Below are 71543 nucleotides of genomic sequence, written 5' to 3' on the forward strand. Positions count from 1 at the left end.
AAGGTGAAGTATCATGTAGTCGACGTTCACATGACACCACTAGAAGAATGACACCACAACTTAAATATCATAACATTGAATATTACTCAACCATAATTCACTACTAACATTTAGACTTCACCCATGTCCTCAAGAACTAAACGAACTACTCACGAGACATCATATGGAACATGATCAGAGGTGATATGATGATGAATAACAATTTGAACATAAACCTTGGTTCAATGGTTTCACTCAATAGCATCAATAACAAGTAGAAATTAACACCGGGAGAGTTTCCCCTATCAAACAATCAAGATCCAACCCAAATCGTTACAGCGGTGACGAGGTGCAGCGGTGGAGATGGCGGTGATGAAGATGGTGATGGAGATGATGTCCAGCTCGATGACGGTGACGATGGCGTCGATTTCCCCCTCCGGGAGGGAATTTCCCCGGCGGATTCCTGCCCGCCGGAGAGCTCTTTTCTCTCTGGTGTTTTCCGCCCCGCAGAGGCGGCTGTGACTATTCGCGACTATCCTCTGGAGCTTAGGTTTTCGGGGCGAAGAAGTACGCGAAGGAGAGGAGGCCAGAGGGGGTCGTGGGCCCCCTCCTCACAAGACGGCACGACCAGGGCAGGGCCCGCGCCGGCCTATGAGGTGGGCCCATGGCGGCCCTCCTCGGCTCCCCTTTCTGGCTCCCTTCGTCTTCTGGAAAAATAGGATTTTTCGTATAATTTCCATCAATTGTTGATCTTCCGAAATATTGCATTCTGACGACGCTTTTTCTAGCAGAATCCTGACTCCGGTGCGCGATCCTCCAATAATCATGAAACATGCAAAATAGATGAAATAACATAAGTATCATCTCCAAATATGAAATATATCAATGAATAACAGTAAATTATGATATAAAATAGTGATGCAAAATGGACGTATCAAGACGCGAGCCTAGAACACTAACGAGGTCACGGCGCGGCACACAAGCAACTAGCAGTGATGAGGTGGCGATGATGTAGCGACGCGAACTGCGAAAAATCACTATGATGGCAAGTGTCTCAAACTGATCCCCAAGGTCTAAAAACAGTATAGCCTCAGAAAATTTTTTGTCGAAATTTCGGAAGTGCTCCGGAAAGCGCGCAGACGCCAAAAAAAATATCGCTATAACGGCCAGTGGCGAAAAGTGATCGCCAAGGTGAAAAACCAATGTAGCCAGAAAAAAATTTCGGAAGCGTTTCCAGACTTTTTTTTTTTGCTCTCCTTCCAATTCTTTACTGGTGGCCGAAACTTATCTCACAGAAATTTTTTTCTACAACACAGACGGAATTAGAAGGCAACAGCTAAGGAGGAAAAACAATAAAACCTAATTCTACTCAGACTCTGTCACGTCAGAGAAACAACACGAATCTGTGTCGCGGTACGAAACGGGGTATATGGTGGATACAAATGTATATGGCAGGGTGTATATGGCAGTGGCGGAAGTATATGGCAGGGTGTATATGGCAGTGGCGGAAGTATATGGCAGGGTGTATATGGCAGTGGCGGAAGTATATGATGGTGGTGGTGGCGGTGATCTGCGTATGGTGCGAGTGGCGGCGGCGGCGTGACTAATATGACCAGAACTCGAAACTCTAAAGGAACTAGACGTTAAGACCAGCAACTCGACACGAAGATGCAGACACAAATTCAACTATGCAAAACTGAAAAGACAATGCAAGGCGTGGCAGGGGGTTTATGGGACGATATGATCTAAACCCTAACTGTATTTTTTTTGGCTTTTTCGTGGTTTATGGGTATGATGGCAGATGCAATCTACACTAGGAAAACAGTAAAATCTCACCGAGCAACTTAAAATCTGATACCACTTGATAGGGCAAAGGTGGCCGATCTTTCGATGAGAGTATGACAGCGTCGATTTGTTGGTGGAGTTCGTGCTTGACGATCCGACTACACGTGCAAAGCTCGTGCGCCAATGCAATCGCTAGGACAATCTCCGGGAGTTACTGATCTTGCGGATGCACGATCAGCCTGACCAGCTAGGGTCTTAATTCCTACCTGAAATCGAGAACAAGTAAGAACTAATATTGCAATCAGAATATTGCGGATATAGATGAAAGCTTTATTGGAAAGGTGGGATTCCGAATAGTCGGTCTTGTTCTGGGCGTTGGCCTCAAAAGAAGTACACGAGAGTTGCAGCAATGGCTAACTTTTAGTCTAATCAAAATCCGAGTCTAAACGTGACGGCTATGGGGGTATTTAAAGGAGGAAAAGGTGATGTTTCGACCAGCCATACGTATGGTGGCTGAACCAAACCCTAGAAGGCCTTTCCCCCTTCAATACGGACTCTAAAAAGTGGCTGACTTAATTCCTGCGAAAATGACATGGGCCTGGACCAAAACTAAAGGTGACGCAGTACCATATTATGCTATGGACGAAATTATGAAGTAGAGAACTCTATATTTCGTCCATGTCTTCATCTCTTCTTATGGTGGCTTCAAAGTTCTGAAATCTCCACTTGTGGCGTCATCTTCAATCCTCAAGTGCTTGCTGTCATCTCCTCCATGTGTGATCATGCTCCAATGCTTGTCCTCCTCATCCATGCTAGGTCCATCGTTCCTAAGAGTAACAAACATATCTGATTTAGGCAGCATCATATTCTCATGTATATGAGGAACAGTTCCAAGAAACGAAAGTACCTGATAGTTAAGTTGTTTGGCACGAGCTCGAGTGATTGGTCCTTGTATTTGTGTGGCTGTAGGTACAACGGTTGTATCAATAGATGGGATGTCCTCATCAGTACTGTGTTTCGAAAAGAAAAACTGACCGTTGCAGACATGTATGAATGATTCGTGTCAACATCTCGGGTTGATTTTGATTCAATGTGGGCTAGTTTGGCATGCCTCGTTCCTCGCATCTAGCCGGCCGGAAATAGCAAGGTCGCATGAAATTTGTGCATCGACTTAAAAGGTGCCTCTAAGGCATGAATGATTCGGGAAGTTCCGTGTGACCTGGATTTGTGCCCTTCCTCTTCATGCATTGGGACCCGCACGAGACGGGATGTTCCCCCTTAACTCCCAATTCCACTCCCCTTATTGTTGAAACCCCCACTCGCTCACCCTATTTAGCGTTGCTCTCAATGGCCAGTGCTCCTCCACCTCCGCCGTGGTGGCCCTTTATCGTGCGCAAGAACTCTAGGCCACCAAAGAACTTGACAAACAAGCGACTGATAACGAGAACGATTTGGTGTGGATGCTCAAATTGTCTTCCCTAGTGTTTTCGAGGCCATGTGCAATGAGGGTGCCCACAATGGCGGTCACATCACTAGCCGGGAGCTCCATGGCGGCCGCGAGGAAGGCGCATGTGTCCGCAAGGCCAACCCTGACTGACTTGGAGGGATTTTTTCCGCCCGCGGCAGCGGCAGGAACCCTAGCATGGGGGTTTCATCCTCGTCTTCGAGGGCTTCGTCTGCAACTACGGCCCCCAATTTCTCCACTATAATTACTTTCAACTTGTGGATTCGATAAGCGGTTAGGACTTTTAGTGCGGTTAGCGGCGGTTGATTTTGCATCTCTGGCGATCAGCCGAGGTTCACATTAGTGGTTTAGTGTAGATGCTGTACATTCTATTTAGATTGGTGTAGATTCGAGTTCATATAGACATTGTGGATTTGGCATTGCCCATTTTGAACATTGCTAATGTATGCGTTTCTGATATGTGCACTGGATTGGAAAATGCACTAATTGTGCATGATCCATGGTAATTGTACTTATGCACCGTAATGAACCATTTGTGCATTGTCCTTGTACTATATTTGTTCTAGTACTTGCTCGACATTTGTCGATTGGCATGATCTACTTGCACATTGCATTGGCATGATTTAATTGTGCATTGGCATGATCTAGTTGTACATTTATCATGCATCTTTGTCTATGTACCGGCAATGTTGTTAAGTTGGACTGAGACACTGTGGGGAGGGGATGGCAGTCTCCACCTAGGTACTAGGACCAGCTCACTTTGAACCTATCGACAAAGGCACTAAGCCGATGGTGTTAGGAAGGGTACATGCAGTGGCGGTGCCATCGCAAACCCATGGCCGTCAGTCGAAGCTCAGGTACATCCCCAGGGCCCTCATTCCTCACCGCTGCTACGTCCAACTGGACATGAATTTGCACATACTCATCGTTCTACCATCGTTCTAGCACGGCCCGATGGAGTGGATCAAGATCCCAGCGCCCGCAATGTGAGGTGACCGCCTGCCACTGTTGCGACGAGTGCATGCAGGTCACGTATCACGACGGCCAGATGGTGGCAGGGAGGAATTGTCCGGAGATCGTCCACAAGTATGATCTCCAGTATAACGACATGGTGGATTTCAAGATTCAGGCCTTCGTCCTGAAGCTGACGATCTACAAGTTCGACGGCTCCACCTACCCTGAATATGACTAACGGCGTCCGCCAATATTTATCTATGTTTGTCGATATGTAGTAGTAGTTTAACATGGTGAACTAATGGACCTATGAACTAATGTGGTGGCTTTTGGTAAGGGGTTCAACCCTTGATGTTTCAGGGGCATGGGATGTCCCTGAAGAAGGTAGCTTTTGACCAGGGGTGTTCATGTCATCCTCCGCAAGTGTTAACATCCACACTAATATGATGTTAGTTGTCCAAGTGCGGTACTTATGTGTGCTATGTAAATGCTACAACCTTTATGGTGGTAAGATTCGCATATCCCAAATAGGTAACCACATCACACGTTTGCACAGAACTAACTCACCATAATTTTCCTCTAGTACCAACGAATGAGCCGAAACTACACCAAAACACATTATAGACATACATAAATAGGTTCAAGCTCTGTTTTTACTCATGTTGTATTTGACTGATCAAAATCGAAAAAAGGGAAAAAAAATGCATTGGAGCAATCCAAGAACTTTTTCGATAAAAGGAATTTATTAATATCAGAAGATACCAATTACACACACCTCTGCAACAACGCAATGTCCTAATACATTACGGATGCACATAGCCAAAAAAGAGAAAAAAAACTAAGAAATAAAAGTTCCGTTACAGTATCCCAGCCCTTGCAACAGTAATACATCTACCACCAAGACAACACCTGACTCTTCAAAAGCAACGCCTCCAAGAAGGGAACAGTGCACCAGCGCTGTCGTTGTCCGATCAAAGATCTTAGGTTGTCACCCTAAAGATGGTCTCCGCTCTAAAAATAATGCCTTCAACAAGGATATTGCCAGACACAACCAGTTAAGGCCAGACATTGGGTTTTCACCCTGAAAGCTAAGAATCCAAACTTCACAAGTGCTGCCGCCCCCACTTTCATACCACTGTTGCCCCGGAACACCAAACAAGCCCCTCAACAGCGCAAAGACTTGAACCTCCATTAGCTAGTCCTCCAAATCCGGCCTTTCATGATATTTCTTCTTCTGACTTCACCATGGATCAGCTGTCACTTGGTGTCAACACAGAAAAGAGCTTCGCGCAGCACCCTCCAAAACCAAACGATCGGAATAAAACTATCGACGCGCACGAATACCACCGATCCACCAAACTCCAGGCAATAAAATCACTGTTACACTCGCCGACGGCGCCTTCCGAAACTCAACACTCTGGCCAGATCATGAAGGGCAGGCCTCCGGCAGGTCTTCATCTTCGCCCAGGAGAGACCCTAGGACCGCTGCCTTTATTCAGGTCGGGCCCCCACGCCGGCGACCATCCAAGGCTAGCCAAGGTTGTAGGCCGGAGACATGAAGTCCGGAGATGCCGCACCCGCCGGGGCAACGCCGCAGCCCCATAGCCAGCCCTCCACCGCCGGCCTCCGACACCACGGAGAAGGCAAGGAGGAGAGGACCTAGGGTTTGACCCCATCCAGCCCGCCCCAACCCATACCTCTGCCGCCGGCACGCCGGGCACGCCGCCGGAGGCACCCGCCGCCGCTCGCCGGGCCGCGACACCATGCGCCCGGAGAACCGCGCGCAGGGCAGCGCCTCACCAGTCCCGCCCCGATCCGCCGCCTAGGACACGAGGGATCTGCGAGAAACGCCCGGTCGCCACCATCGGCCACCCGGGCTTTGCCCGGCAGCTTCCTCCGACGGCGGCGCGGGGGAGGAGAGGCCCCGGCGGCGCTAGGGTTAGGGGAGGAGGGTCGCCCCCAGGTCGCCCTTGGCGAGAGCCACGGGGACGTTTTCAAAAGCAATCCAAGAACTGACCCTGGGTGTCCAGTTGTGGCATGTGTGTTGATTTCGATGATCATCCGAGAAATTCTTAGCTTACCGGGCGGCAGGCACGGTCAACAATCAAGTCTTGGAGAAATTCTTTGCTTTCATGTAAACGTTTCGCGGATTCGTATTAAATTAAATTTCCACCGTTTATACATTTTAGTTTAGTTTTATGTTAACAATCTCCACCGCTGGTTGTCTTTCGAAAGAAAAGAAATAAAAAATTGCTTGCAGTTTTCTTTTTGAAACTAATAAAGCCTTAGAGCATCTCCAACAGAAGCTTCAAAAATCAGCGCGCTATATGTAGTTTGCACCGCGCTGTAAACAGTTACCGCACGTTCGCGTGGAAGTTGCCCCGCTGAAAGCGCCATTTTGCCGCGCGTGCTCGGGCGGGAAAAGTGCTCCTTCGCCGGGCGCGCCATTATGCAGCACGCGACGCGCCCCAAACGGCTAGTTGGATCATTTTCGTTCCAAATATAAATCAAACAAAACAAATAAAATACGAAATATTACGAAATATATTGAAAGTTCGACATTAGCGACGTTTTATTTAAACTACACTCGAAGTCTACTCTGAGTCCCAGTCGAAGTTCGAGGAGTGGGTGCTCGGAGTCGTCTCCGACACCGGCGTCGAAGTCCACTCAAAGGAGGAGGAGGAGAAACGATGGTGGACGGCCCTGCGCCGTTTTTCTTCTCCTTCTCCTTCCTCGCCGTCTTCTCTGCCCTCGCCGCCTTCCTCGTCGCGGACTCGGCGCGGCACTTCTCGCGGCTCGCCTTTCTTCTTCACCTTCGCCGCCGCCTTCTCCTCCTCCTCCTTCTGCGCGTAGAAAGCTTCTGTGGCGGAGACATCCTCGGAGAATTAGCGCGCCCACTCGAGGCGAAGGGCCTCGTCGCGCTCGACGATGAGGAGGCGCTGCTCCAGCTCCCGTTGACGGCGCTGCTGCTCGCGCGTGATGACCGGCGACGGGGGCGCCAGCTGCTCCGCCTGCTCCCGCGTCCAGACGTCATGAAAATTCATGGTCCAGCGGGAGTGGCCGAGGCGCCAGGCGACGGCGTCGTACACCCGCGCCACCTCGTGCGCCGTATCGAACGTGCCGAGGCGGATCCGCTCGTCCCCAGAGAGGATTTCCGCGTCGAAGCGGCCGCTCGGCCGCGCCCGAACGCCGTGGTAGCCGGAGGCAGAGCGGCGGCGCAGAGGCATCTTCGGACGGAGGCGCGCGGAGGCGGAGCGTCGACGGGAGAAAGGTGGAGCGTCGGTGGGGAGAGAGACAGAGACGGAGCGGCGCGTGGAATGTTCAGGCGGTAGGCCGCGTTCGCGCGTGTCGCGTTTATAGCGCGCGCGGAATAGCGCAAACGCGCGCGGGCGGTAAAATTTTTTGCGCGTCTTTTTCCCGCCTCCGCTGGAGCTTCGCGCGGGCGCCCGCGCGCGCCAAGCTGGCTGTTTTTTTTTTGCAGCGCACGGCTTTTTACAGCCTCTGTTGGAGATGGCGGCGCGCTAAACCTCCGTTTCGCCGCGCGGTAAACGGATAGCGCGCTGCGCCGGTTTTTGCACCGCCGGACGCGCCAATATGCAGCGCGTGCGCGGGCGGTAAAAATGGTCCTCCGCCGGGCGCGCCAAAATACAGCGCGCGGGCGCGGAAAACAGTTTTCTACACTACTATGCATCTCACAAAGATCAAATACTCACACATAAATCATGAAACAAATATTCTACCATAATTAAAATGGACACAAAGTGCAACACACATCACATAGTTCAAGACCGACACACAAAATGACGTAGTTCAACAATGACACACGACATATGGTTCAAATGGACAAAGTGGAACACACAATTTGCATATCACACTTCCGCATTTTCCAAGTCAACACCTTCTTCTTCTTCCTCGTCATCTTGGGTTGAAGTAGGAATAGTAGCATTCATGGAAGACACGAAGCCTCCCGGTGATGCTCCCATTCTCCCATACACACCACTCACCGAGCCTCCCATAGTCCCTCCAAACACTCCTCCATAGGTTGGTCCTCCCATGCCGGCCATGCCTCCATAGCCTCCCATGCCGGTCATGCCTCCCATGGCGGGCATGGGCACGCTTCCCATGCCGGCCATGCCTCCCATGCCGGTCATGCCTCCCATGCCTCCTCCAAACGCCGGCATGCCTCCTCAAAACATGCCTCCTCCAAACATGCCGGTCGTGGAATTGTTCATGTTGGCTACCAACAATCTCTTCTTGGCCAACACTTCATCGCGAAGAAGGTTGATGTACTCCTTTTGTCTCTCATCCATTTGGGAAGTATCCATCAAGAAAAGCTTCCTCTCCTCCTCCGCTAGGCGTAGATGCTCCTCGGTGGCTTGCCTCTTGTCCTCCAAAGTCAACTTCCTCTCCTCGTTGGCGGCAATCCTCTCCTCCAAAGTGGCTCTCCTAGCTTCAATAGCATCCATAGCCTCTTTATCCAAGTTTCTTTGCATCTTCCTATCTTTATTTGCTTTGCAATCGTGCATTTGCAATCCTTTTCATAGCCATTGCAATGTCGTCATCTCCGGCCTTCTTTCCCTTCATATCTTTGGCGGTCTTCCTACCATGCACATTCCTCCGCCCATTGTTGACCGAGTGAGGAGTGGAGCTTCTCTTTTTGCCTTCATCACTTCAATCATCATCATCATCATCATCGATGATTGTTGCATCACCGGTAGCATTGGCCGCCATAGTTGCCGCATCCAACTTGCCGCGGGTCTTCCACTTTTCTTCATTCCCTAGAACTTCATAGCAATGATGCAAGGTGAATGGCTTGCCAAGAATCTTGTTGCCTTTCTTGTTCTTCTTTTCCACATCCCTAAACAATCCTTGAGCCATAGAGTTCTACACATATGCGGAAAAGAAAATAGATGAGCTATATGAACTAGAACCGTATTCTTCACATATGAGCCATATGGTCAACATAGTAGTAGAATGGTTTACCCTATCATTCTCATTTGTGCCACTTGGATTAAGAACATCGACGTTGGCTTGCACACCCGCCCATTTTTGGCAATCGGTGTTGATGCCGGACCAACGAGAACGAAGTGAGCGCATGGTTCGCTCGTTCCCACTTGTGTTGTGTGTGTTGAAGTACTCCGTCATCCTCATCCAATATGTTTCTCTTGTTTGATCGGTACCGGTTGTTGGATCCATTCCAATTGTCAACCATGTCTTGCAAAGCAACTTATCATCCGCTATTGTGTAGTTGGCCGACCGACTGGGATGGCGAGGTTCAATCAACCCTTCTCCTTCCTCATCTACATCATCATATTCCTCCTCTCCATCGGCGGCTTCATCATGCATAAACGAAGATCCAATATTAATTGTCTCCATGAATGTGTCATCATCGACTCTACATTGCAATGAAATTCATTATTCTCTGCCTATGTATGCATCTTAAACTACAATTTGGATGAAAAATAGTGTTTTTTTACCTCTCAGGCATTTCATCATGCACCGTATGTGCGCCCGCGCGGTTGCCGAACGGAGGCGCCGACTGGTTCGTCGTCGGAGGAGGAGGAGGCGTCTGATTCGTCGGAGGAGGAGGAGGCTGCGGCCGGCGGGAGGCGGGCGCCTTCGCTTTCTTCGGCGGCGCGACGGAGGTGGCACCGACGTATGGTCGTTTGGTCGACAACGTCTTCCTCCTCGGCGCTGCCCGCGCGTTGCCGGCGCCCTGCGCGGCGGTGGCGCCTGTGTGCAGCGCCCCACGCAGCGGAACGAAGAGCGCACGCGCATCTGCCGTTGTGTCGCCGGCGTCGGCGCTGCCGCTAGGGTTTGACGCACTGGGCGGTGGCGCGGCGGAAGCGGCGGCGGCGGAGGGTGGGACGGAGTAGGGAGGGGTCGGTGGGCTGCCGGAGGGGCCGTCCATCGTCGGGATTGTACCGGCGGCCGCGCGGAGACGAGGGATTGGGCGCTCAAACGGCGACGCGGAAGGAGAAGTTTCAGCGCGGGGGTTTTCTCGCGCGTGGACGAGCGATGCCGCGCGCTGTAGCCGGCGTATGCCGCTCGCGATAGTGCAAACCGACCCGCGTCTTAAAAATTTTACAGTGCCGCGCGGTTTGCAGCGCCTGCTGGAGGGCCGATTTCCTCCCATGCGCTGCAACCGGCAGTTTTTATGCCGCGCGAACGTTTTAGCGCGTCGGTAGCAAATGCTCTTAGTTGACTCCCGGTTAGTTTCGTGAGAGACTATCTTCCGTAGGTAGGACCTCCTTCCCCTGGTGGTGCTGATCCAGCCAGAGTGAGGGGAGAAAAGGGCGGCACAGACAGCGCACCACCAGCAACCCATCTACCGGCCGGCCGCCACTACCAATTGCCCAGCATCCCCATTCTTGAATCTCCAAGTTCCAACTTTCTTATTTAGGTGGGCAGGGCAGAGATCAATCGATTCTTATGCTTAGGTGGGCTTGATCTTTTTCTTGGATCCATCTGCCTCCTCTCCTGCTAGCAAACAAGATCGAGACCAAGAACGGCTGCTGCTGACGCTACTAAGAAAAAGAGGAAAGTCAACGGCCAATCGGACTCGGAAGATGATGCGGCGGCGCTGGAGCAAGGACTCGGATGCCGATTCCTCAAGCTCCTTGTACCAGCTGCGCCCCGACTGCGCCAGCAACGTTCCCGACACCAAGTTCAAGATCAAGGTCAGCTCCCCGTTGCTCCCTGCTTTCCTTCCTTCCCAATCTAGTCTAGTTTTGTACTATGTAGGAGGATGGATCTTGCATCTAGCTCCCTCACTGAGCACGCTGCAATCACTGAATTTCAGGTTGGCAGAACGCTGAGCGTTCGAAAATGGCAGGCTGCGTTCACGCAACAGGGCAACCTGCACATTGCATCTGTTCTAAGCCGGATACAGAGAGGGGTACCCTCCCTTCTCATTCATTACATTTCATTCCAGCACCCCTCATTCGTCTCTGACACTCCTTTTCTTCCTCCGGGGTTAGGGTGTGCACCCTGCGATTAGGAACGAGGTCTGGGAGTTCTTGCTTGGCTGTTTCGATCCCGATAGCACATTCGATGAGCGCGACCACATAAGGAACACCAGAAGGTACTCACATCTGCCTATACTTTTCTCGGCTACAAGTAAATTAATAATGCTAGTTCAGGGTACATTGAAAAAATGCTGCCAAGCTCTCTCTTCGCACTTGTTTTCCGTTATCAAAATGTGGTATGTGTTCACTTCACCTTAGGGGGTGCTCCTAGGGCCTGAAACCAGAAAAACTCGCTATCTAGTGTCATTTTTTGAACTGCGTATTAGTGCACACAATATATCTAATTAAAAGCGCTGGTATCACCGGTTTACAAAGAATTACAGCGAGTTACCATATCATCCAATACGTGTAAGGTTGGATACACACCTAAGCAAGTTTTGGATGAAATAGTACGCGCTGCCATGGTCTTTAGTATCCTTACAACCATAACAGGCTAGTATGATCCCATGTCACCTTCATTTGCTTGCTACTTGCTAGTGACCATCTCTTAATATTCTCTACTGTGGAAATCAATTAGTGCCGCTACATATAAGAATTGTGACTCCTTTTTCCCACATTCTTCATATTATATCTTTTTTATTACCAAGAGTTCAGAAGCACCTGTTCAAGGCAGCTGTTAATTTGTTTTGACAGCATGAGCCCTATGCAGAATGCAGTATGCTAGATGGAAGGAACAATGCAGAGATATGGATTCTCACGTGGGCAGTGGTAAAATCATCACAGCCCCGATCATAACTGAGGATGGTGTGCCTATTAAGGACCCTTTGGTTCTACTCGAAGCGACTTCAGACCAGGGTACGTCGCAAGGTGGTTCGACCAGCAGCAACAATGGAAATGGGGTGGCTGAGTCTGTGGACCGTCTGACAGATAAACAAATTATCGAGTGGAAACTCACATTGCACCAAATTGGTAAGGTGTAAGCATCGATTGTGTGCTACTACTTCTTGTTGTCTGCCATTATTCTATTCTCCCCGGTCTTATGTTTTGTGGGTGTGGTTATAATAGGTCTTGATGTTCTGCGCACTGACCGATCCATGGTGTTCTATGAGAAGAAAGAAAATCTCTCCAAGTTGTGGGATATTCTAGCTGTGTACGCGTGGATCGACAAAGAAGTTGGTTATTGTCAAGGTGCCTGTATCCTCCTATTTGCAGATATAAAGCTTATTTTAATGTCTGAAAATATTCTTATGTATGTACTTTCCATATATTAAACAGGAATGAGTGATTTATGCTCACCGATGATAGTGTTACTCAATGATGAAGCAGACGCATTTTGGTGCTTTGAGAGATTGATGCGGAGACTGGTATGCACTGCTTCTCTCTCAGTCTTCAGCCTTGCTTGTTTCTTCTAATTTCACTTATTGTTGTCTATTTCTGATTTTAAAGCGAGGGAATTTCAGATGCACACAGCAATCTGTTGGGGTTGAGAACCAGCTTCAGCACCTTGCTTCTATCATTCAGGTGCTGGACCCAAAGTTACATGACCACCTAGGTATGTAATAAGGACTCAGCGATCTGTCAATCAGTCAGCCTGGATATCCATTTGATGTTATTGCACTGTGCTTGTTGAATCTTGAACACAGAAACACTTGGCGGGGGTGATTATCTCTTTGCATTCCGTATGTTCATGGTGTTGTTTCGGCGTGAATTGTCATTTGGGGACTCCTTGTACCTCTGGGAGGTAAATAATTCTTTCGATGTGTTGCTAAATCTTAAACATTATATCTGTTCATTTCATCCAGATCAGGTTTGATCTATGAATCAAATCTGGTACAGTGGTGTTGTGTTAACAGTGGCATCCATTTCTCAAATTATCAAGGTCTACAATTCCTTTAATTTAAATAAGATTTCCCACTCTATTTAAGATGCCATATTCAGATATTCTTTCCTTCTCTTTAATGATACCACTAATATGTTCAAAGGTGTTGAAAGTCAAGTTTAGTTAGGCAAGCCATCCAAAATAATGCATATTTCGTACTATTTGTGTAGTCAAGTTATTTTTGTGTCCATAAAATAAAACGAATGGTATCAGCCAACCAGGGATTCAGAAATCGGTCAAGATGGTTACACTGGCAAACAATCACACACCAGCTTTGTTGGGTTGATCACTGTAACATGCAAAAGAGCATTCACGCTTTTGTTGTACATTAGTTGAGTTAGAAATGCACATGGATTTAGACTGAAGCTGCATATTTTGCACATCTGTTGATCAAAACAAAAGGAAAACTTAGAAGACTCATTGAATCCACGGATTTTCATCATTAGGTGCTCACTAACTATCTAGAGACCAGTAAAGGCCAGCCAAGTGTCACCCTGGTTGTAATGTCTAAAGGACTGTTTCCTGAAGTTTTAACTCTCATTTGCAAATAAAGGGTTTGATTGAAAGCTGATCATATTTCCTGTCCGCAGATGATGTGGGCTCTAGAATATGATCCTGACATGTTCTCCACATATGAAGAGGCCGGGGCTGCAACTGACAGAACTCAAGGGCATAAGCCAAGAGTAAAGCCGACCCGTCAGTTTGGCAAGTACGAGAGGGCGAACTTGAAGAATGGTGCAAACGCTGTTGATGGCCCTGTCCCTATCTCTGTTTTCCTGGTTGCTAGTGTTCTGAAGGAGAACAGCCAGAAGCTCCTGCAAGAAGCCCGAGGGTTAGATGACCTTATAAGGGTAAGCTGGGATGAAGCCATATTTCTTATTTTATAATGGAACACTTATTAGGATTCTGAACTAAGAATGAAATAAGATATGTTATAGGTTCTAGTAGATCTGAAGTTCGGTTTGCTGATCTTGTTTACCACATCTCTTTCTTTGTTTTAGATACTGAACAATGTTAACGGGAACTTGGATGCAAAGAAGGCTTGCGAGGCTGCACTGAAACTTCATGCGAAGTACCTTAGAAAGGTAACAAGCTGCTTCCTCCCGCTCCTCTTACTGATGCTATGCATTAGAGAGTGCTTTTCAAAAAAAAAAAATTTTTTGCCAAACCAAAGATGAATGAACAAAAATTATCTTGTTGTGTTAGCAGATGCAGGGAAAGAAACCCTAACATAACACACACGGTGATCTGCCAGAAGGTGGTTGTTGTATGCAAGGAAGGCAGAAGCAGTACTTGCTGTATGTAAATTTGATTGCAGAGCATTGCTTGCCAACGTGAAAAATGTGTATAAGCGAGTGCATTGTTCTCTGAGAAGTAACAGTTTTTCCAAGGGCAAGATTCTTTCCACTCCAAAGAAGAAACGTGTAAGATTAATTTGAGAACAAAACCTGTGTGTAAATTCTTATAAAATGAAAAAAGACAAGCATAAGAGATCACCAGGATTTTGTGTGTGTGGCTGTGCGAGGCAAAAGAGAAATACATACTAATTAATATTATGTTCTATATATTGGTCCTTTTCGTTGTTCTTTTCATGTATGCTAAAGTTGGGCATGGGCTCGGCTCTGTCCAGCGATGAGCTTAACTTGCCTTGTGTTAGCCCTGGACTTGTGCTCAAGTTGAGATCCTTTCACTTCATAAGCACCCTCCTCGGGTTATCAATGATTAGCAGCATACTTGGTGTTTTGCTCGCACAGTCCCCCATCATCCTCCGAGTTCTATCATCAGGAAGCCAAAGAAACTTGACATGCTTCCAGGACGATGTATTTCGGCATTATGCGTGATGGCCAGCCTATTGGTCGTTGTGATGCATGATGTGTTGGCAAAATGGTACACCAAGGAACCAAATTTTAATTTTCTTCAAAAATTGCAACGTTTCTGACTGCAAATTGAATAATTAGATTGGCATGGACGATTCGGTGTATATCACAACCCTCACAAGTACGTCCTATCCTGGTACCGTGTTTTGTACGTCCTGTCCTGCTGCAGTTTTATCTGTACCGAGTTATCTTTGCGAGTACATGTTATTACTGATCATTTGAGCCTGGGTATTACTAAGGCTGCTCTACCTTACATCTGGCACAGCAAAGCAAGCAACCCGTTTGCTAACCTAAACAAGGAATACAACGGCATCTTCCGGCAAGAAGAGCTGATGATTCCCTTCTTCCAGTCTATGGCCCTCCCAAAGGAAGCCACCACCGTCCACAAGAATGATTCTTTGATTTACCTCTTCTATCTGCTCCTGCTGAAATTTTAACAAGAATGCATGATTCTTCAGCCCCAAGGAAATCTAAACGCGCAGCAATGTGTTCTAATGTAGTACAAGTTGTGCCATGTCAAGTGCTCACGTTAGATATGACCAAGATCTAAAAAATAACCATTAGCTGAAGACTGCAGTGAAGCTTCAATAGGTGTGTGAACCTGAATTCGCTGAAGCCATGTTGCATCTTGATCATTTAGTTAGGCTTATAATAACAATTATTTTAAAAAGAGTAGCAAATCAGAAAGATAGTATTTCTCCTTCCCCTGAGTGAGAAAAATGCAAGAATCGAATGTCATCATAAGGACAAGAAACTGAAAGTGAAGTGCCTGTGAAAACACTTACTTTGGCTAGAAGATTTCTCCGCTAGACTCCCCACCTCGTCTGTCTCCTGCATCTTCTTCCTAGGGAACTCGAAAGCTCGATCAGCATGTAACGGGAAAATGCTGCAGTACAAGCAGATGCATGCGAGTCCCTTGCACCCCTTGTATGCCACCTGAGTGTGCCTATCTTTGGTGAAAGTTCTTGCGGAGAAAGGACCCGTATTTTCAAACAAGAGATGCCATTGACATGCAAAAGTTCCCCCAAAATCGTTCCATAGTTAGCTTGTTATCTGCGAGATTCCTATAATGATTCTTGTTTTCCAAACACAAATTGACAGCTACAGTACAAACATATATGCATTTGTATCGTGCAGCCTTAATTGGCGTTGTTGTAATACCTTTCAGGGTGTAATCTAAAAAAACATATCTACGACAAGCCGTGATATATAGGACGACATTATTATCCATCACCCTTTCTGCATGTTCTGCAATAGTGCATCTTTGTATCTCCAGCTGAATCAGGTCGAAACATCGTCGAAGTCGATGGAGGATGAAATGTCTGGCGCGTACCACCCGAGTTCCTGTGCGACGGCGTCGACCCTCTGCGCCTGCCCCCGCGAGTCACCGATGGCGGTGGTGAAGGGGTAGATGAAGGTGACCTTGGTGGCGATGCAACGGTAGGCCACCACGCCGGCGTCCTTCCTGACCAGGTACTCCATCACGTCCCGGCCAAAGCCGCCGTCCACCTCCGCCTGGATGTAGTGGCCTGCATGCATACATTCTCATATATACAGACGGACGCACTCAGCAGAGCATACTGAGAATCTGAGATACAACTCTAAAGTTGACCGACACTTATTATGGATCGGAGGGCCTACAACATTTGCTTTGTACAATTGTACTCAATGGGTGGCACACCGCACACATGGTTGCAGCCAAGCCAGTCAGGATCGGATCAAACATCTATGTTATCACAAATCCTAGGATCATAACTGATAAAATCGTAGAAATCTCGACCATTTTAAAAATAGAAGGGGCTCGCAGATGAAAGTACCGTGAGGAGTCTGCTGATCAACTTTGAAGACGACATTCTTCTGTGTCTTGCTGATGGCCTGACGCAACGACTGTCATGGCAGTGAACTGTGAGTCGGTTAATTTTGATTTTTGAGTCAAGCTAGGTGAATGAGAATGAAAATTCAGGTACTTGAGCGGCAGCGTCGGCGGAGGTAGCGTCCGGGATGATGAGCGGGGAGGCGACGGAGGAGGAGGCGCCGACGGTGGGGTTGGTGCACACGCAGCCCGGATTGGTGGAAGGGCATGTCCTGATCTTCCTGCATGCATGACGACAATGGGAATTGCTTGCTAATCAGAATTGGCATGAATAGCAGTAGACGATCGATGGAAGGTACCCACCCGTTGTTGTCGAGGCCGAGCTGCAGGGTCCTCGATTGGGAGTAGGGAGTGGAGGAGGGCTGAGCTGCTGCTGCGGCGACGGCGGCGAGGGTGAAAGGTGAGGTGGAGAAGAGCAGGAGTGCTCTCCTGGTCGTGGCCGGAGTAGCAGACGAGCTGGGAGCTTCGGCTGCGCCAAGAATGGAAGAAGAAGCCAACAAGGCCCACCGCGTCATCATGTTCATTTCAGTCCCACACCACACATGCCTGCTAGCTTGTATTTTTGTGTGTGTAAATATTTATCTTGGATCGTGCGTGGATGCTATCTCTCTAGGCTGGAACAAGCTGCTCCACAAAATCCGCATGCTTTCTGTCTGCACGAAATGCTCAATTTATTTATGAATATGAAATGTAGTAGTACCAAGAATGTTCACCATAAAATTTAATGAACAAGCAGTGGTCATGCTAAATTCACACCCTGGTAGTACACCAAGAAAAAGAAATGCTCAATTTATTTATGAATATGAAAGGAAGTACCAAGAATGTTCACCACAAAATTTAATGAACATCTAACTAAAAATTAATACATATGAAATTAAAACTGTTTTTTAAACAGAGGTAAATTTTTTACCTCATTTATTAATTAAGAAAAAAGTGTGTAGCTTTTAGGAGAAAATCGGGCGAAAGTCTACAACAACAGAGCCAAGCTCACATAAATCACACACCCACAACCAAGCTTAACAAAGACTCGAAAAACATGGCCATACAACCACAAGACGACACGAACAAGACATTGAGAGGCACCCATCATCAACTGTGGATCCAGAGTATGCAACAATCAAGATGGCTAGAAAATCGCAACCTCTATGGGAACAATAGGGTGGCAATGGTGCTTGGAGCTATAGAGAGAGTAATCCAGAAGGCATGTGGTTTCTTTTGAAATTAAAACTGTCACTTCACAGACAAATGAAACAGAGTGGTTGTCAGTTAATGAGCAAATTGTTAATGTACCATTAACTCAGACAAATTTCTAAACCTTATAGATGAAAAAAGAAAAGGAATAGTATTCCACACGGAAGTTAGATGACATAACAATCATCATGTATCACTATCACATTTTGACACGTGATGAGAAACTATGAACCAAAAATCTAGAGAATTTTGAAGTGGTTATGGCCAGCATACCAAAAGTGTTGTATTAGTACCCTAGAGGATTTATTTCATCAGATCACCAAAAAAAAGCTTTTGGTTGTTGTTATGCATAATTACAGTCAAATTTTAAGATACACAAGAGCTTTCAACATCTTAGCAGAACTCCAAGACAAACTTACCTCCATATTGCATATATGGCATGCGAGCGAATAAATTCAAATAGACCGGACCAATCAATCTCAGATTAATTACTTCCTCTACTTTTATATATAAGGCCACTAACTCATATTTCCTTCACCAAGAAAAGCAAAACCAACTAATAAATGTGTGATTAATCGCTTGAAAACACAACCTATCGTGTGGTAGTTAAATATATTGCATATTGTGCCTCCTTCTTACAAGTTGCATTCAATTTTCAGATTAATAAGCACCATTGTACGAGGAAAAACAAAATCATTTTTTTCTTAGGAAGACATAATGGCCTTATATTTGTAGAAAACCAGATTTTGATAGTGGGGTATATAAAAACAGAAGGAGGGAGTAACAGTGATAAGCTTCTGAAGATGATAACGGAGAAAAAGGAGGACAATTAGCTCAGCGACTCAACATAAAGCTATTCTTCTTAAAAGAGATTCCCCAACTAATACTATGTTAACCAAGTAACGCATAAAAAACATCGGTAAGGATTTCACATTGTCGCTTGTGTTGCAAATTACACCTCACAAACAAGAAATTTGTATCACTGGGTGTTCATCTCTTCATGCATACACAATTATAATGGAAAGTGTTCTGGCATTCTCATCTGCAACTCACAAATATAAATGTGCAGTACTACATATTTATTAAATTTATACATACGAAAATTGTTTAGGATGTACCCAAAAGGAGTTCAAAAGTTAACAGCCAAAGATAGAATAAGCTTCCTAGTTATATAGGGTTAATCACACAATATGTTTTTTCCCTATATTTTAATGAGAGGAAAAAATTACTCCCTCACACATATATATATTTAGTGAAAGAATTGATTGTGCAGTGCAAAAATACCGAGAAAACATTGCATTAGCTAAGTAAAAAAAAAACACATTTGCATGTTGGCATTTTTAATTGCAAGAGCAAAAGAGAAAGTGTACATCCTTCAATATGTAGAAGATAAAGCCGTGACCATGAAAACTTATTTTATGTATGTTTGAAAAAAAAATGGTCCAAAACAACTTCTACAAAAGCAGGATTTTCTGTTTTGGAACGGCAAAATAGTTAAGAGAAAAAAAATATAAGCACATGCTCTATTGCGACGGTGGAACTGAATGGGGGTTGGGGGGGGGGGGGGGGGGGGTCCTCGAAACAAATTTCTTAGTGGACAATGAAAGATAGCAAAGGACTACTTTGAGAAAAGGCTAGCTTGTATCCATGAACTTTGGTGCTTTTAATATGATATTATATGATATATGCATGAAATGTGAGGTTCTCTAGTTGTTTTACATTGATTTATGGGAACTTGCAATACAGTTCTCTTCTATTGGTTTTTAATACTGCAGTATAGAAAACCATATTTTGCATATTTTTGAGTTTTAGGGATTTCACGGACGTCAAATTGGGCTAAATTTTTTGGAGCATCATTTTTTCATGAAATGTCAGAAAATGAGAAGAAGCACTAGAGGAGGCGTGTGGTCAAGGAGATAGGTCCCATGGCGCGGCCCACCCCATTTTGGGGGGGGGCGTGCACCCTTTTCACCTTGGTTTTCACTACATCCAATAAGTTTGACCCTAAGATCTATAAATATGGCACCCATCGCGAAATCGTGAGGAGGTGAGCGCAAACAGAGAAATGCACAAAACAGAGAAGTCATGCGGAGATTTGGAGGGAGAACGCTGCTGGAGTCACCACTAGTTGCTCCCCCATCTCCATCAACACCATGACCGCAACTACCATGATGAAGAGAGAGTAGTTCACATCTGAACTATGGGTTTATGGAAGTAGCTTGCATCAGTCTCTCTCTATGTTCTTCACTAATTAGTATCACATGAGCTGTCTATTATGATCGTGATCATCTTTGTAATATTTTGATTGTGGATCTTCTATTATGACATGAGTAATAAGATGCAATGAAGTATTTTGTGATTGACGTATTGATAGATGCATATGTTACCCCGTTCATCTATGTTATGTTTTGATCAAACTTGTATGCAAGAAAAGAGGAGTGTGTGTGTCATCTGGAGTGATTTGGTATTATGCATATGGAGGTGACAACAATCCGTGTGCTAGTATTTTTTTACCTTTCCATTGATTACCTTACTTGGACATCACCTCCACTATGAAAGCCCAATCCATGGTGTTAAACACTTTGGTGATGTCGAGCTTAGTCTGTCTCGCACCATGAAGCTTCTTCACCATTTCCTGAACAAACATAAAGTTCTCATGCCGACAACAGGGCCCGTCAGGAAGGCACTGTGGTACTTCCGAACCATATGTGGCAGCTCAAAAGCTAGTCTCCTCGCTACAAGGGATCCATGAATTTGCGCGGGGTTTTTATGATATTATTATATCAATGATTTGTTATCGAGTGTTCTCGAAGAGAGGGTATGAGCTAGCTTCTTTGAAGCAAAATTCATGTTGATAAATCATCTACTCTACAATATAATGTGGATCTCAAAAATAAAAGAGTAGAATGTTGAATACGAGACTGATTTACAAACTTACAGTTATCATAACTCTAGACTTCTACAGTACAATGTGGATCTCAAAAAAAAAAAGGTCGAATGTTGAATACATATACCTGATCTAAACTTTCTTGCTACGAGACTGATTTACAAACTTATAGTAGTTCATGCTGGCTAAATCGCCAGATACAGCGTCCATTTCAAATTCTGGGAAATGGCCAAATAAGGATTCAGCTAAACTGTGTGTTGCCAATTTGCCATATTACAAGACACGACATACAACAAGGTTTACAGCGCCAAAAACAATTTTCTTCAGCTGAAATTTAATTTCCTGGAACAGAGCACCTAGCAACGCACGATTGTACTCTTCGCTTGTCATTGCTTGCTTCAGCACCATTGAGACAGTTTCAAAGATAACACGATTACATCCCATCTGACCTGTAGCGTAGAGTGCACACAACATGGCCGGTGCTTCAGCATGAGGACCGTCAGAGATATACAGGGATTAGATTACCAAGATCATTTCTAACCGGGAAAACCCCATCCACCTGGGTATTTGTGTTACCTTTGACGACCTTAAACTAATGATGATCGTCATTGCTTTTTTGTTACACATCAAGGGAGCCAATGTCTGCATAAACATAAAGTTATCGCATACATGTTCATCGCCTTTCATTCTCAAGAGAGCATCGTCCTACAAACTATATCATTCACTCGGTTCGTCCGCGCGTGGGCTAGGTTCCACTGGCCTCCGCGCTGGTTCATCATCATCAGATTCTGACCATGCTGATCGTCTCTTTCGCTCTATTGCAGTCTGGGGATGTCCCGTATCATCTTCGGCGTCAGAATCTTCAAGACCAGCAGCCGCAAGAAGGTGATCGGGGGCTTTCCCTGACCTGTCACCACCAGTCATAGTTGCATAATCATCTTCTTCTGGTTCATTTCTGTATTGATCCTCTTCCTCTTCCTCGTATTGCATCTTTGTCTTCTGATCCTTCCTCCTCTTGCCACCCTTCCTCCTCCTCTTCCCACTTTCCCCATCTTCATCATCATGCTTGGATCTATCCTTCCTCTTGCCAGCGCTGTTGCTGGAATGTTTCCATTGTTCCTTGACACGCTCAAAGTGCTGCTCCTGTTGCATTACTTGCTTTAATTCATCCTCTTGCTTCCTTCTTTCTAGCTGAAACTTCCTCTGTTCTTCAGCCCTCCGGCGAGCTTCATCAGCCAAAGCAATTTGACGGGTAACTTCCAACCTTTGCTTGGTTTGCTGCTCAGCTTGTTCAGCTGCATCACGGTGAACCTTTGCAGCATCAAGTAAATGTTTGCAATACTCCACATGCGTTTCTATTTTCCTCTCATCGAAACCATGGGAATGGTACGTCGATGCAACAGACAACAGGCTGAATACCCTGATGGCATTCTCAAGCTCACTCACTGTTGCACGAACCTCATCAGCTGTTCTTTTTGTCTTCTGTAGAGTAGAAGCTGAGAACTTCTGCATTGAAACGCCGACATTAAACCGTAACAAATAATTGGATGGAGCCAAATGTATAGCTCTCAGCAAAGAGTTCCGGCACTCTTGCCATTGTTCAGCTTCATAATGTGTTCGGGCAAGGTATAGGAGTATAGTTGCATCTGTGTTGTAGAAGAACTTCCGCAGGCAATTTTGGTACGTCTTAACTGCTTGTTGAAAAAGGCCTTGAGCAAAATATATATGAGCCAAATTGATCCATACATCAGGTACCTGAACAAATATACTTCCTGATGCAGCCTCATGTACCTGGGTAAATAACTCCTTGGCAATATCCCATTGGGCTTTCTCGGCATGTAAGATTCCAATACCATTTGCAGCAAACATATTACTCTGATTCTGCTTTAGTACATTCAAAAATAGCTCCTTTGCTTTCTCCCTATGAGTAGCCTCAAATTTTGAGGCCTTTTTCTCTGGGCGATTGGCAGCAAAGTAGTTCCAGTTCCCCAGCTGAAGCAAAGAGTATGGGTCTTTTCCCCCAGTAGCATCTTTAGCATCACGGAAACGTTCCTTTGCAGTGAGCCAGTTTTCATCACTCTGGAGTTCAAGACTTCCAAGCATAGACAGTGCATTCGGATACTTACTATTTATCTTCAGAGCATCACCTATCAGCTCAATGCTCAGTTGAATATTGTTTTTTCCTTTTGCAATAGCCGCTAGCCTCAGATAGGCATCAATGTAGTCCGGGTACTTGAAAATAATGAGACGGTAAAGGAGGCTGGCTTTCACAGTATCCTGAAGCTCTTCCAGTAATCTTGCATAGTTAAACAATGTGGTGACCTTATCGCAAGGTAACTCAACAGGCATTTGTTCTTCAAGTTGGTGAAAGAAAGTCTGATCCCTGTACTGTACACTCCAGCTAACCATAGATCTACCAACGCTCCCATCCATCATTGAAACCCAGATACCATCTCCTAGTGCCTCCTTAAAGCTTTGTTCAGCCAGCTCAAACTCCGCCTTTTCAAAATAAAGAAGTCCAATTCCATTGAGCAACTCAACAGGTATTTTCTCACTTGCCTTCTTTAGGAGACTACGTGCTGTTTTCAAGTATTCCATGGCAGCAGCCCAATCTGATTCCACCAACAATTCACCGAGTTCAACAAATGCCTGGTGATCTTTTGGATCAATCCGCGTAACTTTCTTGAAGGTTTCTATGGCTTTGTCATTTTCACCTAAGTTTGTGTAGATGTTCCCAATGGCCTTTAGACTTTCACAATTTTCAGGGTGTACCTCCAGAACTTTCTCGAAGCTAGCTAAGGAACGTTTGTAGTCACCAAATTTCAGATGTATTTGACCAAGTCCAACAAATGGCAACACAAAGTCTTGCGGTTTATTGATTTCTTTGACAGATGCCATATAATACCGTCCAGCAGTCTCAATGTCCCCCTTACTATGGTATGATCTGGCCAAGTTATAGTAGGACTGTGATTTCAGTAGCCCGTGATTGCTTGAAGAGAGAGCAGTCTCAGTCAGTTGCTCAACCACAAAATGCTGGCCAGTAAAGAAATAATGGTTGGCTAGGTGGTTGAGTGCCAAAGTGCAATAAGGATAGATTTCAAAGGCTCTTCCCATTTTTTCCATCCCTCTGCGAATGCCACCGGCCTCATTTGTTTGCAAGTCCATGATTGCAAGTGCTACTAGTGCGTCAACACTTTCAGGGTCCAACTGCAAAACTCGTTCAAAAGCTTGTCGAGCCCTGTCTAGCTGGCCAAGTTTGTATCGACAAAAAGCAATCCCAAGCCTTACAGCAGGAGGACAATCTGTATAGGCCCGCAGAGCTCTCTTATAGAGATCTAACGAGTTCCTGTAACATTCCAAAGCCTTTTTGTGTTGCTGTTCCGCATCACCCATCAGGAAATAAACCGAAGCCTGACCAAGAAGAGCTGGGAAATTATCCCCATCCTCATCCAACACAATCTTGAACGAGTCGGATGCCATTTGCAGCTCACCCTTGGCCACACAGAGTTGACCTTTTCCAATCCATGTAGACGGCTCAGTTTCATCTATCCTGGATGCCCTATTGTAGTACTGGGTGGCCTCCTTGAAATGCGCTTCCTTCTGCGGTGCTCTCTCGGCCTTTCCGAAGAAAGTATGGAAAGCACCCAGAGCATTAAGGATGGCTATCCGCTCGTACTTCACTTCAGCATAATACTCATCAATTTCTGCAGAGAAGAGGGAATGGTTCCATGAGAAAATTAACTAGTGTGGCATAATTCAAGGTGATATTATTGTTCAAATCATAAATTATAGAGGCTGAGAATTATATAATGCAAGAACTAACCAGGGCCGGATCCTTCCTCAAGAATCTGTCGGAATTGTTCTATCTTTCCTTGCTTGAAGTATTCTCTCTGCCAATAAATTTCACAAGTTATTAGAAAGCGCAGGTGGGTATTTCCTCAATAGTTACATAGATACAAAACTACCAATCGGGACAATTCAATTTCGCAAGAAAACCAACTATTAAATCAGGTGATAGGGTATGCAAGTATAACCCTAAACCATAGATTAAAAGTAAGTCACGTGTGTAAGGCAGGATTGGGATTTCGAGAATGAACTTGTGGCCCAGCTCCTCCTCTTCACTGGACCTTCCTTCCACTCACATTATTTGTCCAAAAAACTCACCATGGTATTCTAGTACTAGTTACTAACTGTTAGGTCCTCATCAACATCACTAGCATCAGCCCCAGACCGAAATAGCTGGGCGTGAACAACCAGGACAACGCGATGGCAGAGGCACTTTTGAGAAATTCAAAAGGATGTGCCGACATCGGCCGAACCCTTGAAAGGACTGAAAGAGGACGCATCTGCATCTGCAGGGGCGAGATCCTCCCTAGCCCTAGAAATCAATCTGACCACCACCGCTGGACCTAGAACCTGGTAGAATCGCGAGGAAACCTTGGCGGGGCACACGACGAGGGATTTCGGCGAGTTGTGAGGAGATTTACCGCGATGATGAGCCAGAGGTGGAGAGGGGCTTGCTCGGCCTTGAGGATGTCGAGGATGTCGGAGGCGTCCTGGGGGAGGTGGTCCAGCGCCACCCGCACCTCCTCCTCCGTGCCCTGCACCGGGATGTACACGCTCGCCATCCTCCCGTCGCCGTCGCCGTCGCCGCCGCCGCCGCCGACCAGGGGAGAGGAGTTCTGATTCCGAAGTGGCAGTAGCGCTGGAGCAGCGGCGGTACCAGGGAACGATGTTACGCACTACTTGGGCTTGCTTATATGGGCCGGTTCTCTTTCCGCTTCCGGGCAAAATAAGGATTACCCAAAAACGTCACAACCTGTTTTTTAATCCTAACACTTTTTTGTCTCAAAAAGAAAATACCACTTTTTTTTTTGTTTTTTACAAATCGTCCCTATGCAAACAGTGCTTTCGTACTTCTCTACAACAACAACAACAACAACAACAACAACCAAGCCTTTCAGTCCCAAACAAGTTGGGGTAGGCTAGAGTTGAAACCCATAAGATCTCGAAGCCAAGTCATGGTTCCGGAACGTGGATAGCTAACTTCCACGCACCCCTATCCATGGCTAAATCTTTGTCGATATTCCAAACCTTCAGGTCTCTCTTAACGGACTCCTCCCATGTCAAGTTTGGTTTACCATGACCCCTCTTAACATTCTCATCACGCTTTATCCGTCCGCTATGCACTGACGCTTCTGGAGGCCTCCGTTGGATATGTCCAAACCATCTGAGACGATGTTGGACCAGCTTCTCTTCAATCGGTGCTACCCCAACTCTCTCCCGTATATCGTCGTTCCGTACCCGATCTTTTCTTGTGTGGCCACATATCCATCTCAACATGCGCATCTCTACTACACTTAACTGTTGGATATGTCGTCTCTTCGTTGGTCAACACTCAGTGCCATACAACATCGCAGGTCGGATAACTGTCCTATAAAACCTGCCTTTTAGCTTTTGTGGCACTCTCTTGTCACAGAGTACGCCAGAAGCTTGGCGCCACTTCATCCAACCAGCCTTGATTCGGTGACCCACATCTTCATCGATATCGCCATCCTTCTGCAACATGGACCCCAAATATCGAAAAGTGTCTCTCTCTGGTACCACCTGCCCATCAAGGATAACCTCTCCCTCCTCATGCCTAGTAGAACTGAAACTGCACCTCATGTATTCAGTTTTAGTTCTACTAAGCCTAAAACCTTTCGATTCGAGAGTTCGCCTCCACAACTCTAACTTTCTATTAACCCCCGTTCGGCTATCATCGACTAGCACCACATCATCCGCAAAGAGCATACACCATGGGATGTCTCCTTGTATATCCCTTGTGACCTCATCCATCACCAAATCAAAAAGATAAGGGCTCAAAGCTGACCCTTGGTGTAGCCCTATTCTAATTGGAAAGTCATCATTGTCGCCATCGCTTGTTCGAACACTTGTCACAATATTATCATACATATCCTTGATGAGGGTAATGTACTTTATTGGGACTTTGTGTTTCTCCAAGGCCTACCACATGACATTCCGAGGTATCTTATCATGGGCCTTCTCCAAATCAATGAACACCATATGAAGGTCCTTCTTTTGCTCCCTGTATCTCTCCATCAGCTGTCGTACCAAGAAGATGGCTTCCATGGTAGACCTCCCAGGCATGAAACCAAATTGGTTTTTGGTCAACCTTCTTAAGCGGTGCTCAATGACTCTCTCCCATAGCTTCATAGTATGGCTCATCAGCTTGATTCCACGGTAATTAGTACAACTTTGAACATCCTCCTTGTTCTTGAAGATTGGTACTAAAATACTCCGCCTCCATTCTTCGGGCATCTTGTTTGACCGAAAAATGAGGTTGAAAAGCTTAGTTAGCCATACTATCGCTACGTCTCCAAGGCCTCTCCACACCTCGATGGGGATACCATCAGGACCCATCGCCTTGCCGCCTTTCATCCTCCTTAACGCCTCCTTAACCTCAGACTCCTGGATACGTCGCACAAAGCACATGCTGGTATCATCAAAGGAGTCGTCTAGCTCAATGGTAGAGCTCTTAGCCTCTCCATTGTAAAGGTTGTCAAAGTACTCCCGCCATCTACGCTTGATCGCCTCATCCTTCACAAGAAGCTGATCATCTCCGTCCTTGATGCATTTGACTTCGTTGACATCCCTCGTCTTCCTCTCCCTAAACTTGGCCATCTTATAGATGTCTGATGGCGTGTAACTCACACGTTCGTTGGGAACCCCAAGAGGAAGGTATGATGCGCACAGCAGCAAGTTTTCCCTCAGAAAGAAACCAAGGTTTATCGAACCAGGAGGAGCCAAGAAGCACGTTGAAGGTTGATGGTGGCGGGATGTAGTGCGGCGCAACACCAGGGATTCCGGCGCCAACGTGGAACCTGCACAACACAACCAAAGTACTTTGCCCCAACGAAACAGTGAGGTTGTCAATCTCACCGGCTTGCTGTAACAAAGGATTAACCGTATTGTGTGGAAGATGATTGTTTGCAGAAAACAGTAGAACAAGTATTGCAGTAGATTGTATTTCAGTATAGAGATTTGGACCGGGTTCCACAGTTCACTAGAGGTGTCTCTCCCATAAGATAAACAGCATGTTGGGTGAACAAATTACAGTTGGGCAATTGACAAATAAAGAGGGCATGACCATGCACATACATATTATGATGAGTATAGTGAGATTTAATTGGGCATTACGACAAAGTACATAGACCGCCATCCAGCATGCATCTATGCCTAAAAAGTCCACCTTCAGGTTATCATCCGAACCCCCTCCAGTATTAAGTTGCTAACAACAGACAATTGCATTAAGTATTGCGCGTAATGTAACTAGTAACTACATCCTTGAACATAGCACTAATGTTTTATCCCTAGTGGCAACAGCACATCCACAACCTTAGAACTTTCATCACTTGTCCCAGATATCAATGGAGGCATGAACCCACTATCGAGCATAAATACTCCCTCTTGGAGTTACAAGCATCTACTTGGCCAGAGCATCTACTAGTAACGGAGAGCATGCAAGATCATAAACAACACATAGACATAACTTTGATAATCAACATAACAAGTATTCTCTATTCATCGGATCCCAACAAACGCAACATATAGAATTACAGATAGATGATCTTGATCATGTTAGGCAGCTCACAAGATCCGACAATGAAGCACAATGGGGAGAAGACAACCATCTAGCTACTGCTATGGACCCATAGTCCAGGGGTAGACTACTCACACATCACTCCGGAGGCGACCATGGCGGCGTAGAGTCCTCCGGGAGATGATTCCCCTCTCCGGCAGGGTGCCGGAGGTGATCTCCTGGATCCCCCAAGATGGGATCGGCGGCGGCGGCTGATACGTCTCCGACGTATCGATAATTTCTTATGATCCATGCCACATTATTGATGTTACCTACATGTTTTATGCACACTTTATGTCATATTCGTGCATTTTCTGGAACTAACCTATTAACAAGATGCCGAAGTGCCAGTTGCTGTTTTCTGCTGTTTTTGGTTTCAGAAATCCTAGTAAGGAAATATTCTCGGAATTGGACGAAATCAAAGCCCAGGGGCCTATTTTTCCACGAAGCTTCCAGAAGTCCGAAGACGAGACGAAGAGGGGCCACGGGGTGGCCAAACCCTAGGGCGGCACGGCCCCACCCCTGGCCACGCCGGCCTATGGTGTGGGCCCCCCGTGCCGCCTCTTGACTTGCCCTTCCGCCTACTTAAAGCCTCTGTGACGAAACCCCCAGTACCGAGAGCCACGATACGAAAAACCTTCCAGAGACGCCGCCGCCGCCGATCCCATCTCGGGGGATCCAGGAGATCGCCTCCGGCACCCTGCCGGAGAGGGGAATCATCTCCCGGAGGACTCTACGCCGCCATGGTCGCCTCCGGTGTGATGTGTGAGTAGTCTACCCCTGGACTATGGGTCCATAGCAGTAGCTAGATGGTTGTCTTCTCCCCATTGTGCTATCATTGTCGGATCTTGTGAGCTGCCTAACATGATCAAGATCATCTATCTGTAATTCTATATGTTGCGTTTGTTGGGATCCGATGAATAGAGAATACTTGTTATGTTGATTATCAAAGTTATGCTTATGTGTTGTTTATGATCTTGCATGCTCTCCGTTACTAGTAGATGCTCTGGCCAAGTAGATGCTTGTAACTCCAAGAGGGAGTACTTATGCTCGATAGTGGGTTCATGCCTGCATTGACACCTGGGACAAAGGTGTAGAAAGTTCTAAGGTTGTGTTGTGCTGTTGCCACTAGGGATAAAACATTGATGCTATGTCTAAGGATGTAGTTGTTGATTACATTACGCACCATACTTAATGCAATTGTCTGTTGCTTTGCAACTTAATACTGGAGGGGGTTCGGATGATAACCTGAAGGTGGACTTTTTAGGCATAGATGCAGTTGGATGGCGGTCTATGTACTTTGTCGTAATGCCCAATTAAATCTCACTATACTCATCATGATATGTATGTGCATGGTCATGCTCTCTTTATTTGTCAATTGCCCAACTGTAATTTGTTCACCCAACATGCTGTTCGTCTTATGGGAGAGACACCTCTAGTGAACTGTGGACCCCGGTCCAATTCTCTTTACTGAAATACAACCTACTGCAATACTTGTTCTACTGCTTTTCTGCAACCAATCATCTGCCCCACAATCCGGTTAATCCTTTGTTACAGCAAGCCGGTGAGATTGACAACCTCACTGTTTCGTTGGGGCAAAGTACTTTGGTTGTGTTGTGCAGGTTCCACGTTGGCGCCGGAATCCCTGGTGTTGCGCCGCACTACATCTCGCCGCCATCAACCTTCAACGTGCTTCTTGACTCCTACTGGTCCGATTAAACCTTGGTTTCTTACTGAGGGAAACTTGCCGCTGTGCGCATCACACCTTCCTCTTGGGGTTCCCAACGGACGTGCCAACCACACGCATCAAGCAAATTTCTGGCGCCGTTGCCGGGGAGATCAAGACACGCTGCAAGGGGAGTCTCCACTTCTCAATCTCTTTACTTTGTTTTTGTCTTGCTTAGTTTTATTTACTACTTTGTTTGCTGCACTAAATCAAAACACAAAAAAAATTAGTTGCTAGTTTTACTTTATTTGCTATCTTGTTTGCTATATCAAAAACACAAAAAAAAATTAGTTACTTGTTTTACTTTACTTAATATCATGCATGTTTTTATTTCACTAGTTAAGCATAATGGAAAACAACAAAAATATGAGAGATCTTTATGAACTTTATCTTGAATTAGGACATGATGTGTTTGAAGAGAGAATTAAAAAACCCATGGAACTTTATATGCATGCTAATGGGAATGTTATTAATATGAATGCTTTGAACACTATTGTTGCTAATGCTATGGAAAATTCTAAGCTTGGGGAAGGTGGCTTTGATGAGCATGATCTTTTTAGTCCCCCAAGCATTGAGGAGAAAATTTTCTTTTATGATTACAATATGCCTCCTATATATGATGATAGCCACTTTGTTGAATTTGCTCCCACTACAACTAATAAAATTGATTATGCTTATGTGGAGAGTAATAATTTTATGCATGAGACTCATGATAAGAATGCTTTATGTGATAGTTATATTGTTGAGTTTGCTCATGATACTACTGGAAATTATTATGAGAGAGGAAAATATGGTTGTGGAAATTTTCATGTTACTAAAATACCTCTCTATATGCTGAAATTTTTGAAGTTACACTTGTTTTGTCTTCCTATGCTATTCACTTTGTTCTTCATTGACTTGTTTATTTACAAGATTCCTTTTCATAGGAAGCATGTTAGGTTTAAATTTGTTTTGAATTTTCCTCTTGATGCTCTCTTTTGCTTCAAATACTATTTCTTGCGAGTGCATCATTAAAACTGCTGAGCCCATCTTAATGGCTATAAAGAAAGAACTTCTTGGGAGATAACCCATGTGTTTATTCTACTACAGTACTTTGTTTTTATTTTGTGTCTTGGAAGTTGTTTACTACTGTAGCAACCTCTCCTTATCTTAGTTTTGTTTTTTTTTGTGCCAAGTTAAGCCGTTGATAGAAAAGTAAGTACTAGATTTGGATTACTGCACAGTTCCAGATTTCTTTGCTGTCACGAATCTGGGTCCACCTCCCTGTAGGTAGCTCAGAAAATTAAGCCAATTTACGTGCATGATCCCCAGATATGTACACAACTTTCATTCAATTTGGGAATTTTCATTTGAGCAAGTCTGGTGCCATTTTAAAATTCGTCAATACGAACTGTTCTGTTTTGACAGATTCTGCCTTTTATTTCGCATTGCCTCTTTTGCTATGTTGGATGAATTTCTTTGATCCACTAATGTCCAGTAGCATTATGCAATGTACAGAAGTGTTAAGAATGATTGTGTCACCTCTGAATATGTCAATTTATATTGTGCACTAACCCTCTAATGAGTTGTTTCGAGTTTGGTGTGGAGGAAGTTTTCAAGGATCAAGAGAGGAGTATGATGCAACATGATCAAGGAGAGTGAAAGCTCTAAGCTTGGGGATGCCCCGGTGGTTCACCCCTGCATATATTAAGAAGACTCAAGCGTCTAAGCTTGGGGATGCCCAAGGCATCCCCTTCTTCATCGACAACATTATCAGGTTCCTCCCCTGAAACTATATTTTTATTCCATCACATCTTATGTGCTTTTTCTTGGAGCGTCGGTTTGTTTTTGTTTTTTGTTTTGTTTGAATAAAATGGATCCTAGCATTCACTTTATGGGAGAGAGACACGCTCTGCTGTAGCATATGGACAAGTATGTCCTTGGTTTCTACTCATCGTATTCATGGCGAAGTTTCTCCTTCGTTAAATTGTTATATGGTTGGAATTGGAAAATGATACATGTAGTAATTGCTATTAATGTCTTGGGTAATGTGATACTTGGCAATTGTTGTGCTCATGTTTAAGCTCTTGCATCATATGCTTTGCACCCATTAATGAAGAAATACATAGAGCATGCTAAAATTTGGTTTGCATATTTGGTTTCTCTAAGGTCTAGATAATTTCTAGTATTGAGTTTGAACAACAAGGAAGACGGTGTAGAGTCTTATAATGTTTTCAATATGTCTTTTATGTGAGTTTTGCTGCACCGGTTCATCCTTGTGTTTGTTTCAAATAGCCTTGCTAGCCTAAACCTTGTATCGAGAGGGAATACTTCTCATGCATCCAAAATACTTGAGCCAACCACTATGCCATTTGTGTCCACCATACCTACCTACTACATGGTATTTTCCGCCATTCCAAAGTAAATTGCTTGAGTGCTACCTTTAAAATTCCATCATTCACCTTTGCAATATATAGCTCATGGGACAAATAGCTTAAAAACTATTGTGGTATTGAATATGTAATTATGCACTTTATCTCTTATTAAGTTGCTTGTTGTGCGATAACCATGTTCACTGGGGACGCCATCAACTATTCATTGTTGAATTTCATGTGAGTTGCTATGCATGTCCGTCTTGTCTGAAGTAAGAGAGATGTACCACCTTATGGTTAAGCATGCATATGTTAGAGAAGAACATTGGGCCGCTAACTAAAGCCATGATCCATGGTGGAAGTTTCAGTTTTGGACAACAATCCTCAAATCTCAAATGAGAAAATTATTAATTGTTGTTATATGCTTATGCATAAAAGAGGAGTCCATTATCTGTTGTCTATGTTGTCCCGGTATGGATGTCTAAGTTGAAGAATAATCAATAGCGAGAAATCCAATGCGAGCTTTCTCCTTAGACCTTTGTACATGCGGCATAGAGGTACCCCTTTGTGACACTTGGTAAAAACAGTGCATTGTGATGATCCGGTAGTCCAAGCTAATTAGGACAAGGTGCGGGCACTATTAGTACACTATGCATGAGGCTTGCAACTTATAAGATATAATTTACATGATGCATATGCTTTATTACTACCGTTGACAAAATTGTTTCATGTTTTCAAAATCAAAGCTCTAGCACAAATATAGCAATCGATGCTTTTCCTCTATGGAGGACCATTCTTTTACTTTCAATGTTGAGTCAGTTCACCTATTTCTCTCCACCTCAAGAAGCAAACACTTGTGTGAACTGTGCATTGATTCCTACATACTTGCTTATTGCACTTATTATATTACTCTATGTTGACAATATCCATGAGATATACATGTTACAAGTTGAAAGCAACCGCTGAAACTTAATCTTCTTTTGTGTTGCTTCAATACCTTTACTTTGAATTATTGCTTTATGAGTTAACTCTTATGCAAGACTTATTGATGCTTGTCTTGAAGTGCTATTCATGAAAAGTCTTTGCTTTATGATTCACTTGTTTACTCATGTCATATACATTGTTTTGATCGCTGCATTCACTACATATGCTTTACAAATAGTATGATCAAGATTATGATGGCATGTCACTCCAGAAATTATCTGTGTTATCGTTTTACCTGCTCGGGACGAGCAGAACTAAGCTTGGGGATGCTGATACGTCTCCGACGTATCGATAATTTCTTATGATCCATGCCACATTATTGATGTTACCTACATGTTTTATGCACACTTTATGTCATATTCGTGCATTTTCTGGAACTAACCTATTAACAAGATGCCGAAGTGCCGATTCTTTGTTGCTGTTTTTGGTTTCAGAAATCCTAGTAAGGAAATATTCTCGGAATTGGACGAAATCAAAGCCCAGGGGCCTATTTTTCCACGAAGCTTCCAGAAGTCCGAAGACGAGACGAAGAGGGGCCACGGGGTGGCCAAACCCTAGGGCGGCGCGGCCCCCCCCTGGCCGCGCCGGCCTATGGTGTGGGCCCCCCGTGCCGCCTCTTGACTTGCCCTTCCGCCTACTTAAAGCCTCCGTGACGAAACCCCCAGTACCGAGAGCCACGATACGGAAAACCTTCCAGAGACGCCGCCGCCGCCGATCCCATCTCGGGGGATCCAGGAGATCGCCTCCGGCACCCTGCCGGAGAGGGGAATTATCTCCCGGAGGACTCTACGCCGCCATGGTCGCCTCCGGTGTGATGTGTGAGTAGTCTACCCCTGGACTATGGGTCCATAGCAGTAGCTAGATGGTTGTCTTCTCCCCATTGTGCTATCATTGTCGGATCTTGTGAGCTGCCTAACATGATCAAGATCATCTATCTGTAATTCTATATGTTGCGTTTGTTGGGATCCGATGAATAGAGAATACTTGTTATGTTGATTATCAAAGTTATGCTTATGTGTTGTTTATGATCTTGCATGCTCTCCGTTACTAGTAGATGCTCTGGCCAAGTAGATGCTTGTAACTCCAAGAGGGAGTACTTATGCTCGATAGTGGGTTCATGCCTGCATTGACACACAGGACGATGTGAGAAAGTTCTAAGGTTGTGTTGTGCTGTTGCCACTAGGGATAAAACATTGATGCTATGTCTAAGGATGTAGTTGTTGATTACATTACGCACCATACTTAATGCAATTGTCTGTTGCTTTGCAACTTAATACTGGAGGGGGTTCGGATGATAACCTGAAGGTGGACTTTTTAGGCATAGATGCAGTTGGATGGCGGTCTATGTACTTTGTCGTAATGCCCAATTAAATCTCACTATACTCATCATGATATGTATGTGCATGGTCATGCTCTCTTTATTTGTCAATTGCCCAACTGTAATTTGTTCACCCAACATGCTGTTCGTCTTATGGGAGAGACACCTCTAGTGAACTGTGGACCCCGGTCCAATTCTCTTTACTGAAATACAACCTACTGCAATACTTGTTCTACTGTTTTCTGCAAACAATCATCTTCCACACAATACGGTTAATCCTTTGTTACAGCAAGCCGGTGAGATTGACAACCTCACTGTTTCGTTGGGGCAAAGTACTTTGGTTGTGTTGTGCAGGTTCCACGTTGGCGCCGGAATCCCTGGTGTTGCGCCGCACTACATCTCGCCGCCATCAACCTTCAACGTGCTTCTTGACTCCTACTGGTCCGATTAAACCTTGGTTTCTTACTGAGGGAAACTTGCCGCTGTGCGCATCACACCTTCCTCTTGGGGTTCCCAACGGACGTGCCAACCACACGCATCAGCGGCGTCTCTGGAAGGTTTTCCGTATCGTGGCTCTCGGTACTGGGGGTTTCGCAACGGAGGCTTTAAGTAGGCAGAAGGGCAGGTCAGGAGGCGGCACGAGGGCCCCACACCACAGGGCCGCGCGGCCAAGGGGGGGCCGCGCCGCCCTAGGGTGTGGCCCCCTCGTGGCTCCACTTCGTCTCCTCTTCGGACTTCTGGAAGCTTCGTGGCAAAATAGGACCCTGGGCGTTGATTTCGTCCAATTCCGAGAATATTTCGTTACTAGGATTTCTGAAACCAAAAACAGCAGAAAACAAAGAATCGCACTTCGGCATCTTGTTAATAGGTTAGTTCCAGAAAATGCACGAATATGACATAAAGTGTGCATAAAACATGTAGATAACATCAATAATGTGGCATGGAACATAAGAAATTATCGATACGTCGGAGACGTATCAGCATCCCCAAGCTTAGTTCTGCTCGTCCCGAGCAGGTAAAACGATAACACAGATAATTTCTGGAGTGACATGCCATCATAACCTTGATCATACTATTTGTAAAGCATATGTAGTGAATGCAGCGATCAAAACAATGTATATGACATGAGTAAACAAGTGAATCATAAAGCAAAGACTTTTCATGAATAGCACTTCAAGACAAGCATCAATAAGTCTTGCATAAGAGTTAACTCATAAAGCAATAAATCATAGTAAAAACATTGAAGCAACACAAAGGAAGATTAAGTTTCAGCGGTTGCTTTCAACTTGTAACATGTATATCTCATGGATATTGTCAACATAGAGTAATATAATAAGTGCAATAAGCAAATATGTAGGAATCAATGCACAGTTCACACAAGTGTTTGCTTCTTGAGATGGAGAGAAATAGGTGAACTGACTCAACATAAAAGTAAAAGAATGGTCCTCCATAGAGGAAAAGCATCGATTGCTATATTTGTGCTAGAGCTTTGATTTTGAAAACATGAAACAATTTTGTCAACGGTAGTAATAAAGCATATGTATCATGTAAATTATATCTTACAAGTTGCAAGCCTCATGCATAGTGTACTAATAGTGCCCGCACCTTGTCCTAATTAGCTTGGACTACCGGATCATCACAATGCACATGTTTTAACCAAGTGTCACAAAGGGGTACCTCTATGCCGCCTGTACAAAGGTCTAAGGAGAAAGCTCGCATTGGATTTCTCGCTATTGATTATTCTCAACTTAGACATCCATACCGGGACAACATAGACAACAGATAATGGACTCCTCTTTTATGCATAAGCATGTAACAACAATTAATAATTTTCTCATATGAGATTGAGGATATTTGTCCAAAACTGAAACTTCCACCATGGATCATGGCTTTAGTTAGCGGCCCAATGTTCTTCTCTAACAATATGCATGCTTAACCATAAGGTGGTAGATCTCTCTTACTTCAGACAAGACGAACATGCATAGCAACTCACATGAAATTCAACAAAGAGTAGTTGATGGCGTCCCCAGTGAACATGGTTATCGCACAACAAGCAACTTAATAAGAGATAAAGTGCATAATTACATATTCAATACCACAATAGTTTTTAAGCTATTTGTCCCATGAGCTATATATTGCAAAGGTGAATGATGGAATTTTAAAGGTAGCACTCAAGCAATTTACTTTGGAATGGCGGGAAATACCATGTAGTAGGTAGGTATGGTGGACACAAATGGCATAGTAGTTGGCTCAAGTATTTTGGATGCATGAGAAGTATTCCCTCTCGATACAAGGTTTAGGCTAGCAAGGCTTATTTGAAACAAACACAAGGGTGAACCGGTGCAGCAAAACTCACATAAAAGACATATTGAAAACATTATAAGACTCTACACCGTCTTCCTTGTTGTTCAAACTCAATACTAGAAATTATCTAGACCTTAGAGAAACCAAATATGCAAACCAAATTTTAACATGCTCTATGTATTTCTTCATTAATGGGTGCAAAGCATATGATGCAAGAGCTTAAACATGAGCACAACAATTGCCAAGTATCACATTACCCAAGACATTAATAGCAATTACTACATGTATCATTTTCCAATTCCACCCATATAACAATTTAACGAAGAAGAAACTTCGCCATGAATACTATGAGTAGAAACTAAGGACATACTTGTCCATATGCTACAGCGGAGCGTGTCTCTCTCCCATAAAGTGAATGCTAGGATCCATTTTATTCAAACAAAACAAAAAACAAAAACAAACCGACGCTCCAAGAAAAGCACATAAGATGTGATGGAATAAAAATATAGTTTCAGGGGAGGAACCTGATAATGTTGTCGATGAAGAAGGGGATGCCTTGGGCATCCCCAAGCTTAGACGCTTGAGTCTTCTTAATATATGCAGGGGTGAACCACCGGGGCATCCCCAAGCTTAGAGCTTTCACTCTCGTTGATCATGTTGCATCATACTCCTCTCTTGATCCTTGAAAACTTCCTCCACACCAAACTTAGAACAACTCATTAGAGGGTTAGCGACAATAAAAATTAACATGTTCAGAGGTGACACAATCATTCTTAACACTTCTGGACATTGCATAAAGCTACTGGACATTAATGGATCAAAGAAATTCATCCAACATAGCAAAAGAGGCAATGCGAAATAAAAGGCAGAATCTGTCAAAACAGAACAGTTCGTATTGACGAATTTTATCGAGGAACCAGACTTGCTCAAATGAAAATGCTCAAATTGAATGAAAGTTGCATACATATCTGAGGATCACTCACGTAAATTGGCATAATTTTCTGAGTTACCTACAGGGAAAACAGCCCAGATTCGTGACAGCAAAGAAATCTGTTTCTGCGCAGTAATCCAAATCTAGTATGAACTTTTCTATCAACGGCTTTACTTGGCACAATAAAACACTAAACTAAGATAAGGAGAGGTTGCTACAGTAGTAAACAACTTCCAAGACACAAAATAAAAACAAAGTACTGTAAGTAAAAACATGGGTTGTCTCCCATAAGCGCTTTTCTTTAACGCCTTTCAGCTAGGCGCAGAAAGTGTGTATCAAGTATTATCAAGAGACGAAGTGTCAACATCATAATTTGTTCTCATAATAGAATCCAAAGGTAACTTCATTCTCTTTCTAGGGAAGTGTTCCATACCTTTCTTGAGAGGAAATTGATATTTTATATTACCTTCCTTCATATCAATGACAGCACCAACAGTTCGAAGAAAAGGTCTTCCCAATATAATGGGACAAGATGCATTGCATTCAATATCCAAGACAACAAAATCAACGGGGACAAGGTTATTGTTAACGGTAATGCGAACATTATCAACTTTCCCCAAAGGTTTCTTTGTAGAATGATCAGCAAGATTAACATCCAAATAACAATTTTTCAGCGGTGGCAAGTCAAGCATATTATAAATTTTCTTAGGCATAACGGAAATACTTGCACCAAGATCACATAAAGCATTACAATCAAAATCTTTAACCTTCATCTTAATGATGGGCTCCCAACCATCCTCTAGCTTTCTAGGAATAGAGGCTTCGCGCTCTAGCTTCTCTTCTCTAGCTTTTATGAGAGCATTTGTAATATGTTGCGTGAAAGCCAAATTTATAGCACTAGCATTAGGACTTTTAGCAAGTTTTTGCAAGAACTTTATAACTTCAGAGATGTGGCAATCATCAAAATTCAAACCATTATAATCTAAAGCAATGGGATCATCATCCCCAATGTTGGAAAAAATTTCAGCAGCCTTTATCACGAGCTCGAGCTTTAGCAGTTTCAGGCAGTTTCTCGCGCTTTGCATTAGAAGTGGAAACATTGCTAACACCAATTCTTTTATTATTATTAGTAAGAGGTGCAGCAACATGTGTAGCATTAGCATTACACGTGGTGGTAATAGTCCAAACTTTAGCTACATTCTTCTCTTTAGCTAGTTTTTCATTTTCTTCTCTATCCCACCTAGCACGCAATTCAGCCATTAATCTTATATTCTCATTAATTCTAACTTGGATGGCATTTGCTGTAGTAACAATTTTATTATGATGATTCTCATTAGACATAACTTTCGATTTCAAAAGATCAACATCAGCAGCAAGACTATCGACTTTAGAAGCAAGTATATCAATTTTCCCAAGCTTTTCTTCAACAGATTTGTTAAAAGCAGTTTGTGTACTAATAAATTCTTTAAGCATGGCTTCAAGTCCAGGGGGTGAACTCCTATTATTGTTGTAAGAATTCCCATAAGAATTACCATAGCCGTTGCCATTATTATAAGGATATGGCCTATAGTTGTTACTAGAATTGTTCCGGTAAGCATTGTTGTTGAAATTATTACTTTTAATGAAGTTTACATCAACATGTTCTTCTTGTGCAACCAATGAAGCTAACGGAACATTATTAGGATCAATATTAGTCCTATCATTCACAAGCATAGACATAATAGCATCAATCTTATCACTCAAGGAAGAGGTTTCTTCGACAGAATTTACCTTCTTACCTTGTGGAGCTCTTTCCGTGTGCCATTCAGAGTAGTTGATCATCATATTATCAAGAAGCTTTGTTGCTTCACCAAGAGTGATGGACATAAAGGTACCTCCAGCAGCTGAATCCAATAAATTCCGCGAAGAAAAATTTAGTCCTGCATAGAAGGTTTGGATGATCATCCAAGTAGTCAGTCCATGAGTTGGGCAATTTTTAACCAGAGATTTCATTCTTTCCCAAGCTTGAGCAACATGTTCAGTATCTAATTGTTTAAAATTCATTATGCTACTCCTCAAAGATATAATTTTAGCAGGGGATAATATCTACCAATAAAAGCATCCTTGCATTTAGTCCATGAATCAATACTATTCTTAGGCAGAGATAGCAACCAATCTTTAGCTCTTCCTCTTAATGAGAAAGGGAACAATTTTAATTTTATAATGTCACCATCTACATCTTTATACTTTTGCATTTCACATAGTTCAACAAAATTATTAAGATGGGCAGCAGCATCATCAGAACTAACACCAGAAAATTGCTCTCGCATAACAAGATTCAGTAAAGCAGGTTTAATTTCAAAGAATTCTGCTGTAGTAGCAGGTGGAGCAATAGGTGTGCATAAGAAATCATTATTATTTGTGGTTGTGAAGTCACACAACTTAGTATTTTCAGGGTTGGCCATTTTAGCAACAGTAAATAAAGCAAACTAGATAAAGTAAATGCAAGTAACTAATTTTTTTGTGTTTTTGATATAGCAAACAAGATAGCAAATAAAGTAAAACTAGCAACTAATTTTTTGTATTTTGATTTAGTGCAGCAAACAAAGTAGTAAATAAAACTAAGCAAGACAAAAACAAAGTAAAGAGATTGGGAAGTGGAGACTCCCCTTGCAGCGTGTCTTGATCTCCCGGCAACGGCGCCAGAAAAAGAGCTTGATGGCGTGTAACTCACACGTTCGTTGGGAACCCCAAGAGGAAGGTATGATGCGCACAGCAGCAAGTTTTCCCTCAGAAAGAAACCAAGGTTTATCGAACTAGGAGGAGCCAAGAAGCACGTTGAAGGTTGATGGCGGCGGGATGTAGTGCGGCGCAACACCAGGGATTCCGGCGCCAACGTGGAACCTGCACAGCACAACCAAAGTACTTTGCCCCAACGAAACAGTGAGGTTGTCAATCTCACCGGCTTGCTGTAACAAAGGATTAACCGTATTGTGTGGAAGATGATTGTTTGCAGAAAACAGTAGAACAAGTATTGCAGTAGATTGTATTTCAGTATAGAGAATTGGACCGGGGTCCACAGTTCACTAGAGGTGTCTCTCCCATAAGATAAACAGCATGTTGGGTGAACAAATTACAGTTGGGCAATTGACAAATAAAGAGGGCATGACCATGCACATACATATTATGATGAGTATAGTGAGATTTAATTGGGCATTACGACAAAGTACATAGACCGCCATCCAGCATGCATCTATGCCTAAAAAGTCCACCTTCAGGTTATCATCCGAACCCCCTCCAGTATTAACTTGCTAACAACAGACAATTGCATTAAGTATTGCGCGTAATGTAACTAGTAACTACATCCTTGAACATAGCACTAATATTTTATCCCTAGTGGCAACAGCACATCCACAACCTTAGAACTTTCTGTCACTGTCCCAGATATCAATGGAGGCATGAACCCACTATCGAGCATAAATACTCCCTCTTGGAGTTACAAGCATCTACTTGGCCAGAGCATCTACTAGTAACGGAGAGCATGCAAGATCATAAACAACACATAGACATAACTTTGATAATCAACATAACAAGTATTCTCTATTCATCGGATCCCAACAAACGCAACATATAGAATTACAGATAGATGATCTTGATCATGTTAGGCAGCTCACAAGATCCGACAATGAAGCACAATGGGGAGAAGACAACCATCTAGCTACTGCTATGGACCCATAGTCCAGGGGTAGACTACTCACACATCACTCCGGAGGCGACCATGGCGGCGTAGAGTCCTCCGGGAGATGATTCCCCTCTCCGGCAGGGTGCCGGAGGTGATCTCCTGGATCCCCCGAGATGGGATCGGCGGCGGCGGCGTCTCTGGAAGGTTTTCCGTATCGTGGCTCTCGGTACTGGGGGTTTCGCAACGGAGGCTTTAAGTAGGCGGAAGGGCATGTCAGGAGGCGGCACGAGGCCCCCACACCACAGGGCCGCGCGGCCAAGGGGGGGGCCGCGCCGCCCTAGGGTGTGGCCCCCTCGTGGCTCCACTTCGTCTCCTCTTCGGACTTCTGGAAGCTTCGTGGCAAAATAGGACCCTGGGCGTTGATTTCGTCCAATTCCGAGAATATTTCGTTACTAGGATTTCTGAAACCAAAAACAGCAGAAAACAGCAACTGGCACTTCGGCATCTTGTTAATAGGTTAGTTCCAGAAAATGCACGAATATGACATAAAGTGTGCATAAAACATGTAGATAACATCAATAATATGGCATGGAACATAAGAAATTATCGATACGTCGGAGACGTATCAATGTCCCTTTCGCTTTCCTTCGTGTTTAAACGTTGGTAGAGGTCCTCATACGCCCGACCCCTTGCTTCACTCACCGCCCGCTTTGCAGCCTTCTTCGCCACCTTGTACTCCATGTTAGCTGCACTCCTGTCCAGATATAGGCATCTGAAATAGTCCTTTTTCTCCCTAATAACCTTCTGGACCTCATCGTTCCACCACCAGGTATCCTTAGCTTCCCTTCTACTTCCCTTAGTCACCCCAAACTCCTCTACAGCGACCTTCCGCAAGCAGGTCGTCATACTCGTCCACATCATGTTTGCATCGCCTCCTTCCTCCCAAGGGCCCTCCTTAAATACCCTCTCCCTGAAAGCCTGGAATGCCTCACTCTTGAGCTTCCACCACTTTGTTCTAGCGACTTTGGCGCGCTTACCCCGCTGGACACGGATCCTAAAGCGAAAGTCAGCAACCACCAGCTTATGTTGAGGTACAACACTCTTTCCAGGTATCACCTTACAATCAATGCAGGCGCGTCTGTCTTCTCTTCTAGAGAGGACAAAATCAATCTGGCTAGAGTGTAGACCACTACTGAACGTCACTAGATGGGATTCTCTCTTCCTAAAGAGGGTGTTAGCTACGACCATGTCATAGGCTAGAGCGAAGCTCAGGACATCTTCTCCTTCTTGGTTCCTGATGCCATAGCCAAAGCCCACATGCACCCTTTCAAAACCTGTGTTAGATGTACCCACATGGCCATTGAGGTCTCCTCCTATGAAGAGCTTCTCACCAATAGGTACCCTCCTAACCAAGTCCTCGAGGCCTTCCCAGAACTCCCTCTTGGTGCTCTCATTGTGGCCTACTTGTGGGGCATACGCGCTGATAACATTGAGGACTAAGTCCCCAACAACCAGCTTGACAAGGATCATCCGGTCCCCTTGCCTCTTGACGTCCACAACTCCATCCCTGAGGCTCTTATTGACCAAGATGCCTACTCCATTTTTGTTTGAAGTTGTCCCCGTGTACCACAACTTGAAACCGGTATCCTCCACCTCCTTCGCCTTCTGTCCCTTCCATTTGGTCTCTTGGACACATAGGACATCAACACGCCTCCTCACCGCTGTATCAACTAACTCCCGTAACTTACCCGTCAGGGACCCTACGTTCCAGCTACCTAAGCGTATCCTCCTAGGCTCGGCTAACTTCCTTACCCTCCGCACTCGTCGAGTCAAATGCGGAGACCCTTGCTCACTTTTCACTACACCGGGGCGTCGGTGCAGCACGCCACTAAGGATGCGGCGACCCGATCCTTGCTCACTTATCACCGTATCCAGATCAAGATACGGTGCGCCACCAAGGGGGTGACGGCCCGGCCCTTGCCCATTTGACACCACACCCGGGTTCCGATGTGGCGCGTCGCTAAGAGGGTTACGCCCCAACGAGGTTCCTTTGGGTTTCATCTCCATAAGAGTGGCTGGGTTTTTTACGTTGGCTCGCCTCGCCTATCACAACCCTCCTCCTTTACCCGGGCTTGGGACCGGCTTTCGTACTTCTCTCAAAAAAAAATCTTAGAATAACAGTGCTATCGTACGATTATGAACTTGCTTGGTACGGTGCTATTTACTAATAGCATGCTATTGCGCTAAAATCTTATAGACGTTATTTTTTTCGTCCTTTTGGCTGAAAGGACTAAGTTTTCCTCCTTAAAAACAGAAGAATTTGCTTTTTATTTGTTGTGATGATGAATTGTAATTTGTTGGTCCCTCTTACTTTTTTTACGTGGTTATGTATGTATGTTTCTATCACTTTTGGACCATATTATCCTTTATTTTTATTAAAATTCTCTTTTTAGATTATTTTTAGAACGCTATTTAAAATATAGCATGTCACTAGCATGACATATCGGGTATAGCGTTTGAAGGAGTTTGCTGCTATTTTTAGCACACTATTTTAAACCTTGTTACGAAGAGAAAAATGCTACGAAGGATGGCGTAAAGAACCAAAATTATCAAGGAAGAAAAGTGGACACTTTTAGGGTCATCCGCAACTTTATTAATTAGCTATGTCTAATAGGGATACAAAAAGGTCGTCTGTGTTCCAGAAAGGCACACGGCACACATGGTGACTTGCTAACTAGTCATTTTATCCTCATATTCGTGCTTTTGGAAATGCATTTAATAAACATCTCTGATAGACCGAGTCCAAGAAATTGATGATCCGGCGGGTTTTGAGACTGACGAATTCATCATCGGCGCCTTGTTATCGACGGGAACGTTGCCTCCCTCCGAAAAAAATTCCACCTTTATGAGAGAGAAAAAAGTGATAAACCTATGATTTGAACTCTAGTGGTCTAAGGGTGTCACTACCCTCCTAACCATCCAACCAGAAGTTGGTTCTCAAGACAGAGGTCGTCGAGATTCTTCTCTCGTGTGCTTATTGTTCTCCTCGGACCACGCCGGCCCGTTGGAGCTCCAAGATTTTACAAAGTCCAATCATGTAGTGTTTCTTTTACCAAAATTCATCGTGGTTTATTATGAAGCACAAACTTAGTATGGAGGTATAAACATGAACCACTAGTGAATATCTCTGTAGAAATATTTTTGGGTATGTGTTACTACCCATTTGTTTTAACCAACAATTGGTATTTCTTGGTTGGAGCAAATCCGCTTTTAGAGTTTTCCTGCCCGTTCATTATATTTTCTGGTGCTATTATTCTTTAGGGTTGAGAATCCACATGTATTGTAGCTGGGAATGGTTTCAGTTTGTTCAGCATATGATTCAAAGCTAGTGTGGTACATACTTCACTTGGAAATGTCTTCCAAATACCGATGCTATACAAGTAGATATGCCTAATTTGTGTGACATTGGTGAAGCTATTATGAGACTGCATCGTGAAAGTTTAAATATGTGAAGCTGAGTGGAGTCAAATGGCCAAGGGCTAGAAGAAGGATGTCGGACCACGCCGGCCCACGCCGGCTCGTTGGAGCTCCAAGATTTTACAAAGTCCAATCATGTAGTGTTTCTTTTACCAAAATTCATCGTGGTTTATTATGAAGGACAAACTTGGTATGGAGGTATAAACATGAACCACTAGTGAATATGTCTCTAGAAATATTTTTGGGTATGTGTGTTGCGGTCAGAAACCCACCGGCGAGCAGCGACGGGCAACACAGTAGAGCCGGGAGGCTCCCAGGACTGCGGCTGGCCCTGGTCCCTCCGAGCGACGGCCCGCAAAGATTCGGCACGCACTTCCGATGCTGGTTGATGGCGTGTAACTCACACGTTCGTTGGGAACCCCAAGAGGAAGGTATGATGCGCACATCAGCAAGTTTTCCCTCAGAAAGAAACCAAGGTTTATCGAACCAGGAGGAGCCAAGAAGCACGTTGAAGGTTGATGGCGGCGGGATGTAGTGCGGCGCAACACCAGGGATTCCGGCGCCAACGTGGAACCTGCACAACACAACCAAAGTACTTTGCCCCAACGAAACAGTGAGGTTGTCAATCTCACCGGCTTGCTGTAACAAAGAATTAACCGTATTGTGTGGAAGATGATTGTTTGCAGAAAACAGTAGAACAAGTATTGCAGTAGATTGTATTTCAGTAAAGAGAATTGGACCGGGGTCCACAGTTCACTAGAGGTGTCTCTCCCATAAGACAAACAGCATGTTGGGTGAACAAATTACAGTTGGGCAATTGACAAATAAAGAGGGCATGACCATGCACATACATATCATGATGAGTATAGTGAGATTTAATTGGGCATTACGACAAAGTACATAGACCGCCATCCAACTGCATCTATGCCTAAAAAGTCCACCTTCAGGTTATCATCCGAACCCCCTCCAGTATTAAGTTGCAAAGCAACAGACAATTGCATTAAGTATGGTGCGTAATGTAATCAACAACTACATCCTTAGACATAGCATCAATGTTTTATCCCTAGTGGCAACAGCACAACACAACCTTAGAACTTTCTCACATCGTCCCGGTGTCAATGCAGGCATGAACCCACTATCGAGCATAAGTACTCCCTCTTGGAGTTACAAGCATCTACTTGGCCAGAGCATCTACTAGTAACGGAAAGCATGCAAGATCATAAACAACACGTAGATATAACTTTGATAATCAACATAACAAGTATTCTCTATTCATCGGATCCCAACAAACGCAACATATAGAATTACGGATAGATGATCTTGATCATGTTAGGCAGCTCACAAGATCCGACAATGATAGCACAATGGGGAGAAGACAACCATCTAGCTACTGCTATGGACCCATAGTCCAGGGGTAGACTACTCACACATCACACCGGAGGCGACCATGGCGGCGTAGAGTCCTCCGGAGATGATTCCCCTCTCCGGCAGGTGCCGGAGGCGATCTCCGGATCCCCCGAGATGGGATCGGCGTTGGCGGCGTCTCTGGAAGGTTTTCCGTATCGTGGCTCTCGGTACTGGGGGTTTCGTCACGGAGGCTTTAAGTAGGCGGAAGGGCAAGTCAAGAGGGGGCACAGGGCCCCAGATGACAGGGCGGCGCGGCCAAGGGGGGGGGGCCGCGCCGCCCTAGGGTTTGGGCACCCCGTGGCCCCACTTCGTTTCGTCTTCGGACTTCTGGAAGCTTCGTGGAAAAATAGGCCCCTGGGCGTTGATTTCGTCCAATTCCGAGAATATTTCCTTACTAGGATTTCTGAAACCAAAAACAGCAGAAAAAGAATCGACACTTCGGCATCTTGTTAATAGGTTAGTTCCGTAAAATGCAAGAATATGACATAAAGTGTGCATAAAACATGTAGATAACATCAATAATGTGGCATGGAACATAAGAAATTATCGATACGTCGGAGACGTATTAGCATCCCCAAGCTTAGTTCTGCTCGTCCCGAGCAGGTAAAACGATAACACAGATAATTTCTGGAGTGACATGCCATCATAATCTTGATCATACTATTTGTAAAGCATATGTAGTGAATGCAGCGATCAAAACAATGTATATGACATGAGTAAACAAGTGAATCATAAAGCAAAGACTTTTCATGAATAGCACTTCAAGACAAGCATCAATAAGTCTTGCATAAGAGTTAACTCATAAAGCAATAATTCATAGTAAAAGCATTGAAGCAACACAAAAGAAGATTAAGTTTCAGCGGTTGCTTTCAACTTGTAACATGTATATCTCATGGATATTGTCAACATAGAGTAATATAATAAGTGCAATAAGCAAGTATGTAGGAATCAATGCACAGTTCATACAAGTGTTTGCTTCTTGAGGTGGAGAGAAATAGGTGAACTGACTCAACATTGAAAGTAAAAGAATGGTCCTCCATAGAGGAAAAGCATCGATTGCTATATTTGTGCTAGAGCTTTGATTTTGAAAACATGAAACAATTTTGTCAACGGTAGTAATAAAGCATATGCATCATGTAAATTATATCTTATAAGTTGCAAGCCTCATGCATAGTGTACTAATAGTGCCCGCACCTTGTCCTAATTAGCTTGGACTACCGGATCATCACAATGCACATGTTTTAACCAAGTGTCACAAAGGGGTACCTCTATGCCGCCTGTACAAAGGTCTAAGGAGAAAGCTCGCATTGGATTTCTCGCTATTGATTATTCTTCAACTTAGACATCCATACCGGGACAACATAGACAACAGATAATGGACTCCTCTTTTATGCATAAGCATGTAACAACAATTAATAATTTTCTCATTTGAGATTGAGGATATATGTCCAAAACTGAAACTTCCACCATGGATCATGGCTTTAGTTAGCGGCCCAATGTTCTTCTCTAACATTATGCATGCTTAACCATAAGGTGGTAGATCTCTCTTACTTTAGACAAGACGGACATGCATAGAAACTCACATGAAATTCATAGTTGATGGCGTCCCCAGTGAACATGGTTATCGCACAACAAGCAACTTAATAAGAGATAAAGTGCATAATTACATATTCAATACCACAATAGTTTTTAAGCTATTTGTCCCATGAGCTATATATTGCAAAGGTGAATGATGGAATTTTAAAGGTAGCACTCAAGCAATTTACTTTGGAATGGCGGAAAATACCATGTAGTAGGTAGGTATGGTGGACACAAATGGCATAGTGGTTGGCTCAAGTATTTTGGATGCATGAGAAGTATTCCCTCTCGATACAAGGTTTAGGCTAGCAAGTCTTATTTGAAACAAACACAAGGATGAACCGGTGCAGCAAAACTCACATAAAAGACATATTGAAAACATTATAAGACTCTACACCGTCTTCCTTGTTGTTCAAACTCAATACTAGAAATTATCTAGACCTTAGAGAAACCAAATATGCAAACCAAATTTTAGCATGCTCTATGTATTTCTTCATTAATGGGTGCAAAGCATATGATGCAAGAGCTTAATCATGAGCACAACAATTGCCAAGTATCACATTACCCAAGACATTTATAGCAATTACTACATGTATCATTTTCCAATTCCAACCATATAACAATTTAACGAAGAAGAAACTTCGCCATGAATACTATGAGTCGAAACCAAGGACATACTTGTCCATATGCTACAGCGGAGCGTGTCTCTCTCCCATAAAGTGAATGCTAGGATCCATTTTATTCAAACAAAACAAAAAACAAAAACAAACCGACGCTCCAAGAAAAGCACATAAGATGTGATGGAATAAAAATATAGTTTCAGGGGAGGAACCTGATAATGTTGTCGATGAAGAAGGGGATGCCTTGGGCATCCCCAAGCTTAGACGCTTGAGTCTTCTTGATATATGCAGGGGTGAACCACCGGGGCATCCCCAAGCTTAGAGCTTTCACTCTCCTTGATCATGTTGCATCATACTCCTCTCTTGATCCTTGAAAACTTCCTCCACACCAAACTCGGAACAACTCATTAGAGGGTTAGTGCACAATAAAAATTAACATATTCAGAGGTGACACAATCATTCTTAACACTTCTGGACATTGCATAATGCTACTGGACATTAGTGGATCAAAGAAATTCATCCAACATAGCAAAAGAGGCAATACGAAATAAAAGGCAGAATCTGTCAAAACAGAACAGTTCGTATTGACGAATTTTAAAATGGCACCAGACTTGCTCAAATGAAAATGCTCAAATTAAATGAAAGTTGCGTACATATCTGAGGATCATGCACGTAAATTGGCTTAATTTTCTGAGCTACCTACAGGGAGGTGGACCCAGATTCGTGACTGCAAAGAAATCTGGAACTGTGCAGTAATCCAAATCTAGTACTTACTTTTCTATCAACGGCTTAACTTGGCACAACAAAACACAAAACTAAGATAAGGAGAGGTTGCTACAGTAGTAAACAACTTCCAAGACACAAAATAAAAACAAAGTACTGTAGCAAAATAACACATGGGTTATCTCCCAAGAAGTTCTTTCTTTATAGCCATTAAGGTGGGCTCAGCAGTTTTAATGATGCACTCGCAAGGAATAGTATTTGAAGCAAAAGAGAGCATCAAGAGGCAAATTCAAAACACATTTAAGTCTAACATGCTTCCTATGAAAAGGAACCTTGTACACAAATAAATTCATGAGGAGCAAGATGACAAGATCAGGAAGATAAAACAAGTGTAGCTTCAAAAATTTCAGCACATAGAGAGGTGTTTTAGTAACATGAAAATTTCTACAACCATATTTTCCTCTCTCATAATAACTTTCAGTAGCATCATGAGCAAACTCAACAATATAACTATCACATAAAGCATTCTTATCATGAGTCTCATGCATAAAATTATTACTCTCCCCATAAGCATAATCAATTTTATTAGTTGTAGTGGGAGCAAATTCAGCAAAGTGGCTATCATCATATATAGGAGGCATATTGTAATCATAAAAGAAAATTTTCTCCTCAATGCTTGGGGGACTAAAAAGATCATGCTCATCAAAGCCAGCTTCCCCAAGCTTAGAATTTTCCATAGCATTAGCAACAATGGTGTTCAAAGCATTCATAGTAATAGCATTCCCATTAGCATGCATATAAAGTTCCATGGGTTTTTTAATTCTCTCTTCAAACACATCATGTCCTAATTCAAGATAAAGTTCATAAAGATCTCTCATATTTTTGTTGTTTTCCATTATGCTTAACTAGTGAAATAAAAACATGCATGATATTAAGTAAAGTAAAACAAGTAACTAATTTTTTTGTGTTTTCGATATAGCAAACAAGATAGCAAATAAAGTAAAACTAGCAGCTAATTTTTTTGTATTTTGATTTAGTGCAGCAAACAAAGTAGTAAATAAAACTAAGCAAGACAAAAACAAAGTAAAGAGATTGAGAAGTGGAGACTCCCCTTGCAGCGTGTCTTGATCTCCCCGGCAACGGCGCCAGAAAAAGATTTGCTGGCGTGCAGTTGACGTGGGAGTTAGAAATCTCTGTGGTGTAATTTTCCTTCACGTCCCCGGCAACGGCGCCAGAAAAAGAGCTTGATGGCGTGTAACTCACACGTTCGTTGGGAACCCCAAGAGGAAGGTATGATGCGCACAGCAGCAAGTTTTCCCTCAGAAAGAAACCAATGTTTATCGAACCAGGAGGAGCCAAGAAGCACGTTGAAGGTTGATGGCGGCGGGATGTAGTGCGGCGCAACACCAGGGATTCCGGCGCCAACGTGGAACCTGCACAACACAACCAAAGTACTTTGCCCCAACGAAACAGTGAGGTTGTCAATCTCACCGGCTTGCTGTAACAAAGGATTAACCGTATTGTGTGGAAGATGATTGTTTGCAGAAAACAGTAGAACAAGTATTGCAGTAGATTGTATTTCAGTAAAGAGAATTGGACCGGGGTCCACAGTTCACTAGAGGTGTCTCTCCCATAAGACAAACAGCATGTTGGGTGAACAAATTACAGTTGGGCAATTAACAAATAAAGAGGGCATGACCATGCACATACATATCATGATGAGTATAGTGAGATTTAATTGGGCATTACGACAAAGTACATAGACCACCATCCAACTGCATCTATGCCTAAAAAGTCCACCTTCAGGTTATCATCCGAACCCCCTCCATTATTAAGTTGCAAAGCAACAGACAATTGCATTAAGTATGGTGCGTAATGTAATCAACAACTACATCCTTAGACATAGCATCAATGTTTTATCCCTAGTGGCAACAGCACAACACAACCTTAGAACTTTCTCACATCGTCCTGTGTCAATGCAGGCATGAACCCACTATCGAGCATAAGTACTCCCTCTTGGAGTTACAAGCATCTACTTGGCCAGAGCATCTACTAGTAACGGAAAGCATGCAAGATCATAAACAACACGTAGATATAACTTTGATAATCAACATAACAAGTATTCTCTATTCATCGGATCCCAACAAACGCAACATATAGAATTACAGATAGATGATCTTGATCATGTTAGGCAGCTCACAAGATCCGACAATGATAGCACAATGGGGAGAAGACAACCATCTAGCTACTGCTATGGACCCATAGTCCAGGGGTAGACTACTCACACATCACACCGGAGGCGACCATGGCGGCGTAGAGTCCTCCTGAGATGATTCCCCTCTCCGGCAGGGTGCCGGAGGCGATCTCCTGGATCCCCCGAGATGGGATCGGCGTTGGCGGCGTCTCTGGAAGGTTTTCCGTATCGTGGCTCTCGGTACTGGGGGTTTCGTCACGGAGGCTTTAAGTAGGCGGAAGGGCAAGTCAAGAGGGGGCACAGGGGCCCCAGATGACAGGGCGGCGCGGCCAAGGGGGGGGGGGCGCCGCCCTAGGGTTTGGGCACCCTGTGGCCCCACTTCGTTTCGTCTTCGGACTTCTGGAAGCTTCGTGGAAAAATAGGCCCCTGGGCGTTGATTTCGTCCAATTCCGAGAATATTTCCTTACTAGGATTTCTGAAACCAAAAACAGCAGAAAACAAGAATCGGCACTTCGGCATCTTGTTAATAGGTTAGTTCCAGAAAATGCACGAATATGACATAAAGTGTGCATAAAACATGTAGATAACATCAATAATGTGGCATGGAACATAAGAAATTATCGATACGTCGGAGACGTATCACTGGTGCAAGGGCGTGCCACCTGACCTATACCTGGTCAGGAAGGTGATGGAGATGCCTCGCTTAGTTTCCTGCATGGCATACACGTAAACATTAAATACGAGCCTCGATCGGCTCTTAGGTTGTCCTGTGAATCGGCTCAGAGAGCCGATCCACCCATGATTCGCACGAGGTGTACGAATATATGGTGGTCCTGCTTGATCAAAATAAAGCTAAAACGATCTACTACGATTTAGGGTTTTCACCACATAATCGGAACATCCTACTCGTGATTGAGCCTCGCGGCCACGCACGGTGTTCGTAAACCGACCCTAGGCAAGGCCTAAAAACCAACACGAGGTTGATCCCCGGAACATCCTGTCTAGGGCTAGCAAACTACACCCTACGCGCCACTGGATCCTTCAATTCGTTTGTAAGGCCTAACTATGCAGATATTAAACTAATCCTTGAAGAACAAGGAGCAACCATAACGGATCGGATCTACTAAATAATGATCAAGCGGGGTGTCGCCCTTACACCTAAGATAGGCGTAAGGGCGGCTAGATGTCTAAGGGTTGCATGACGATAGCGTATGATACGATGAACAATGCTAACCCTAACACATCTAAGATAACTATGTTGCTCGCCATCAAAAATGCTTCAGTACGAGCAACGCATGAACAGTGAATAAACTTGTACTGCCTAGATCGCAAGATGCGATCTAGGCAGCATGATGCTTACCCGGAAGAAACCCTCGAGACAAGGGAGTTGGCGATGCGCCTAGATTGGTTTGTGGTGAACGTGATTGTTGTTTATTTCATAAACCCTAGATACATATTTATAGTCCGTAGACTTTCTAACGTGGGAATAATCCCCACCGTGCACGAGCCAAACTCCAACTAACCGACACGTATCCTACTATATTACAGATACATGGGCAAACTAGCCCAAACTTTGCATATAAGGCCGATTCACGTATATTCTTCCATGTATATTCTTCAAGCCCATCTTGATCGCGGCCCACCTCTGATTCGGTCAAATTCTGGTGATAACACATGCCCCCCTGGTTTTGGAATTGATAATTCCAAAATCACTCTGCTTTTCTTCGTCGGGTCATGTCGTGGCAGAGCAGAACCGTCGCAGCATCCTTCATCATGATGCCTTGCCTTCTCAACTTCTCCGCGTGATTTGACCGTTGTTTTTTCCCTTTTTTGGGCACCACCTCCTTGGAAATTGTTGTGGCATTGAATATCCACTATATCCCCTTTATTTAACCGTTCTGAACAGTTCGCCACTTCATCCCCTTGCTCTGTTCTGACCATCGGCACCCAAAAAATCCCCCATCTCCCGTAGCCATGTCTTCTTCTTCTTCCTCTTCTGCCTCGTCGGATCTTTCTTCTCAGTCCTTCTCCTCTTCGTCCTCCTCCACCTCGTCAGTCTTCTCCGACCCTTCCTCATCTCGCGCCGGAGTGGGGCTCGCTGGCGGCGCACGGCATTCTCGCCGCATCGGAGTGGGACAAGGAGGACCACGAGCCCTACGTCTGGTCCGAGGACGACAAGTCCTTGACCAGTGGCGACGACGACCTTCGGTTCCTCGCCGATGGGGAGCTGGAAGCGACGAGCGAGGACGACTCGTTCTCGTGGGATGGCTACACTTCCTCCGAAGAGGAGGAAGAAGAAGACGACGACGACTCCCTCGAAGACTACCCGCCGGCGAAGCGCTTCCGCGCCGGATCGGATGATGATGACGACGACGACGACGACGACGAGGAGGAGGAGGCTCCCATAGAGGGTTATGGGAGCAGCGACGAGGAGCTCGCCGGCAGCAGCGCCGACGAGAGCTCCGACGACGAGGGCAGCGACGGCCCGTAGAGTAGGGTCTACTAGTATAGGTCTAGCAGTAGTAGCAGATCGGCCGATAGGCCCTTCTTTTGTTCTTCCTCCCCTGAGCAATCGGCTCTTTCCTTGTAAGAAATCCTTTATTAATGAAGAAATATTCCCCAATTAATTTTTGCTTCTCTGTCGATTTTGCCGATTGTCAAACGAAGTCGATGCACAAAGAACCGATGGCAGGGCATCGGCTTATGCCATAAACATGCTTTAAGGCCATAAAAGTTGCCTATTCACGCGGTCAACAGATCCAATTCGTGTCCACGCCATCTCCCGGTCTCAAACGCACAGATTCAGCAAAATCCACGGGAAACATACCTCAGGTGCCATGAATTCTGGCATGATCTAATCCGCTCCATTGAGTTTTGTTCCTCTAGAGTCGATGGCTACACATCGGCTTTTTCATTATTCTAAAGTCGATGTCCGTACATCGGCTATACTGGTATCCATATTTCTCAAGTCAATGTCTGCGCATCGGCTAAAATTTGTATAAAAAAATTTCACTGGCCGATTTCCAATCGGCCCCCCTTCATTCTTCATTTACTGGTCATCCCACATGCTTGGGAAATACTTCTTGAGGTGTTGACCATTGACGGCTACTGGGAACTTAACGCCGTCCAGCTGCTCCAGCATGTATGCATTACCCTTCAAGGCCTGGATGACTTTGTACGGACCGTGCCAATTAGGAGACCATTTGCCATATGCTTTATCCTTGGTTCCTAATGGCAACACAGCTTCCCACACTAGATCACCGACTTGAAACACCTTTGGTCTAACCTTCTTATTATATGCACGAGCTACCCTGGCTTTGTTCTCTTTGATCTTCTCCAACGACCAAAGTCTAAGTTCCGTTGCGTCCTCAATAGTGTCACTCATCAAAGCTGCATATTCTTCAGCTGTTAGATCATTCTGAAACGTGACACGTCTTGATCCAGCCGTAATTTCCCAAGGTAATACGGCTTCCTGCCCATAGATGAGCTGGTATGGCGAAGTTTTTATAGCTCCATGGCACGACATGCGGTAGGCCCACAAAGCTTCTGATAACTTTTCATGCCAATCCCTAGGGTTCTCATCAATTTTCCTCTTGATCAGCTTGATCAGGCTCTGATTGGACGCTTCAGCTTGCCCGTTGGCTTGAGCATAGTATGGAGATGATCGGATCAGCTTAATCCCCATGTCATCACAGAACTTTCTGAATTCTTTAGAAACAAAGAACGAACCTCCATCGGTCGTGATGGTTTGGGGAATCCCGAACCTATGAATGACGTGTTCTTTCACAAACTTGATCACATCTTCTGATTTCACCTTCTTCATAGGGACGGCCTCCACCCACTTGGTGAAGTAATCTGTAATGACCAAAATCCATTCATGTTTCTTACTCGACGCTGGATGGATTTTGCCGATCATATCCATGCCCCACCCTCGAAACGGCCACGGCTTGATGATAGGGTTCATTGCTGATGCGGGTACCATCTGAATCTTCCCGAACATCTGGCACGCTTGGAACCCCTTGTAGTACTTGAAGCAATCCTCAAGCATGGTGGGCCAATAAAACCCTGATCGCCTAATTAGCCACTTCATCTTATGAGCCGACTGGTGAGTTCCACAGGCGCCTTCATGCACCTCATGTAAGAGCCGATTAGACTCAGTTGGTCCCAGGCACTTGAGTAGTAACCCTTCCAACGTCCTGTAGAACATGTCGTCTCCTATGAGTACATACTTCATGGCCTTGTACCTTATCCGTTTAGGTGCCCCCCGAGCCGAATCTTTTAAGTAATTGAAGATTTCGGCTCTCCAATCATCCTGTTCCAGGAATTGCACCTGAACTTCTGACCTATCTGATATGTCCTTATAGCCTGACGCCATTTGTGCGAGATCGTTGGCCTCGGCATTTCGGGATCTTGGGACCCAATTAAAGTTGATGTACCAAAACCGTGTCATCAACTCACGGCATTCCATCCAATATGGGAAAAGTGATTCACTTTCGCACTTATATTCATCCGTGAGCTGGTTAATCACCAACTTCGAGTCTCCAAAAAGCTCTACCGCTTCTGCCCCGGCTTCCAGCAGCAACTCCATTCCCTTACGTACTGCCTCATACTCAGCGACATTGTTGGTGCAAGGGGTAGATAGTCTGATGGAGAAGGAGTACATTGCCCCCCGAGGCGACACGAGTAGAATGCCGATGCCACAACCATCGTCACAAGCCGATCCATCGAAGAACATAGCCCATGCACGTATAGATAGTGCTGCTATATTGGTATTGATCCGTTCAGCTATAAGATCGGCCAACGCTTGTCCCTTGACTGCTTTCGCAGGCTGATACCGAAGATCGAACTCTGATAACGCAAACATCCACTTGCCAAGTCGGCCTTTCAAAACAGGGGCCGACAGCATGTGTTTGACAACGTCTGACTTGCATATGACGATGATCTCTGCCGTCAAAAGGATGTGATGAAGCTTGGTGCAGGTGAAGAACAGGCAAAGGCAAAGCTTCTAGACTTCATGATACCTTGTCTCCGCGTCCAACATCCTTCTGCTGAGGTAGAAAACGATCTTTTCAACACCCTCATAGAGTTGCACCACCACCGAAGCGATGGATGTGTCAGCTACTGACAAGTAGATATAGAACGGCCTGTCTTGTTGGGGCGGAACTAGCACAGGCGGCGTTGTCAGATACCGCTTAATCTCATCAAACGCCTACTGCTGTTCTGCCCCCCAGTGAAACTCGTCATCAGATTTAATTTTCACCAGTGCTATGAACGGCTCGATTCGTCCTGACAGGTTAGAGATGAACCGTCGGACAAAATTGATCTTGCCGATGAGACGTTGGAGCTCCTTCTTCGTGGTGGGCGGCTGCATGGTACGCACTGCCTCTTGACTTTTCAGGCCGATCTCAATTCCCCGTTCATGAACCAGAAAACCTAGGAACTGACCGGCCGTCACACCAAAGGCACACTTCTTTGGATTCATTCTCAGTCCAAACTTCCGAGTTCGGTCTAGGATGCGTCGCAAATCATCCAAGTGCCCCTCCATGGAGACAGATTTGACTACCACATCATCGATGTAGATTTCCACCAACTTGCCGATCAGATCGTGAAATATATAATTCATGGCTCTTTGGTACGTTGCACCAGCATTCTTCAACCCAAAGGTCATGACTACATATTCAAACAAGCCAACTGCCCCTGGTACTCTGAATGCGGTCTTGTGTATATCTTCTGGAGCCATGAAGATTTGGTTATAGCCGGCGTTGCCGTCCATGAAGCTCAACACCTTGTGGCCAGCAGCTGCATTGATCAACGTTTCTGCCACAGGCATCGGATATTCATCTTTTGGAGTGGCTCTGTTGAGATCTCGGAAATCGATGGCCACACGCCACCGGCCGTCCTTCTTTTCTACAGGAACGATACTGGAGATCCATTCAGCATACCTGCATGGCCTGATGAACCCAGCGGCCAACATCTTCTCAATCTCCTTCTTGACCTCTTCCAGAATTTCGGCCTTCATCTGACGTGCTCGTTGTTGGAACGGCCGAAATCCCTTCTTAAGGGGGAGCCGATGCTCAATGATGCTCCTGTCTAACCCAGGCATTTCTGTGTAATCCCATGCAAAGCAATCTGGGTATTCTTTTAACAGAGCTATCATCTGACTCCTCAGATGTGGATCTAACTTCTTGCTGATAAAAGTTGGTCGCGGCTTATCCCCAGGTCCGATGTTGACTTCTTCTAGCTCATCAGCCGATGTAAACCCATACCCTAGCTTTCCGTCACCCGTTAGATCGACACTAAATTCAGGGAGAACGTGTGGTAAGGATAATACGGGCCGATTGCTGGAATCGGCCTTCATCTCGATTGTAACCGGGATTTTTTGGAATTGTCGGGGCCGATCGTGTGGAACGGCTTCCTCCTTGTCCTCGCTATGAGAGCAGCTGCCCTCGTCTCTGTCCTTATCAGGGTGGTGTCCAAGTCCTATCATGTTGATGTTGAACGAGAATCTTGGCTGGCACCTCCCAGGGTACGTGCATTCCACCATGTCAACGGCGTATGCCGGTGAATTCGGCACTCCTGGTGCTGCTAACGCGAATGGCAGCGGTGGACGGGACTGGAGTGGCATCTCTCCTTGGTAAGTCCCGAGAGCTGGTCCTGACGGAGAGTACTGATGCCTCATGATTTCCTGGATCACCCGCAGCGCGACACGCTCCAAAGTGTTCACCAGGCTCTCAGAATGGCGGTGTAGCAAATGAGCTACCATGAAGTTAACCTCCTGACGCAGGGACCTGGTGCGTTCTTCTGACGGGGCGAATAGGTCCACTCCATCGAGCGCGCCTTCAGGCGAGAACCCTTTCCACCTGATGCCATGTGAGCGGGTTCTGTGAAAAGAGCCGATGAGGTCGGCTTCGAGGATCGCTTTGACCTCGTCATACTTCTTCTTGAGCTCCTCGGTCAGATCCTCGTACGTGACCGGGGTGCCGTCTGCCATCTCAGATGTAGATGGCGATGCGGTTGATGTCGAAGACTGTCCCACCGGGCGTGCCAGAATGTGTTGCGGTCAGAAACCCACCGGCGAGCAGCGACGGGCAACACAGTAGAGCCGGGAGGCTCCCAGGACTGCGGCTGGCCCTGGTCCCTCCGAGCGACGGCCCGCAAAGATTCGGCACGCACGTCCGATGCTGGTGCAAGGGCGTGCCACCTGACCTATACCTGGTCAGGAAGGTGATGGAGATGCCTCGCTTAGTTTCCTGCATGGCATACACGTAAACATTAAATACGAGCCTCGATCGGCTCTTAGGTTGTCCTGTGAATCGGCTCAGAGAGCCGATCCACCCATGATTCGCACGAGGTGTACGAATATATGGTGGTCCTGCTTGATCAAAATAAAGCTAAAACGATCTACTACGATTTAGGGTTTTCACCACATAATCGGAACATCCTACTCGTGATTGAGCCTCGCGGCCACGCACGGTGTTCGTAAACCGACCCTAGGCAAGGCCTAAAAACCAACACGAGGTTGATCCCCGGAACATCCTGTCTAGGGCTACCAAACTACACCCTACGCGCCACTGGATCCTTCAATCCGTTTGTAAGGCCTAACTATGCAGATATTAAACTAATCCTTGAAGAACAAGGAGCAACCATAACGGATCGGATCTACTAAATAATGATCAAGCGGGGTGCCGCCCTTACACCTAAGATAGGCGTAAGGGCGGCTAGATGTCTAAGGGTTGCACGACGATAGCATATGATACGATGAACAATGCTAACCCTAACACATCTAAGATAACTATGTTGCTCGCCATCAAAAAGGCTTCAGTACGAGCAACGCATGAACAGCGAATAAACTTGTACTGCCTAGATCGCAAGATGCGATCTAGGCAGCATGATGCTTACCCGGAAGAAACCCTCGAGACAAGGGAGTTGGCGATGTGCCTAGATTGGTTTGTGGTGAACGTGATTGTTGTTTATTTCATAAACCCTAGATACATATTTATAGTCCGTAGACTTTCTAACGTGGGAATAATCCCCACCGTGCACGAGCCAAACTCCAACTAACCGACACGTATCCTACTATATTACAGATACACGGGCAAACTAGCCCAAACTTTGCATATAAGGCCGATTCACGTATATTCTTCCATGTATATTCTTCAAGCCCATCTTGATCGCGGCCCACCTCTGATTCGGTCAAATTCTGGTGATAACAATGTGTTACTACCCATTTGTTTTAATCAACAATTGGTATTTCTTGGTTGGAGCAAATCCGCTTTTAGAGTTTTCCTGTCCGCTCATTATATTTTATGGTGTTATTATTATTTAGGGTTGAGAATGCACATGTATTGTAGCTGGGAATGGTTTCAGTTTGTTGAGCGTCTGACTCAAAGCTAGTGTGGTACATACTTCACTTGGCAATGTCTTCCAAATACCGATGTTATACAAGTAGATATGCCTAATTTGTGTGACACTGGTGAAGCTATTATGAGACTGCATCGTGAAAGTATAAATATGTGAAGCTAAGTGGAGTCAAATGGCCAAGGGCGAGGAGAAGGATGTCGGTCACCTCTTGTGAGCAAGGGTGACACTAAGCGTCGGCTAGCCGATCCTATGACAGGAACGGTTGTTTTGGTAGCCATTCAATTTCCTCGATCCAATGTACGGCACTGATCGACTTCACATTGTCAACACCACCACACTAGAAAAATTGGATAATTGCGGTAGTTGCCACTTCACAATGTTTACGTATGTTTCCCATGTAGCTTGGTTGTAGGTCACTCTTGTTTTTTCCTTCCATGTCATGTTGTGCAACATCTTCTAAAATGGTTTACTGATGCAACAAAAGCATTGTACTCGAATAACTTAAGCCGCATAATTTACAATTGCAACATAAATGACCATTTGCATCAGGTAGACAAGGTCATCACATCACTGTGTACATGTGTTTGCAACAAAACACACACGAGTTCACAACATGTCAGAATAACTCTTGTATCATGAAAATGACAATTGCAACATGCATCCACTTGATCGAGTCAAGGCACCATGTTGTGAATGTGTTTGCATCAAAATACACATTTGATTACAATATATCTATAATATCTATAAAGTTCATCCCCACTAAGATGCATTTAATGTTTGCAAGCTGAAACCTCATGCAGCCACATCATCTCAATTATTCCAGTCCGTCAGATTTCAAATAGATTCATCTCAATTATTCCAGTCCGTCAGATTTCAAATAGATGGTCAAGGTTCCACGAAAATGTAGCGCTACCTATCACCACAGTTTCATCGAAACGAAGTGACCGTGCATAATTGGCGAGGGAGGCAAGCGGCCACCGCCTCTTAATTATTCTCTTCTATGCCCACGATGGCTCTAGGCATCCACGACCATATATATCCTCTGTGCTAATTTGGCCTCCTCCATCTACGGATCTACGTATGATCAGTTCTTTGTCTGATCAGCTCGCTCTGGGACGTCGTTACATCTACTCTTCATGGCCTCTCTGCGATGAAGATCCATCACGGCACCACATCAACGGCGGGCACTTTCCCTGGGATTTGTTCTTGCTTCCAGGAATCTATCCATGATGTTTGCGCACATAGGTTAACTTTCTCTTATTCTAATATTCTTATGGGTAGTCAGTACTAACAAAAGCTGAGAAGCATCCCGGCCAGACACGCCGTTCTCAAGTTGATAGGCAGGAGCTTGGAACCATCACTATATTTATTGTTCAGAAATACCATGATGGTGCATGCGGGCATGCTTTGTTAATTCGTGGTTCTGAAGACTTTGTTTTCTTGGTATCAGGTTGCTAGGTACGATTGATTGAATCATTAATCGGAACCAGTACCCCTAGGGTTTCCGTCCTCCCCCAGGCGATTCTGGCGGCGAGTTCCTAGTCTTCCACTCCGACCCCTCTCCGACCTGATTCCGGCTAGTATTCTCTGGCCGTCCCCGTCTACAACTCATCGTGAGGGTTTTCTTCGTCGTCATAAAGGCGTCTCAAGTTCCGTCATCGTTCTCGGGTCTCCCGGGAAGATCTAGGGTTTCTGTTTTCGCCACCATGGCCGACAACCAGTCTTCATCCAACCTTGGATCGGAGAAAGATCCAGACCTTGGGAAAGCTAGATCTGATCGAGACACGCCGCCGATGGAGCAGGCGGCTGATAAGGAGGCATGTTCAGAGGCAAGGGGTGGCGGTGGTATTGATTCTCTCTTCGATCGCCTTGAGATTGGAGAGGAGGAATTCGACGATTTGATTCTTGAAGAAGCAGATGTCAACTTGGAGGAGAGTACTCGCTGGCTAGCGGTGGCTCGTGTGAATTGCAATAAAGGATACATCCATGAGGCATTTTTTCAGCAGATGAGAGCTGCTTGGAATCCAGCGAGGGAGATTTCGATCAGGCCAGTGGAGGCCAACAAATTTGTGATTCAATGTTTCTGCCTTGGTGATTGGGAAAAGGTTATGGAACGTGGTCCCTGGTTATTTCGTGATTGGACTGTGATCATTGCTCCGTATGATGGTATCTCTGACCCAGACTTGGTCGTTCTTGAGTTCATGCCTGTCTGGATTCAAATCCATAAGATACCAGAAGCTTACCGCAAGAAGGAGGTGGTGACACAATTGGTCAGCCGCCAGGCTGGTGAGGTGATCACAGTGGAGATGACACCGGCTGGAGGTTTCAAAGGAGACTTTGTACGAGTGCGTATGAAGCAAGATGTTCGTAAGCCGTTAACTCGCTTTGTCTCAATTTCCTTGGGAGGAAAAAGATCGATATTCGCTGTAAAGTACGAAAAGCTTGGTATGTTATGTTATGCATGTGGGCTCATAGGACATGAGTACAAGGAGTGTGGTACGGGTGTGTTTGAGGAGAAAGAGCTGAAATTTGGTGATTGGATCCATGCTTTTCCACGTCGTGGGCGTGTATCTGGCTCAGTACGAGGCCCTCCTATTGGGCGTGATACGCCAATGTATGCAGGCGGCCGTGGTGCAATGTATGACTCTTATGGGAGAGGCCTCCCAGGGAGAGGGACAGCACGGGGCAGGGGCACCTTTGTTGATTGGTGCCACCATCCTGAGAGAAGGATTAACCCTGAGGACATGGAGCTCTCTGATACTGCCTCTAGTCCAATTAAGCCTGGTGATCACCATATGTCTGATGCCGAAAAATCGGCTAAGAAAAGGCTTGCTTTTGAGCAAGCTAGCCCAGATGATACCGGGGCTTTGGCTCTGTCCAATTCGATGGAGGATGTGAACTCTGAAAATCAGGGAGTTGAGGAGAAAAATCATCCAGTGAAGGACAAAAAGAGACACAAGAAAGAAGATGGCACATCTGTTTCAGGAAATTCTGGATCGGCGGCATCCCTCGAGGGTGACCGCCGGGACCAATGAGTTGGATCAGCTGGAACTGTCGGGGTATAGGGAACGCCTCGACAGTTCACGAGCTCCTTGTTCTTCTTAGAACACATAGTTCCCAGTTGGTTTTTCTTTGTGAAACTCGTCAGAAAATTGACCGTGTTCGGCGGCTTCGGAATCGTTTGGGTCTCCGCGGTTTCTTCGGAGTGGATAGTGCGGGTATGAGTGGGGGTCTTGCCCTCTTCTGGAACGAGAGCATATTCATGGATGTTAAGGACTCTGGTCCGAGATTTATTGACGCGCATGTGAGGCTAAGACCTGGCGATCCATTATTTCATGTCACATTTGTCTATGGGGAGCCAAGGGTCTGTGATCGTCATCATATGTGGACGATTCTTTCCACGCTGAAGGCTTCCTCGAACTTACCGTGGCTTGTTATGGGAGATTTTAATGAAGCACTTTGGCAGTATGAGCACTTCTCAGCGTGTCTACGTCCAGAAGCCCAAATGGTCGCATTCCGGGACTGTATTCAAGTCTGTGAACTGACTGATCTAGGCTTTTCTGGTCTCCCGTTCACCTTTGATAATAAGAGGGCAAGCAGCAGCAATGTTCGAGTCCGTCTTGATCGTTTTTTCGCAGACGATAGCTGGCGTGACATTTACTCGGATTCCTCTGTGGTGCATCTCGTTAGCCCGTGTTCTGATCATTGCCCACTCCTCCTGATGGTGTCAAAAGAATCTCGGCCTGCTATTCAAGGGCGACATTTGAGATATGAAATTTTCTGGGAGCGTGATCCGGCTATGAAGGAAGTCATTGACACATCATGGAAGGAACTTGGTCCGCTAGACGACCTTGGTTCTGTTACGGAGGGCCTACAAGCTATGATGAAGAAGTTGCATTCATGGGGTAGGAGGAAATTCGGTAATGTTACAAGAGAGCTGGCTCGACTTCGTCAGAAGCTGAAAACACTGCATGAGTGTAATGCCCCCCGTTCGGAAATTCGCGCTACAAGTGATATGATGAATGAACTCCTATATAAGGAGGAAATGCTCTGGATGCAAAGATCACAGATAGAGTGGTTGAAGGAAGGTGATAGAAATACAAAATTCTTTCATAGGAAGGCTATCTGGCGTGCAAGGAAAAATAAGATAGCCAAGTTAAAAGATGAAGACGGTGTGGTTCAGACTGTCCCATCAGATATGCAGCGTATGGCTGTGTCTTTTTTTCAGTCTTTATACACCCGTGATCCCTCTCTTGACAGTAGTCCCATAACTGGCTTGGTCTAGGAACAAATTACTGCCGAGATGAATATTGGCCTGTGTAAGGAATTCTCAGACGAGGAGATTTCTGATGCCCTTTTTCAGATCGGTCCCTTGAAAGCTCCCGGCCCTGACGGCTTCCCTGCACGCTTCTTCCAGCGGAATTGGGACATTATGAAGAGGGATGTGATCAAGGCGGTCAGGCACTTTTTTGCTACGGGTCTCATGCCGGAAGGTGCAAATGATACATCAATTGTTCTTATACCAAAGACTGATGATCCAACTGAGCTGAAAGATTTCCGCCCAATTGGATTATGTAATGTGCTGTACAAGGTAGTGTCAAAATGCCTTGTGAACAGATTGAGGCCACTACTGGGCGAGATTATATCTGAAAACCAAAGTGCTTTTGTTCCTGGACGGATGATCACGGATAATGCCCTCCTAGCATTTGAGTGCTTGCATTACATGGAACACGGCTCTAATGTGAATTCTTCTTATTGCGCCTATAAATTGGATCTATCGAAAGCTTATGATAGAGTTGATTGGCAGTTCTTGGAGTCTACTATGCATAAAATGGGGTTTTCTCACCGGTGGGTACAATGGATCATGGCATGTGTCACCACGGTGAGGTATTCAGTCAAATTTAATGGAACCCTCTTGGAAGCATTTTCTCCAACACGAGGTTTAAGGCAAGGGGACCCTTTGTCACCTTTCTTGTTTCTTTTCGTGGCTGATGGCCTTTCGGCTCTACTACAAAATGAAGTTGTTCAGGCTGGGATATCCCCAATCAAAATCTGTCGTGGTGCACCAGGGGTATCTCATCTCCTCTTTGCAGACGACACTTTGCTCTTTTTTAGAGCCTCTGCTGATGAAGCAATGAGAGTAAAGCAAGTGATTGATCTGTATGCCAAAGGTACGGGCCAACTCATTAACCCGTCTAAGTGTTCTATCATATTTAGTAATTCTTGTTCTCAGGAGACACAGGATGAGGTCCGTAATATCCTTCAAGTGGTTAACCCTGAGTTTGAAGAAAAATATCTCGGCTTGCCTACACCGGCCGGGCGTATGCACAAGGGACGCTTTATCAACCTACAGTCTAGGCTCTGCCAACATCTCATGGCTTGGGGAGATAGCCTCATGTCCCAAAGTGCCAGGGAAATTTTAATCAAAGCTATTGCGCAGGCGATTCCAGCTTATGTCATGGGAGTGTTCAAACTCCCCTTTTCTCTGTGTGATGAGCTCACTAAGTTGATCCGAGACTACTGGTGGGGTGTTGAGCGTGGTAAACGCAAAACCCATTGGGTTAACTGGAATACTATGACACGATCCAAGGCTCAGGGTGGTATGGGGTTTAGAGACATGCGTCTCTTCAATCAAGCGTTACTGGCCCGCCAAGCTTGGAGGTTAATCATGTTTCCTAACAGCTTGTGCGCCCGAGTACTGAAGGCTCGTTACTATCCACGAGGAAATATTATTGACATAGTTTTTACTGGAAATCCATCTTCTTCGTGGTCAGCTATATCCTATGGGCTGGAGTTACTGAAGAAGGGTATGGTGTGGCGTGTAGGGAATGGTAGGAGTATACGCATCTGGCGTGACTGCTGGTTACCAAGATTATCAAATAGCCAAGTCCTTACTCCTAAGAGAAACAGACGTATTAAGTGGGTCTCCGAGCTTCTGGATGACAATGGTGGTTGGAAAACACAGTTGATCAGAGATACTTTCTATCCTATAGATGCAGAGGCTATCCTTAAAATAAAACCATCAAGAAGAGGGTTTGCTGATGTCCTGGCATGGCAACCGGAGAATTCTGGGTGTTTCACTGTCCGTTCCGCGTACCATTTGGCTTTCAATAATCTCCCGGCTCAATGCTCGTTTGGAAGCTCAAGCAATAGACCAGATGGCAAGGATCCTTGTTGGACACGAATCTGGGGCTCTTCAGTACCTCCAAAAGTTAAAACTTTTGCATGGAGAGCAGCTTCTAACGCCTTAGCGACGGAGGGTAATAAACGCAGATGGAACATGAAGGTTACTGGTCTCTGCACGATTTGCAATACAGCGACGGAGGATGTGGCGGATGCCTTATCTCACTGCCCACATTCTCGGCGTCTTTGGCAATCTATGTGTGAGTGTTGGCTCCTCCCACATGAAGCTACTTTGCAAGTCTCTTCTTCGTCCTGGTTTCGGACTGTTCTTCTCTCGGTGCCGGTTCAAATGGTTGATCACTTGATTCTGGTGGCATGGAGGACATGGTATGAGCGGAATGAGGTAACTCACGACAAACCTCTTCCATCTACGGAGAGTTCGAAGAAGTTCCTGGGTAACTATGAGAGGATTCTGGGTTCTATTAAACATACTCCGGTTGACCATATACTAAAAGGCAAAGGCCCTATGTTGGCAACAGAGGCTGTGCATCACAGGCCGAGTTTGGGAAAGATTTCATCTGATAAACCTTGGACTAAACCTCCCCCGGGTTGGGCGAAGCTGTCTATAGATGGATCTTTTCAGAGCAAGAATGGTTCTGCGGGTACTGGCATGGTTTTACGCGACTATGCTGGTTCAGTAATCTTCTCGGCGTGTCGATCACTTATGTCGTGTGAGCAGCCTCTGGAGGCGGAAATCCTAGCTTGCCTGGAGGGATTGGAGCTTGGGTTGCAACATACTCAACTGCCAATCATGATTGAAACAGATTGTTCCCAATTGATCTCATCGATTCATGCCAAGGAACAAGACCGTTCACCTTTTCTTCATAGTATTTCTGAGATTAAGGAGCTAGCTAGTGGTAGCAGATTGTGCAATTTTGTAAAAGTAGACCGTAGTCAGGTAAGGATTAGTCACTGCCTTGCTAATCTGGCAAGAGCAGAGAACATCACGCAGTTTTGGCTCGGAGCAAGTCCTGAGTGTGTTGCACAGGCACTTGTGGATGAGTCTCTTGTAATCCTATCTGATTAATAAAGGTCTGGTTTTACCCGCAAAAAGAAAAGATTGAATCATTAATCAGCAGTATATTTCAGTTGTTCGATGCTATTCCTAAGGGAGAAATATTTTTGTATGATTTTGTATGTTGTTGCAGGATGAGAGAACAAGGTAGATGTGTTGTCCAACCATTGTCATTTATGTCTTCTTTCTAGAAAAGGTAGAATCCATTGACCATCTCCGCTTTCATTTTCTCAGTACTATGCAACGAAGTAGGTGTCTATTTCCCTTTCGTTTACACGAATTTCTAACTTCATTCTGCCATGCTGATTTACCTCCTTATCTGCATCTGCATAAATTTTTAGGTAATTATTTTGCAAAACAAAATTAATAGTGACTAGCTGTGATCGGAGTCTTTTTACTCCTGCCCATGCCACGGCTCAGCTCCTCTTCAAGTGTGCAAGGAGACACTCAAGCTACGATGTCAACCCCAACGCAACCGGTATGATATATTGACTATTTTATTTGGTTACATTATAAAAAAACAATGGCCTTGCCTTGATTTATCTAGATATTTACTGCTTCTATCAGATTACATTTGTTTAACAAAGCTGGGAACTTTTTCCGCTGCTCCTATATTATTTTTTCTTCAGATTAATAGTTTTAAATTCTCCCATATATGTTACAATGCAAATTGCAGGTGCGTTTCTGTTCTCACAATGAAACTATAAGCTATATATCCCCATAAGCAGCAGAATACTATCAAAGGTTTTAAATAAGCATTTGATTACTTAACTCATTCAAACGTGTTGGATTTTGGATTATCAAACCATTTGTGTAGTTTATCCTGAACCCGCGGTACACTCCACTTCATTTTCTGGTATGTCAATTCTCAAGCCTTATTTTGCACCTGTTTTCTTTTTAATACATTAGTTTGCTAAACATCGCAAGAAGTTGGTTTTCCCTTCATTGAATGGATCGAAAAACTTTAAGATCAACATATATTGTCTTTTGATTGTTTATCTTTCCGAAGTTTTGTGTTGATACTTTATATGGATAAATATGTAGATTCAATCATAGTATTATTACTAATAATTATCATGGGCCATACTCTTCGTTATATCAATCTTTATATGTAGCTTTTTAGAACGGTGTACTCATTTGCAAATGTTGTGGTAATACCAAACAGCCTCTACCACGGTCTCTTTGATTCCACATTACTTATTAGGGACCACGCCAAGACATTGTTTGTAGCATAATCACGGCTTGGTTACCCAATGCAGGGTATCATCATGCAACCCGATACATGCAATTTGTGTATAGAGGAAATTTGTCTTTCATTTCCGCCGCAACGTGCGGGGTATCAATTAGTTAGAATAATGCTCTCAACATGAACATGCCATTTGTAGCGGACACCAAATACATTACAATATGTTGTCTATGAGTTTGCATCAAAATATACACAAGCTTGCACGATGTAAAACACTGCTGCTTACGGCATGAACACAACATTAGGGACACACCACGAGAGTCACCACATACTCATGAGATTGCAGTGTGTAAAAATTTGCATATAAACATCAAAGTGATACAACCTAGGTAAACTAGGCATGGGCAGCCTAACCCGGACGACCCGTGAGCCCGGAGCAGACCGTCTGGGCTTGCATGTCGGGGCAGACGAGGGATTGAGCCCCAGTGGCGGGCCAAGCGATTTAGAGCATCTCCAACAGGCGCGCTATATCGACTGCGCTGCAAAAAAACCGCCGGTATACCGCGCGCGGGAGGGAATCAGGCGCTCCAGCAGGCGCGGTAAACGGCGCGGCGCTGTAAAATTTTTAGAGCGCGCGGCGTTTTGCACAAACCGGAGCGGCATATCTTCCGCGTCGGCTACAGCGAGCGGCATCGCTCGTCCAAGCGAGAAAAAACCCCACGTTGAAACTTCCTCTTCCGCGTCGCCGCCCGAGCGCCCAATCCGTCGTCTTCGCGCGCCGCCGGCGAAATCCCGACGATGGACGACCCCTCCGGCAACCCACTGATACGTCTCCGACGTATCGATAATTTCTTATGTTCCATGCCACATTATTGATGATATCTACATGTTTTATGCATATTTTATGTCATATTTATGCATTTTCCGGCACTAACCTATTAACGAGATGCCGAAGAGCCAGTTGCTGTTTCTGCTGTTTTTGGTTTCAGAAATCCTAGTAAGGAAATATTCTCGGAATTGGACGAAATCAACGCCCAGGGTCCTATTTTCACACGAAGCTTCCAGAAGACCGAAGAGGAGACGAAGTGGGGCCACGAGGTGGCCAGACACCAGGGCGGCGCGGCCCAAGCCCTGGCCGCGCCGGCCTGTCGTCTGGGCCCCTCGTGTGGCCCCCTGACCTTCCCTTCCGCCTACATATAGTCTTCATCGCGAAACCCCCAGTACGGAGAGCCACGATACGGAAAACCTTCCAGAGACGCCGCCGCCGTCAATCCCATCTCGGGGGATTCAGGAGATCGCCTCCGGCACCCTGCCGGAGAGGGGATTCATCTCCCGGAGGACTTTACACCGCCATGGTCGCCTCCGGAGTGATGAGTGAGTAGTTCACCCCTGGACTATGGGTCCATAGCAGTAGCTAGATGGTTGTCTTCTCCTCATTATGCTTCATTGTCGGATCTTGTGAGCTGCCTAACATGATCAAGATCATCTATCTGTAATGCTATATGTTGTGTTTGTTGGGATCCGATGGATAGAGAATACTATGTTATGTTGATTATCAATCTATGTGTTGTTTATGATCTTGCATGCTCTCCGTTACTAGTAGATGCTTTGGCCAAGTTGATGCTTGTAACTCCAAGAGGGAGTATTTATGCTCGATAGTGGGTTCATGTCTCCGTGACTCTGGGGGAGTGAGAGAAACCTCTAAGGTTATGGATGTGCTGTTGCCACTAGGGATAAAACATTGATGCTATGTCCGAGGATGTAGTTATTGATTACATTACGCACCATACTTAATGCAATTGTCTGTTGTTTGCAACTTAATACTGGAAGGGGTTCGGATGATAACCTGAAAGTAGACTTTTTAGGCATAGATGCATGCTGGATAGCGGTCTATGTACTTTGTCGTAATGCCCAATTAAATCTCACAATACTCATCATATCATGTATGTGCATGGTCATGCCCTCTCTATTTGTCAATTGCCCAACTGTAATTTGTTCACCCAACATGCTATTTATCTTATGGGAGAGACACCACTAGTGAACTGTGAACCCCGGTCCATTCTTTTACATCGAATACAATCTACTGCAATACTTGTTATACTGTTTTCTGCAAACAATCATCATCCACACTATACATCTAATCCTTTGTTACAGCAAGCCGGTGAGATTGACAACCTCACTGTTTTGTTGGGGCAAAGTACTTTGGTTGTGTTGTGCAGGTTCCACGTTGGCGCCGGAATCCCTGGTGTTGCGCCGCACTACATCTCGCCGCCATCAACCTTCAACGTGCTTCTTGGCTCCTACTGGTTCGATAAACCTTGGTTTCTTACTGAGGGAAAACTTGCCGCTGTACGCATCACACCTTCCTCTTGGGGTTTGATGACCCACAAGTATAGGGGGTGTATCGTAGTATCTTCGATAAGTAAGAATGTTGATCCCAACGAGGAGCAGAAGGTGTTGACAAGCAGTTTCGATGAAGGATTCACTGTAAATGCTCACAGACAAGTATTCAGGGGGTTTTGATGTAACAAGCGAATAAAGTACGAGTAAGTAAAGTGCGAGAGTAATAATTGCAGCGAGTGGCCCAATCCTTTTTAGCACAAAGGACAAGCCGGGTTGTTTACTTATAATGACCAAACGTTCTCGAGGACACACGGGATTTTAGTCTAGTGCTTTCGCTACATACGGCTAAATAATCTTCATTGTTATGATAAGTGTTGTGTGTGTGAACCTATGCTAATGTACCGCCCTTTCTAGGACTAATACATACTTGTGATTATACCCCTTGCAAGCATCCGCAACTACAAGAAAGTAATTAAGAATAAATCTAACCACAGCCTTAAACTCTGAGATCCTGCTATCCCTCCTGCATCGATATACCAACGGGGGTTTAGGTTTCTGTCACTCCGGCAACCCCGCAATTAGCAAACGAGTACAAGATGCATTCCCCTAGGCCCATAAAGGTGAAGTGTCATGTAGTCGACGTTCACATGACACCACTAGAAGAATAACACCACAACTTAA

The 71543-nt window shown here is 44.9% G+C and overlaps 5 protein-coding genes across 6 annotated transcripts; 1 reads left to right on the plus strand and 4 right to left on the minus strand.

The window, feature by feature from the left end:
• Positions 1-7068: 7068 nt before the first annotated feature.
• LOC127303409 (ethylene-responsive transcription factor 5-like) lies at positions 7069-7410 on the minus strand. The gene has a single exon (XM_051334149.1). It carries the CDS (start codon positions 7408-7410, stop codon positions 7069-7071), a length of 342 nt encoding a protein of 113 aa, XP_051190109.1.
• Positions 7411-10400: 2990 nt separating this feature from the next.
• On the plus strand, positions 10401-14616 carry LOC127299417 (rab GTPase-activating protein 22). Of its 2 annotated transcripts, XM_051329382.1 has the most exons (11): positions 10401-10863; positions 10986-11081; positions 11164-11267; positions 11861-12120; positions 12217-12339; positions 12427-12515; positions 12598-12703; positions 12795-12892; positions 13621-13881; positions 14032-14115; positions 14240-14616. In XM_051329382.1, the coding sequence occupies exons 1-11, from the start codon at positions 10753-10755 to the stop codon at positions 14258-14260; spliced, it is 1353 nt and encodes a 450-aa protein (XP_051185342.1). In that variant the 5' UTR covers positions 10401-10752; the 3' UTR covers positions 14261-14616. The 2 variants fall into 2 exon arrangements, with proteins under 2 accessions (XP_051185342.1, XP_071676013.1); XM_071819912.1 differs by lacking the exons at positions 10401-10863; positions 10986-11081 and having other exon boundaries at positions 11845-12120.
• A 1332-nt stretch (positions 14617-15948) lies between these two features.
• Positions 15949-17339, minus strand: LOC127299418 (thylakoid lumenal 17.9 kDa protein, chloroplastic). Its single transcript, XM_051329383.2, has 4 exons — positions 17084-17339; positions 16875-17001; positions 16725-16794; positions 15949-16436 (listed from the first exon to the last, which is right to left on the minus strand). Exons 1-4 carry the CDS (start codon positions 17302-17304, stop codon positions 16189-16191), a joined length of 666 nt encoding a protein of 221 aa, XP_051185343.1. The 5' UTR covers positions 17305-17339; the 3' UTR covers positions 15949-16188.
• A 4035-nt stretch (positions 17340-21374) lies between these two features.
• Positions 21375-25572, minus strand: LOC127299419 (protein CTR9 homolog). Its single transcript, XM_051329384.1, has 3 exons — positions 25346-25572; positions 24682-24748; positions 21375-24562 (listed from the first exon to the last, which is right to left on the minus strand). Exons 1-3 carry the CDS (start codon positions 25484-25486, stop codon positions 21576-21578), a joined length of 3195 nt encoding a protein of 1064 aa, XP_051185344.1. The 5' UTR covers positions 25487-25572; the 3' UTR covers positions 21375-21575.
• A 180-nt stretch (positions 25573-25752) lies between these two features.
• On the minus strand, positions 25753-43305 carry LOC139831508 (uncharacterized). Its single transcript, XM_071820801.1, has 2 exons — positions 42478-43305; positions 25753-25779 (listed from the first exon to the last, which is right to left on the minus strand). Exons 1-2 carry the CDS (start codon positions 43303-43305, stop codon positions 25753-25755), a joined length of 855 nt encoding a protein of 284 aa, XP_071676902.1.
• Between the last annotated feature and the right edge of the window lie 28238 nt (positions 43306-71543).

This window comes from Lolium perenne, chromosome 5 (genome assembly GCF_019359855.2).
Source record: "Lolium perenne isolate Kyuss_39 chromosome 5, Kyuss_2.0, whole genome shotgun sequence".
In the NCBI taxonomy this organism is placed as follows: Eukaryota; Viridiplantae; Streptophyta; class Magnoliopsida; order Poales; family Poaceae; genus Lolium; species Lolium perenne.

Excerpts from the sequence above, each read along its gene's own strand:
- LOC127303409 (XM_051334149.1), bottom strand. The coding sequence starts at position 7,410 with ATGCCTCTGCGCCGCCGCTCTGCCTCCGGCTACCACGGCGTTCGGGCG.
- LOC127299419 (XM_051329384.1), bottom strand. The coding sequence starts at position 25,486 with ATGGCGAGCGTGTACATCCCGGTGCAGGGCACGGAGGAGGAGGTGCGG. Across the intron at positions 24,749-25,345 it reads ACCTCTGGCTCATCATCGCG|AGAGAATACTTCAAGCAAGG; the intron begins GTAAATCTCCTC and ends ATTTATTGGCAG. Across the intron at positions 24,563-24,681 it reads TGAGGAAGGATCCGGCCCTG|AAATTGATGAGTATTATGCT; the intron begins GTTAGTTCTTGC and ends TCTTCTCTGCAG.
- LOC127299417 (XM_051329382.1), top strand. The coding sequence starts at position 10,753 with ATGATGCGGCGGCGCTGGAGCAAGGACTCGGATGCCGATTCCTCAAGC. Across the intron at positions 12,121-12,216 it reads ACTCACATTGCACCAAATTG|GTCTTGATGTTCTGCGCACT; the intron begins GTAAGGTGTAAG and ends TGGTTATAATAG. Across the intron at positions 12,516-12,597 it reads AGAGATTGATGCGGAGACTG|CGAGGGAATTTCAGATGCAC; the intron begins GTATGCACTGCT and ends CTGATTTTAAAG.
- LOC127299418 (XM_051329383.2), bottom strand. The coding sequence starts at position 17,304 with ATGAACATGATGACGCGGTGGGCCTTGTTGGCTTCTTCTTCCATTCTT. Across the intron at positions 17,002-17,083 it reads CTCGGCCTCGACAACAACGG|GAAGATCAGGACATGCCCTT; the intron begins GTGGGTACCTTC and ends TCATGCATGCAG. Across the intron at positions 16,795-16,874 it reads CCGCCGACGCTGCCGCTCAA|TCGTTGCGTCAGGCCATCAG; the intron begins GTACCTGAATTT and ends CTGCCATGACAG.
- LOC139831508 (XM_071820801.1), bottom strand. The coding sequence starts at position 43,305 with ATGATCCTTGTCAAGCTGGTTGTTGGGGACTTAGTCCTCAATGTTATC. Across the intron at positions 25,780-42,477 it reads AGAAGGCTGCAAAGCGGGCG|AGAAGTACGAAAGCACTGTT; the intron begins GTGAGTGAAGCA and ends TTGTTGTTGTAG.